Here is a 72,089-nt window from a genome sequence, read left to right on the forward strand (position 1 = left end):
AACATTATTAGTAAATCCGGGCCGTTTGAAAAGTCTATGTCTTTGTGTGTATGTCCACGTAATGTTTATTTGGACATTTCTCAGACACCATTTTACTTACAAAGAAGACGTTTAGCGCCTTGTATGTGTAATAAATAATACGGTACAGCCGGAAATTAGCAATTTTCACCCTACCCATTATACCCGAATCGGAATAAAAGCACCGGAAGTGGACTCATTTTAACCGTTGCAGTCTTTTCAGTCCAACGCACTACGTAAGTTTTTTCAAATATTATATTGGCTAAACAATCACGCTTTTAAAAATAATAAGAACAAATCATTGGTTTGATATTTTTCACGAAAATTATTAGAGACAAGATCGTTTCAAAAACTACTTGAAACTAAAAAGAAGCTTATTATTTAACACCAAATCCTAAACTCAATTGAAATCTAAGAAGGAGTGCTGATGTCACAGATCAGCTAACAGTACAAGTTAATATAAAGCGAATCTCTTTTCCACTTAAAAATTCTTATTTCTTCGTAAAGGCTTTTACGTAAAAACTTATAAAGAATCTTGGAGCATTGGAAAAAGTTTAATATCATTGGTAAATAAATACAAATTCTCCAATATGCTTTTGCAAGACTTTTCTGAATCAATGATTCCATCATCAGGCACTTCAAAAAATCATTTATTTACCAGTGATAATAAAAACTTATGGCAAACTTGTTGTTTATGACATCTATTAGTTTATTATTATTAGTTCCTCCTAAAAATGAAGACTAAAATTTATTCCCTGGTATACGTGATATATACCTATTAATTATATCACAGAGCCCCACATATCGTACTGTAATTACTTTTATTAAGAGAGCTAAGCACTTCTACTTTCGGAACCCGCTACATTAAAATAGCTCGACTGTTATTGAACTCCTAGGAGGTATAGAATCGAATACATGGAGTAAGTGCTACTGTACATATATAGGTAACACTATTCATTCGTCAGAACGCTTCTTGTGCAAATGAAGACAGTACGAGATGGGTTTATACTTCCAGAAGGCAACGCAACACCCATTCAAGTTTACACCGGTAATCTGAGTCAAACAGTTAAGAGAAGCAATTTATTAATTTTGTTTCAGATATCTTGTGAGTTTGAGGGATGGAAGTGTGCATTTCCTGCCAAATTATAAAACCAACAGATTTAGAATACTATAATGGGTTTTTCGTTATTATTTGTAATTGAGTAGGCTGGATTGGTGAAGATATTTCTTTATTTTAAACTAAGTAAGCGCCTTGAATATTATTATTTTCATTGGTTTACGTAAGCTACATGGAAAAAAGGAATTGGTTAATATACTTATGATTTATTAATGCTAAAATTATTAATTTCGCGTACAGGTTTTATTTTCCTTTACTAATTTCCAGGCATAGTACTGTACACAGTTTTCAGTAACATTATAGTAACATATAGTATGTCATTGGTATCCTAACCTATAATTAAACGTTACGCCTTGAAAACTTGATAAAATTAAATACATAACACAAAATGTAATTAATTTCTTTAATTGAAAAGGGCATGACGCGATGAAGCTTTAGGTAAGATATCAGGTCTGTAGATCTGTACGGTTTTGAGATACCATACGGACATGCAGGCGGACAGACACACATATAGACAGAAATTAAAATTCTCAAGCACCTCAAACAAGTGGCATATAAAAAAGTGTAATACATAAAAAACTTTTCACAATACCTATCTCATTATAATTTATTCTAGTTGCTATAAATTCAAAGCACGGCACTGGAATATAAAGAGTACTTTAAAAATAGAAGCCATCAATTACACTGTAAAGTATAGATAGACTATTTCTGTGCCATGCAAACTTATCCCTACATGCAATCTAGTTTATGATGGCATGAAACACATTGCAGCCATTACTGTCGACTTTTATAAACTTTTAGAAAGCAGGAGAAACAACAAATTTGTTTAATAATATATTTTAACTATCGTATTATTGGTCAAACATCTTATACAACAATGACGTATCATAATTTGGTACGAGCAAAAGGATCAGGATTAACTTTAACGGTTTTGGAAGAGAATTAGTTTAGAGTTACGAAATTGCCCACCAAGGACAAGCTAGCCTCTTGAAGTCAATGAACCATCATTAACATATCCTAGACTAGTGCAATGAACGGAATAAGAAACGGAATTCCCATAAAATTCTCTGTTAAACCTAATGAGGTAAAAACTTGTAAAATCATTACATTAAAGTAGGTGATATAAACATAATCTAACCTAATATAATAACATAACCTTTCTTTGGGTGGTGGTACTTTTTATAATACCATCGTAACCGTAACCCTTATCGGTTACCGTTGATCTGTAACCTTTGTCTATTAATCTATGGGAAAGGAGTCAAGGTAAAAATACAGCATTATATGTTTATATAAAACTGACCATTTATTAACCGTAGATAAACATGTTCTACCCTTGGTTCGGTCGATCCCCACCCTATGTTGCCTTCTCACGCCTTGAGCTTGTATTGACACAAATTGTTAGTTGAATTTTTTAAACTAATATAAATGTTTTATTTACATTTACGTATTGTGCGCAAGATAAATCCAATATACAGAATCCATAGAAGTAAAACAATTCCGTCAAATATTTGAGCAAAAAATTTAATTAATAAAAACAACATTTAGTTGATAAAGTTCAGATAGGTGAGCTTCATTCTGTTCCAATACATTTCAACAAATACAAATTTTCAATAAAAATATTCTATGTAACTAAAACTGTATGTGCTATCCACCACATGTCCATTTGCAGCTTATGTAGTTTAAGGTTACTTTCGTAAAATATTTCTAACCTAAGTCAAACTTTGCTTAGGAGTGGATAACAAGGGTTACCTTCCTCAACTCATGAAAGAATACAATCTTACTTGTAAAAATACTGAAATAGTTGTTTTGCATGTAAATTAAACATATTTAAATAAAAAGGTTCAAAAGAGAAATGTGCACCAACCATTTAAATTAGAATAGAATTGACTTTTAAGGATACAATGATACACGATAACAATCTATAGAATAATAGAAATAATTAAAACCTATTCTCGACCAAACAGATATTTTATTAAAACACGGTCCAGTTACAAACTACCTATGTAATTTAAATAAATGATAAATATATACAACAATTAAAAAAGTATTCTATACATATTAAAAACAGCACCTTCCTACACTAAATAACAACATACCTATACAACAGCAATTTACACTGTACATTTTATATAAAACGCAAGAAATGGTATAACATACAAATGCTTTACTATTTACACTATCACTCGGTCTTTATTACAATGAAAAGGAATAGAGTATAATCACCTTTTAATAACACAATCAATAACAAATATCAATATTACCCCTTAGGAACTAACCTTAAAATTGTCAATCACCCAAAGGGATGATCAATAGATTTACAGCATAATAATAACTTTAGAATAACTAATAACGTGTTGTTATAATGAATAGACTTTGTAAAGTTACTTTTTTTTTAAACAAAAACGTGACAAAAATCTATTTCTTTAAACAAGAAAATCGCAAAACCTTCCTGTTAAACAAGATTTATTGTCGATACATGCAATAGTGTTCGCAAAATTAGAGTCTCTTATGCGGCAAAACAGGCAAGATTAGTAGCAATAACAACTGAACATAAAACGAACCACGTTGTTTTATGTGTGACTCAAAATTGACTCTAAAACAGTAATACTGGTAAACTAGTTACAACATTAGAGAAAAATTAAATTGGAAGCTAAAGTGGAAGACTAGGTATAAAATAAAAAGGAACCACAAGATGAAGGAAATGAACGCTTGAGGGCGTTTTGCGAGAAGACGTTCTGGAATGGTAAAAAGAAATTATAAGGAGACTTAAATTAATGAGTTAAAACTACAAAATATTCCTCAGTGATGTTATTTGGATAGTTGGTAGAACTGGCGGTGGTTGGGACTTGAATCTCAGAACTGGCGGATAATTCTGTTGCTATTCGTCGAGAGCAAAGAAAATTTAAATACAGTACAGTAGAGGTTTTCTAGGTTACTCAAGGAGGAAAAGCTGTATTTAACTCGGTAACATGCTCAAGGTTTTATTTACAATAATTTTCTTCAACGTACAAGCGTATTTAATGATCCAACTTAAACGGAATTCCATGCAAAATTAAGTTCCGTGTTGTTCAGAAATGTCGAGTTCACAGAGGAAACAAATTGCAAAAGGCACTTTATATGAGGTACATACATTTATAATACTTTCTATAAAATAATTTCCTAACGTCTCTTTACTGTGGAGAACGTGTGACCGCTGTCCGAACAAGCTGAAAGTCAAGTCCCCCCACCACCAGACTCCCGGGGTAACTACGCACTATGACTAGTGACCCGTATTGGTGTTCCTTACGTTCAGGATGACGTCACTGGCTTTACTTGTTATCTCCTCATATCTTTGGGCACAAATCACGTACTTGTAAATCAAGCAGGGACTTGTGATAAGTGTGTTAATTTGCTTTCTAGAATAAGTATTAACACGATTATTTAAAAAAAACTTGAGGCAATAACTATTGTTTGGAATAAAAATGAATTTTAACTCGGAACAGTAGTGAATAAAATGGTAAAATCTATAGATAGATCAATAATATCTTCATTCGAAAAAATACAATTTATAACTCAATATAGGCCAATTGGAACTGTATCATTTATACCAGTCTCGAGTTGGTATTAATGAGCTAATACAATAAAAGTTTTACTTCAACAGTTGTTTACTGTTGAAAATCTGTTTCTGGATGACTTTACTTTTGTTTATTAGAAAAATTGGTATAGGACCACGGGTATTTATGATCGGCAAAAACATTGAAAAACGCTTTAAAAATAATAAAATAATCTCTGGAAGGCTATACTGAAATGCTATAGTGACTATAGTAAGAAGATTGTGGGGTTGGAGATAGATTCAATGATTGATTTGTGGTGACAAATCAGTGTTTCATATCATCGGAAAGGTTTTCAAAAAAGATAGCAATATGTTAAAAAGAGACATAGACGTATTTTGTGCGATGCCAATGAAAAATATATACCTTACCTAATCGAGAAAGCTACGGTCAACGGCACATACTACTTGGGCAAAGGCTTATCCCTCAACTAGTTGAATACATTAATGACTACACATTAGTTCAAGATGGATCTCCGCCTAAGAGATAAAATTATCGGATCTTCGCCGAAACATAGAGTTAAGGCTGTGGCTCTCTAACCGAGAAGTCACGGTTGCAATTCGAAGCGAGTTTAGAACATATTTTAAAGTTTTTTCCCATAATAATCTTAAGATCTGTAAAGTGAACCTTAATGCATGCCACTGGCATGGATAGAACCTTATTGAACAGTTCGATAGAAGTTGTTGATGCAACAATGATGTTGATGCAACAATTATGTTGATGCAGCTATGATGTTGATGCAACAATGGTGTTGATGCAACAATGATGTTGACGCAACAATGATGTTGCATTGATCGTGCAACCGACCACTGTGACACTCGTGCTTTGGAAGCTTCGCAGACCAGAGTGAACCCAGTGGGAATTCTTTCTGTGGGGTTATGCTCAAGTAAATTGGTTCGATGAAATCGAACTTGCAAAATTTTACAAACCAAAGTCTTAAAGTAACTACATCCCCTAAATATAGTGAAAAAGTAAGCCTTTTTCCGCAACAGCTCTTTTTATCCCATTTTTGTCAAGTTCTAAGCCAATGACGTCAATCTGGCGGGACAACTTGGGACTACCCCAAGGTTGATGTTTAGCACCGAAGTTATACCGCTGCTTATCATAGAGTGGTGACGACGTATTGCCACTGTTGAGTTGAGGACTTGGAGTTGCACTTTTCCACGGTGAGCCCGAGCGTTCTACTGTTGACTGAGTCCAAACAGAGAGTGAGCCGAGCGTGTTTCAGCAACCCGTTCTTGGATACTTGTACCCACATCTGAGGACAGCACACAAGTGTATGTTAATGGTTACGCCTGGAAATTTATTTCTAATCTGCTCTTACACCTTCTTAAATCCTTTGCAACCATAAAAATAGAGCTAACTACCTAAGTAAATGATTCAGAACCATGCTGCCTGATAATTATTTAAAAACTGACAGAAATTGAAAGACGTTATGGAAAGTCATTCACTTTTGATAACATTTATACAAAAATCTGGTGCCGACGGTTAAATCTTAATTGTCTCATTAATATAAAAAATTCTCTAACTGGATATGAATTTTACCTAGAGTTTGTGACTAATTTGTGATACAATCAACTGTTGCGTTTTTGAGTGCAGGTAGTCGGAACTCATTTTACGAAAGTCGAGGGGACAAATGCAATGTTTATTTCAAGGACCACTGTTTCTGCTCAGTGTTCGCCTCACGTGAACTATAGTTTATACGTAGTTACACCTACAAAATTTAAAACTATTTTGAAATCATTCTCTAAGCTCGATTATTAAAGTCATAAAACAATGAAGGTATCGGATCTAACCTGTTCGATTCCGTTGTTACACGACTTCATGACTACTGTGGAGCCCGGGTCCGTAGAGGTCAATGTGAGGCACATCTCTCCATGTTTCAGCAGCCCGGCCTCTGTGAGAGTCCACTCCTGGTTTCCCCCGGTGTGGTGGCAAGGGTAGAGGCCCACAGTTCCGCCAGCCACGTGGCCCATCGTATCCAGACACCAGGGTCCTTGCTGGAGCGACCCCAGGGCCAGGTCTGCCATGGAGGGAACCTTCAGCTCGGGGTAGACGTTCTCTAGGTACCAACGGAACGGCTGACATTGGAGTTTCGAGCGGAGAGTCAGTCGATCGCTGATACTGAAAACCAAAAGAGGCAATATGTATACATAGTACTCAAAGGGTTATGATGGTAACACAAAATATGTAGGGATGTTGTATCTCAATCTCTATGCAATTTAAATAAATTCCGTAGAAAATTATTAAGGACAAAAATAAAATTCAACATATGTATAGCTAAAGGTAAAATACATTATTAGTGGCACAATTCCAGTATATAAAACAATTTTAGTTTATATTTGTTTTATTGAATTTATTTCACGGAAGTTTTAAGTTCTAACGTTATTTAAAATATTATTCCGTGATTTTAAGAGACTAAAACTTTTGGGGAACCTTATAAACACTATGGAAAAAGGTATTCAAATCATTACGTTAATGATATTATGAGTTCTTCCCTATTAACCCTAATTTCAATGACTTACTCTCCAAAAGGAATGTTTTTGGCTAAAGGCACAGCCGCGTAGTAGTACTTCTTGTAGTCGTCCATCCAGACCTCAGCAGCTCGCCGCGTGTTGCGGGCGAACACGTTACCGCTGCCGCCAGGGAACGTGTAGGGATGGCGTTTGCGGAACACGTGGCCCACCCTGCTGCAAGGGATAATCTCCAGACTGCCCCCACACTGCCACACGCGGAACGAGATCTCTGTAACAACAAGTCAATGGTCTGTGAGAGAGCAGACGAAGAGATTAATTTGAACAGACTACTGATTCTGAAAGAAAGCAGAAGAGATTCATTTACTCATCGCCAAATGGACCTTACAATACTAGTTTAGCTTAATTTATAAGTTAGTTTAGGTTAAGACAAAATGTATTGACCAAGTTATATTTTTAAAACATCTGAGTTGTAAGTTTACAAAAATACAGAAAGCGACGCAAAAATATAGAAACTATCTATACAAGTCGCACTCTTGTGTATTTTACCCCACATGTTAACATATTATAGTTGATAGTTTTGTGTCACTTCACATCGCATCGCTATCCTCGCGTACTGTGTATTTAAACCATAAAACTTATAAAATGTCCACCTCACCGCAGGATCGTACAATATATAGAGATGATGACATCAATAAGACGAAAACAGGATTTTTCCGGACAGTTGCCAACGTTCAGTGATACAAAAAATCAGTAAAATAACGTGGTTGTGATTCCTGACAGTCGTGTCCTAAATCTTGGTTAGATTTGTTTATTTTAATCTAGTTTGTAATTATGTGTTAGGTTAGTTATTTGCCTGAAGAAGAGATCAGATTGCAGATCTCGAAAAGTAGTGTTACTGATTTTTTTCTATAACTGAACGATAGCAAATGCCCAGAAAATCCCGTTTCCTCCACAATCCTTCCATCGTTAAAAACAAACTTCAAACAAAGAATAAGAAGAAGATTTTGATCTCTGTGTCTCTAACTGGAATATACAGAGAAATCAAGCACCTAGTTACTCTGTGTATACAGTACAATGGCTACATTAGTAATCTAGTAAATGCGTAACTTTAAAAAAATGATTTTTTTGCTCGCCAATGAACTGGTGTGAAGGAAACAATAACGATAAAAGAATACGAAAAGTAGGGCGATAAGAAGGTTAGCAGGATATAAGTCAAAGAGCCAAAAAACCTGATCAGTAATCGAGTGCACAGTATTTGTCCTCCCAGCAATATCCGTCCCTTAAATAAAGGAATCCTCCAGGAACCAAGGACTACCTAGACGTTATTATATTAGCTCAGTCAGGATCATCAAATAAGATTTCTCCGTCAATATAAGGAATTTCGATAAGTTCAATGTTCATTTAGTAACATGATCGACAGCTGAACGATATCCCATGTTAATGACGAGGTAATTTTTAAGCCGGAATTAGTGACCTCTCAGATTAAGGGCTGGAGCATTATCCATAATCTACGGAGGAAGTTTTCATTGTGAATACGAACTATCTGCATATATGCTGCGAGCTACTAATGAAAATAGATATTCGATTAATAGCGTTGGATATATAAAACATGATGCGCCAAAGAAGAATATTATTAAGCACATGCACTTGTCTATCCTTAGCAAACCACCGTTTTACTGAGTGGTGACTTGATTTATACGCCCCTACACATCATGTACAACGACTCAATGCATTATTAAGGATGCACAATCTAAATGTCAGAAAAGTAGTAAAGTAGTAGTGTTAATTATGAAGAATCACAGTTATGCAATGCCATCACAAGGCTAATTATACGATACTTTTTCAAATGACTACTTAACTGTTTTCTATTATTACAGTAGTAATTATTAAGTCAACCCCTTTATGTTCTCTTTATATACCCTATTGGTTTCCTTTGATTTATAAAACATGCGTCATATACGAATTGAAACCCGATCATGTCGTATCCAAAACTTGGTAATTCGTCTCTCATTCTACTGAACTGTTCGATTACAAAATTTCTACCTTTTAAATTCCACTACAAATGCTTGATCTTTCAAAGTAAATCTTCTAAAGCTTATCTAGAAAGAAAAATAACAGAGTTATCATACAGCGAATGAAAGATTTTTACAATACGGAAACACTTTGAAAAGGAATAATAGACACAACCGATCCACTCACATCTCTCAGTACCTACGATCAAAAGCGACAACATCCCGTCGACAACTTGAGTAGCAAAACACACTGTATGGCGTAGCAATGAGTCAAGTTTCGAGTGTTAAGCTAGTTAACTAGTTTAGAAGTTCTAATTAGGGAGGTTTGGTTGTGTTACGACTGTTACAAGCCACATCATTAAAGCTTCTCGATTATTGCTGCCGGAGTTTGGTAAACTGTGAAAGGTTCGAATACCGATTTAGTAAAGTAGACTGATACTGATAACGTTTATTTCTGCCGGAGTTTTAGTATACTGTGCAAAGTTCGATAACCAGGGTAATAAACTAGACTGATAATTGATAATCTTTATTGGAGCCAAAGTTTGGTATACGAGTACTGTAAAAAATTCGAATACCGATGTAATAAATCAGACTGATTCTGAAAACGTTTGTTACTGCCGGAGTTTGGTATACTATAAAAAGTACAAATGTCGATGTAGTAAACCAGACTGATACTGATAACGTTTATTGCTGCCGGAGTTTAATACACCAGGAAAGATACAAATATCGATGTAGTAAACCAGACTGATATTAATAACATTTATTGCTGAATCGAACCGAACAGAACCAAACCTAATTCAACCTACCTAATGCAATCTGACCCAACCCAACCTACCCTACCCTAACCGAACAGAGCCGAACCGAACCTAGCTGATTTTACCAAACCTAACCTAACATAACTAGACTTGTCCTGAACCAAACCTAACATAAAATAATATAATCTAAGCTAAACTAACCTAATTTAACCAAACCAAACTGAATTTAACATAAATTAACCTACCATTACCTAACCAAACATAACAGAACCGAACCGAACCCGATTTAACCTAAATTAACCAAGCCTTACAAACAGAAGAAAACAGAACCGAACCGAATTTAACCTGATTTAACCTAGCCTAATCTAATTTTAAACCGAAACCTAACCTAACCTACCGAACCGAAACTGAACTTAACTAAACAGAACCGAATTTTACCTAAACCTACCTAAACGAACAGAACAGAACCGAACCGAATAGAATTTAACCTAACCTAACCGAACCTAATTTAACCTAACCTAACCAAAAACCTAGCCTAACCTACCCAACCCAAACCAAACAGAGCCAAACCGAACTGAACAGAATTTGAAATAACCTAATTTATCTAATCTAACCTAATCTAACCTAAACTAACCGAAGCGAACCGAAAAGTAATCCTAAGCTGAACTGAAGTAAGTAACATAATCTAAGCTAAGCTAAGCTAGCCTAATCTAACCGAACTGAATGTAATTTAACTTAACATAAAATTACTAACCTAACCATCGTAATGTATAATACGAGTCGATTTTTTGTTCATAGACTTTCAAACATTATTTAACTTAGAAAAATCACACGATACATCAATTTCTACAACATTAATTCTTATAAACATAGGAAATTAATGCATGAATAGAAGTAATTTTTTTAGTTACATCACCAATACACTTTTTAAGACAAGGTACTTGTACAACATTTACTGGATTGGCTCAAGTTTATCTTCATAAATACTATGAAGTTAGATACAAAATTGAAAAAAAAAAAATAATTCTATGATCAATTTCTAAAACTAAAGGTATACTCAACAAGTTTGTCCTGCACATTTCAGGTTATTTTAGGTGAGTTTCACGTGTGACGTACGAGTACACACACATTCAATCTGTATGCACTCAGTTCAAGTTCACGCGTATTGAGTGTGTGCGGACCAATAGACACAAACGCTTCTGTTGTATTGTATGGAAAATAAATTTGTTGATGTTCATGATTTACACAATATAACACAGTTATGATAGGACTACGTATTATACAAATATAACCCAAGAGGCTTACGACTCTTTAAAAAGATTTATAAAACTTAGTATGAGTCATTTGATTCTAGAAATGTTTCATTATGTTTAGTTTATTTATCAGTATAAATTTTTAATTTCGCAATATTTTATAGAATTGAAAGAAAATTAAGATACAATATCACTATAGTTATTGATCAGAATTGGTTTGGAGTATGAAAATTAAATCCATCATCACTTGGCTTCTAAAGAGATTATCACTTGGATAGCCGTTGGTGAGTTACTCACCAAAATGGCTGTTGCATTTGGTTATAATCTTCTTCATATAACATGACACTTACGTAATCCTTTTTGTAAAGTTTAAGCGCCCATATCTGGCATGTAATAAAATATCTATACACCATCAAATTGTAATTTGAAGAAACTATTAAGAAAATACTAAGACAAATTTATATACTTTACTATTTTTTCTTTATTTCAGCAAAGATCAGCAACAAAAAATGGAAAGCATGAATATAATTTAATATATATATTTAAATACAAAGACCTCATACACTTACTTATCACTATTTCTCTAATTTTCCGATATCATAAAAAACCGTGAATATAAACCTCCCGTAAGGGTAGGAATTGAATGGTTGAATGAACACACGTGCATGCATTATATAAAAATCCGAAAAGCATTTTCTTACAGTTAAGCACCAATAGAGATTTAAATGGTGTTGCAACCCCCAATAGGAACAATATTTTGTAATCTTCTTAAAGGCCAAGAGCTAAGAAATTAAAAATTACCGAAGACGATTTTCCAGAAATATTATGCACATGTTTTTTATACGACCATCAAAGAAAATGTTAGTACGGTACAGGAAGTACCTTAGACTTCCAGATGTAGATTATTATGATTGGAATTTAACACTTTATGATTAAGAAGGTTTTTCAGACATATACGTATATATTTTCTTAATCATTGCAACGACGCAAATGATATTACGGTAACAAAAATACCTTAGATCGGAAGTAGATGACAGTGGCAGAAAGTATACACTTTTTGGCACAAGTATTCGTTTCAGACCAATGTATATTCTCTTGATTGATACAACAAGGCAAACACTACTACAGCACCGAAAGTAGTGGGTCCGACAGCAGATTACAATGGGTGTAAGCAGTAATCTTTTTTGACTGAATAAGACTTTTCATATCAATGTATGTATACATTTTCTTAACTTTGGAGCAACAACGCAATGTACTAGAGCACAGAAATAACCTAGAATAGAAGAAGATTATAAGGGCTGAAAGTAACAAACACTGTTTGACTAAAGTAGGCTACTCAGACCAATAAATATATTTTTTATTGCAACAAGCTAAATTTTACTATCGTGTGTGAACTATTAATTGATTCAAACCAGTAGTGCTTCTTCGCGCGCAAAATCTAATATAAGAGCCAGCAGTATTTTTGTTGAAACTTTTGAATTTTGTTAAAGAAGGAACTCTGAAATAATATGTACCTTACGATTGTCTACTTCCGATTCAAATTATCTTAGGGTTTCATCATATTACATCGTAAGTGCCTTCACTTATTAGCGTTGACTTAGTGACAAAATACTAGGTTGAGAGGACTATTTTTGTCACTCTAGTCTAAAATAGTCCAAGTGTTACTGAAATTTTAGAATCTGTTCATTCAAATATTATGAAATTGTGCAGAGAATCTCGTGTATTCCATTAATATTCATAATTTTTTTCATTCTATGAATGTAGGCCTCTTAAACATTGCTCTTTAAAATTGAAGTCTAATCTAATTATTCTGGAATGAATCAGGAGATTGGATTATCTTCTCACTTTTTCCCACTTATTTTCACGAATTATTTGCCGTATTTACTACGCAATTCAAAAAGGCCTATGCGCATGTGCTATTCAACAGGAACTCACATGCAAAGAAGCGGATAACTGCTAGTACACATATCAAATAAAAATAAAATTATAACTCACCAAGGTTTTCTCCTCCCCACACATCCATTTTCATATCATATTTCCCTAACTTCTCGAAATATTGTTTGTTGATGGTGAACAATCCCCCAGCAATCATTGGCGTTCTGAAATAAAACCAACAACAATTAAAATATTATGTCCATCATAATCCAGCTCTATTAGTTACATGGTCGTAACATAGAGTTATTTCCACACAAATACAGAAAAGTGATATTTGCTTAAAATTGCCAGTAACACTAACAGCAGGATAATATAATCAGAAGTAAAAAGATAGAGTTATGTAAAATTAGAGGACATTTACTAAATTTGCTAGATATGAACTATCCTGAAGCCCAAATGTGGATACGTGAAAAATACCTCAAGCAGCGCTGAGCTCTGGTAAGTATCTGGTTTTACCTGCTAAAGGTAATAACTGATCCAAAGGAGTAACCCTTAGTCCATTTCACGTTTAGAACGCGGTATGTAACTATGTTCCTAATGAAGGTCAGACAGGCCCTAAATATCAGCTTTGGCCCTTGGTGGGCAGTACTTTGTGGTTGGCTAAACCATCATTGATACTCCAAGGTTCTAGGCTGTGGTTTTGTCATCTTGTATTATTTTGGATGATGGGTTGGAGTTGAGATAATATAAAAAGAACATAATTTATACCATTTCTTGGCTTAAAAGGCTTAATACGTTTTTATAAAATGCTGCAAGCAAGTATTTTTATACTTAGCAAAGAAAACAGAAACGCTTTGTAGGCAGAAACTTGCAGGAGGATAAGTTAACAAACCTTTTCATCTGAAACATTATTTCACAAAGAAATTTCCCTTTGGGCCTTAATACAATTAGTGTTTGTGTTGTGTGGCTTTGAAAACGATAGAAGAAACCCTTTACAACCTATTTCTGTATTAACGCAACTTAATTCTGTATTTAATATTAACTTTTGGAATTAAAGGTAAAACAGGATAGATAAATAGATAATTACTACTTTTGTTAATTGACGTTATAACTTATCAATAGGCACCATTTTTTAAACATCACATAAAATCACACCATTATTTGTTAAACACTATCTCTTATCCCTCTTGACCTTTGTGCAAAAGTTTAGTATCTGTAGCTTTATTAGTTTCAGAGATAATAATGTTTTTTTGAAAAAGTACAAAATGGCGGCTAGCATCTAAAACATATGTCTCAACCTATGTGTATAGTAAATGTTTTGTTCAAAATGATGAATATTATTAGTAACAGAAGTTTGTTATACCCTTTTAAATAAAATAAATAACGTTTTTATTCTTCGATAGCTGCCATAACTGGGAGATCACAAGAGTGACGGTCCAGCTACCAAAAATTGCTCAAGAACTTTGTTCTTACGTACTTTTTAATAATTGTAATTTTTAATTTATTTATTTATGGATAGCTGCCTTTGTCCCCCATACGATATATATATATATATAAAATATATATATATATATATATATATATATATATATATATATAACGTTTTTATTCAGCAAGTGTTCTTCAAAAAATTACATACTCTTATTTACAAGACAACTCTTGTCATAGCATACAAATAAATAATCTTCATTCAAAAAACTAAATTACATAAAATTTTTTTACATGATTTTTAAACGAACGGTAACTAAGGCTCTTCGAAGCAGGGGGCAAAGTATTGTATATTTCCAGTCCAAAGTATCTAAAAGTCCTTTTCTGAAAACCCTGCATATATATATAATATTTATGGAGCTTAAATACATGTATCAGAGAGTTGTTCTTAAAAACAAGACAAATCAAAAGCAGGAAGTGCCGGAAGCAGAACTGTTTCGCCCAGTCTGTGAATGAATCACCCTTGCTCCACAGGCGGATGTTCTATTTTAAGAGCGACTTTCCCGCAAAAATATGAAAATTTTACTTTTTGTGACACAATAAGTCCTCCGCGCAACATTTTACTTGTTAGTAACAACAGTGGACGTTATATTTTAACAGATACAAACGTAACTTACTCGGTTTAAATACACAAGAAAGATACCACAATAGTTATTTACATTGTTTGTGTTATTAGGCAACCTCTGGTAAATTGCTTTGTATCCCAGTATGTTCATGGCCAGTACAAATATTTGTTTATAGTTGACCAACAAACAACGAAGCCCAGACCGGTAGAAACTCATTTAACCCTACCTCAACATCCTGGTAAATTCATCTACTAAATATGTTTGACCGAATTTTGGAACGATAAAAAAGTATCCAGAAAAGATGTTATTGTGAACCAAAGATTTAATGTGTAATTGTATTGAAACACTACATTACATGAATAAGATTTGCCTCAAAAAATGACTTTGTGCAGGCGAATATTTATATAATATATATAAAGGGAAATTTACACAAATTTGGTACCGAAGTTACTTATATTTTTAAATAACTTGCAGACCGTTGCTCTCAATAGTATAGTACCAAAAATATCTACCAGACACACTAAGTGTAAATCGACTATTACAGTCTGTTCCGGTAGATCTAAAAATAGCTTTACGAGTCTATTATAAGGGTAAGAGCTTATACTTGCTGCAAAGCACTTTAATAGTCTTGGAGGAAAAACGAAAAGTAATCATGCAACTTTAACTTGTCCCATTAAAACTTCCATTTATAAGTACTAGTGCTGGTTGTTAAGACAACTTAATGTGTGTCTAGCTTCACTACACGCCCTTAAAGAGTTAATGACATTGATAATAAGAGTAAATTGAGATAGAAATTTGTGACATTAACTAACAACGGAGATCAGTTTCAGCGATCGGTGTAAAACTGATTCACGAGGGATTTGAGCAAAGCAATAAATTTGTTAGTAGTAACTAATCGAAGCAGATTGCGTTTCCGCCATTAACAACGGCGATGAAAGCTTTACGAAGATGTAATTTTGAAACCACCCAGATTTGTGAGGTACACTAAACACATAATTACTACTGGGCCTAGTAAAGGTTGTTCCATCGCTCTAAAACAAGTGATACAGATAAATAAAGCAAGAACTGCACTATTTATTGTTTTTAGCACGATATTTTTAGCACACCACGATTTTTTGCTAAATACTGTAAAATGTGCTAGATAATATTTTCTAATGAGTTTTAAATTGGTAGTTAAAAACAACAAATTTAATTTTTTCCGGACATTTACCATCGTTCAGTGAAACAAAACATCAGTAACACTACGTTTCGAGATCTGCGATCTGATCTCTTCTTCAGGTAAATAACTAACCTAACACATAATTAAAAACAAGGTTAAAATAAACAAATCATGCCAGAGCGTTGTGACACGCCTATGTCAGGAATCACAACCACCATGTTGTGTGTCAATTTCACTAACTCTAAAATATGCATTTAATATAAACTAAACACAACACTAATTATTAAAACTGAACTACAGAACACAGGTCACAATACGTATGCATTCATCGACCAACCACCTACGTCTGACCAGAGGTTATTAGTAAATGGCGATCGTCACGGCAGAAAACAATATGGCGGAAATAGAAAGGAAGGGGGACGGGAATCGGCCCTTTTTTATTATTGGTTCACTACGTATTCAGAAACGAAGTGTTACTGATTTTTTGTATCACTGAACGATGGCAAATGTCCGGAATAATCCTGTTTCCTTCACAATCCTTCCATCGTCAAAAACAAACTTCAAACAAAGAATAAACTTAAGTCTTTAACGTATATTTTTCCTGCTATAGATTGAATATCCTTCACTTAGGCACAAATCATTTTGTAAAAGTTAAACTAATCAAACCGTAATGGATTATTTGCTTTTAAATATGACGAAAAAAATTAAACGGACTGAACAAAAGTTTTGTTAGAAATTTAAAACACAACTTTATAACTATCAAAATTAGCCTACTTCATAAGTCTAAAAAATTTAAAAAATCCAAAGTAGTGTAAATGTTGCTTTTCTGGCGTTCGGATGCCCAAACTGACCTGATAGGCATGGAGGGGTCTTTGGCACGGCGGGTACGCTGGTCGGCCGTCAGGTACTCCCACTTGAACACCAGGTTCCAGTCGAAGCCGCCACGCAGGTCCGGGGATGCCCCGATGTAGTGGAAGGTATCCATGGAGATCACATCGATGATGGGGCAGACCACCCGGGTTGGGTCCTTCACACAAGAACACGGTGTAGTAACTTGTTTTTTTAAAAGTATTAGAGACAAGATATCGACTGTAATACTCTAAAAAACATCACTTACAAAAAAGCTCTTTCAAGCAGGGTGACCAGACGTCCGGCTTTAGGAGGACATGTCCTCCTTTTTTATATACGTATTTGCCCTCCTATCCTCCCGGTTTTTGAAAATTATATAAAATGTTCGGATTTTTAGGGAACGCTTAAATCTTCGAAAATATAGTAGCATCATACCCTAGAACTGTTAATCGACATAATTTTGTCGGTTAATGCCGCTTCTCCAGTGTTAACCGTCAAAATTTTGTCGGTAAAAATATTCCCTCGTATAATTACTTTTTACAATATACTCCGGTAACGTATCAATATAATTCATGCACCATTGGATTCGGGAAGAAAAATTCTAGGGAACAGATGAGTTTTATTCCTCTTTGTATTATGGTTATGACGTAGCAAGCTTGTTATTTTGAACGTAAAAGAAAACGCGAAGCCGTTTGTTGTGACCGCCATATTGCCGCTGCCGTTCTGTATCACTTTCGTGCCGAGCTGTGGATATTTGTAAGTTTTAATAGTTTTACGCGTGTTTTAGTGTCGTATTTAATGTGTAGTGTGTTGTTTGATGTCGTAGTAGTGTAAACATATATATTTTAGAATAAATCAATTTCTATTTACTGAAATATGTTTGAGAAATTACCGGCTTTGTGTAGGCTATGGCAAAATGACTTGGCTAAAATTCATTTCACATAGTTTGTTATTGTCTTCACTTACTAAACGTTATTTATAGCACTCTTTTAGCTCTGAAGTAACTATTTATTTTTGGTAAATAGATAGTTTTCACAATAAAATATATATTTCCTGTAATTTATTTGGTTAAATATAATAACTGTTTGGGTTATTATATATAACCCATATTTTTTCAATATATTTAGTTATATTTATAGTTTTCTAACTACATAATATTTCCTATTACTTATAAACCATAAATTTATAAATTTTTGATATAGTACAAGCTTTAGAAACGATTTTATATTTTGCTGAATGAAAATGTTTCGCAAAATTTTTGAATAATGGCAAAATTAAACTTTTTTTTTACTTTTCAAAAAATAATTTATGGTAATTATTTCATTAGTACTGTATATTCTATTTTATTCTAAGTAATAAAATATGCAATATAACATGTATTCATAGATAAATATATTAGCAAAACTTGTTTTACCAAAGTCTTACTTGTGCACCCGATTTTCAAAATTTATACGCATCGCTGCTTTTTGTTCTATAGCTTTATGATGCTTTCATAGATGTGTATAATGTTTATGTTTTTCTGAAACTAGATAAAATTTGACACAGAATGGCTATCTCACTTATAAATATTTCTCACTATAACTTCATTTGCTAGGTATGGTGCCCCCAAATTTAAGAAATATTTTTCGTAAATTTTATATTTGATTAAAAAAAGTGTTTATTAGAAAATATTTTATGGTTAATTTTACAATATAGTGCAATTCTACGTTTAATTCTGAACACAAAAATATATACTCTTATTTATATTGCTTTTATTTTATATTTTTAATAATCTTTTTAAAAAAAACCTTGCGCGAAGCTCCAAAACAGCCCGACACTACAGGATGAAATGACCGCCAGTTCTAGGGTTTTACAAAAGTTATTCTGATTTTCAAAGTTCCGAGATAGGTAATGAAAATTTATTGCAGCGCACACGTAATGCCATGGCATGTGAACTGCTGTTTGATTCAGTTGTATGTTGAGTGTTGTCTATAGTGTCACTGACTCCTGTTGCTTCTATCCGCTCAGCTGCACTGGCGCTACTGCCCTTTGATTTCCTATTTATGTATTATGAATGACAGGTTAATTTTTTTTATAAATATTTTTTCTATTATAGTGATAATTTTTTATGTTTATATGTTAGTATATCTTACTAATAAGGTATATAATCAGTGGAATGAATTAATTCCACTTATATCACAAATTGTTTTTAATATATATGGGTTAAAATCAGTCATAATGTTTAAAGACAAAAATTCTAATAGTAATTAATTCAATCTTACGCTATATACAAAATAATATTCACAAATAATACTTTACTATCTATATGCACTTTAATAATATAGATTCCTTTATTTTTCGATTTATATTTTAAAATAAATCCAATTTTAGTGTTTTTCTTATTTTTTATTACAAGTAATACAGTACTATTGTAATTTATAATGTGTGTGTTTTTTTTAATAATTTACAAATAAATGTTTCAATAAGGTTTATAACAATATTTAATACTGTCCTCCTTTTTGCCTTAATGTACTCTTTTTTAAAAAGTCCTCCTTTTATGAATTTGCATCTGTTAAACCTGCGTTCAAGGTCATACAAATTAGTATTTGAGGGTACGACAATATTAAACTATCAAGATAAATCCTGTTGATGAACCAAAATTAGACACACTGTCACTAATTTGATATTTTGGAAATCAAAATTTGGTCCTCTATTAATTTTCTACCCAATATTAATTACAATTATAATAAAACGTTATTCCATTTTTTGTTGGATGAATCTACTCTCTAACATATAATAAAGAAAACTATTCTCCATAGTATTTAATTAATATAAGATAACTTCATAAATGATCAGCAAACTTACTTTTCACATCTCCCTTCAATCTAGTCAATTTTCACGTAAAGGCAATTAAAAACGTATGACCTTGAAATAATACTTGAAGAAGTAACCTTCAAGGAGGTTATATGTAAAAATCATATATTGTATATTAGCTTAAATTAAACCTACAGCTGTAACAAAGAGCAATACGTTCTAAGAGCAAATTTCTCCAGAGGAGTTTACCTCGGCGACCCGCTCCAGGAGAGGCTCCAGCCAGTCCTTGTTGCATTCCACATGGGAATCCAGGAACGTGAGGACCTCGGCAGTCGCTGCGTCAGCACCCTTTACTCGCGACCTCATCAGTCCTGCAACAACCGAGGTCACACTTGGCAGCTGAGTCCTACTCGAGTTATAACAAAACAGAAGTCATCAAGTCAACTTTTATTAAAATTCTATTATAGATGAACCGCTTTGAAAGCGACCTGTTAGGTTAACAGTGCGGGGGGAGAGAGGGAGTGAGAGGAGGGAGAGTGGAAGAGAGAGGGTGAGGGGGGAGGGAGGGAGGGTGATAGAGAGCGGGGGAGAGGGAGATGTGGAGAGGGAGGAGTAGCGCGGACTCACTCCCCCCTCCACATGCCTTACCAACTACTCCTCAGTCGCCACTTTTACAACCCCAGTAATAATAACAAAAGCTGTTAACAACAAACCTTTGTTAAAATACTTCTTAATTAGACTAAATATTAAATAGATGCAATGGACTATTCTAAACATTAATAATATTATTTGTTATTCCATAACAATAAGAATAACGAAACATAGAGTGATGCTCCAAAACACCAACGCAGGGAGCAAAGCATTCGGTTCCCACTTGTGTCTTGTAAAGGAAATAGATCGAGCAGTGAAGGAGGGGGTAGCGGTAGGCGTGGTCGAGCTCCTGCTCCTCCCTCCCCCTATGCGCAAGAAATCTTCGCGCAGGTCGCTTTCAAAGCGGCTCATCTATAGTGGGATATCTTTAAAACGTGTTATCTATATTTAAATATATTCAAGCATCATCGGGTTAAGCTCTAATTCCCATTCTTGCACTTTTATGTTAATATTAACAGAATGCAAGACTAATCATTTAATCCGATATAGGTTAAATCGTAGATTACAGATACATAACGTAAGCCAATAAGCTAATAAAAATCTGGTAAATTGTCATATCGCACTGTGCACCTTGAGTGTTTTATTTCTGTATTGAAAACTTTACCAGTGATAGGCAAAAATTGTAACTCAGTGCCTAAAGATTTTTCAAGGCTAGTCTAATTACAATATTTTCTCTGAAAATCGTGTACCTTTTCAGATGAAAATCTTTATTTTGATCCATTAATGTTCAAACGCAATGAAAAAAGCTCACATATACTAAAATAGATACTAGTGTTTGTTACTTTACATACTGATTTAGTGATGTCTTGGTAAATTTACGAAGAACTAGTAAAGTAAACTTCTGTTTCAAATGCTTTTTTAGTTATATCGATCTACACCCAATAAAGAAATGTGATAATTCCTACCTTTATGTATGAAAATCTTTTAAAGCGATTATGTCCAATTAAAACTATACGCCGCAGAAATTGCGTAATCTTAAAATATGTCAATAGGACAAACTCATAACTTTACCAGTCTAATATCAGTAGACATAGGCCTAGAATATTTGCCAGAACATTAAATCATCGGGACCACATTAGAATAAGAAGTCGATATCAATAACGATACTGTAACTTACCTTCCCGCTTCTCGTTCCTAATGACTCTGACTTTCTGGATCTTGGCCAGCTCCTCCCCATCAGAGGCTGAAACAAGCGTGAGTTAGAATAATCATCAGAGGCTGGGGATATTGCGAATGGTTAAACATGAAACAAATTATATTATAACAGGTAAGTGTAGAAGTTGTGTAAAAACAATTAACAAAAAGGACAAGATTTATAAATAACAGTACACAGGAGGTATATTCTCGTCTTACTTTTTAAACTTTTTAGTCTTTTTCTACAAAATAATGGTACGAAAACATCATTGCAATGCCTTCACACATGGAATATATTTTAAGACTTATTTTATTAACCATTACAAAGTATATTTTAACAATATCTTTACTACATGTTTACTTATCAGTTCAGTACATTTTTGGTTTCCTAAACTAATCCAGTATTTTTATAATTATAAAAACTTAATTAGTTTTAGATTATAATAGTCAATAAACGTATCGAATATGACAATAATAAATACAAGTACCTCTTAGCAGCAATTTTTCTGCTAATTATAAATTTTAATCAAACAAAACACTAAAATTATTAAGGAACAATATGCGCAATGTTTACATCAACTTTCGTCCACACCAGCTGATATATTTATAATAAATTATTAATAAAACCGCTGTTGTAATGTTTTGAACATGTGTTTATTTACCACATTGTTTATTAAAAATTCAGATTGTTTATTTACCAATTGTATTTATTATGGAGATTTCTCTAACTTAACATGCCAGTTGGGCGGACTTGGGTAACTTTGGTCATATCGGGTAATTTTTCCAACGTCCTTGGCACTCAAGCTATAAAATTACTCTATATAAAGAAGCACTGCATATACATCATCTACAGGAAGTCTTTGAATTGTAAAGTTGCATAATTTACAGTACTTTATCCAAGTATTTTGTACATTGAAAGCCATTGTGATTGAATCGTTACAAAACCAAAACAATATTCATAAATTAAAAGTAAAATGTTAGGAACTGCTTTTGATACAGCTGAAAGACGCAAAACTGGGATGGAAAAAGTACAATTCTACAATGGATAAAGCAATGTACAGTTTACATAACTGAAGACACTTCTATGGTAAAAATTTTCTGTGATTTTAATTGAAACTACAATATATATATATATATATATATATATATATATATATATATATATATATATATATATATATATATATACTGTATATATATAAAACAAAACTGAAAATAGTAATTGTACCACTACCTTGGTGGTTAAATGTTACATCTTTGTATGTATAGCCGGTGTTATTTAAATGGTCAGCATATTTTTAATGTCTTCAACGCTTTTATATGTTCATTAAATCTAATTTTGCAGGATTGGCCGGTTTGTCCAATATAGTGTAAATATGGTGAAGTACATAGTACGCTAGGATACGTACTTAGCAACGATGTACCTACCGTGGTCACTGAAGTCGTCAACCAGGATGATCTCCTTCAAAAGGTGCTCTGGGCTTCGATTGAGAACACTGAAAGATACGAGTTTATTTCAAAATGCATTCAAGAAGTTTTGTTGCGTGCACATCAATACACTACAATGTAACTGCACATTTTTTAATTTTTTCGCCATCTTTGGTCATTTTGAAATTACATGTAATGAGTAAACTTAAATGTTATTACTATGTCTATTTATTTGCATTAATAGCGTAAAAATAAAACTTCAAGCGATACTCTAAAGAAATTGAATACAAATGAAAACGACCCAGTACTATAGCGCCTGCATTTACGACTATACTATTCTTGCAGCACCTTGAAGCAACTATATTGCCAGACAAACGCCGTACAGAGCTAAAATAGACTGCCAACTTACTTCATAGCACAAAGTGTAAACTGATGATATAATAATTCATCAGTAAAGGAATTACTGTAAGAAGTAACATAAAAAAATTAAATGAGCTTCAAAACGTTTTACGAATTTTGTTTGGTAATTATTAAAGTTTCAATAGTGACAATATTTCAGTCCGTAAATACCCCAAAAACAGTCTCAAATTCTCAGGCACACAGAGGAACTTGTAAAAAGTATGATTTAGTCACGACATAACTACACCAACCATGCCGTTCAATGTGAGAGTTGTGAGACGTTTGCTGTGTAAATACAACCAAATAAATGACAGAGATATTTATTTGGCATCATTGACTTAGCTTTTGGCTCGTATAACTTTTATAATTGTAAGACAAGTGACAAAGTTTATTTAGCCTCAGAAACAACACTATTATCGTGAGGTATTTAAATATAAATCATTGAAATATGATATAACAACACCTTCGCTGCCTGTTTCTCTGCGAAGGATAATAATTGCAAATAGTGTATAATCCCCCATTTTAGGTGAATGAAATTTTATTATTAAGAATTAAGCTATTTTAAATTAGGCCTAGTTAACTTTATATTTTTGATACATTAATTTAATGAAAATAGAAAAATTTAACTAACAAAACAAACGTATACTCAACGTAGCTATGATAGGAAGAGTTAATTCAATTTTAATGTTGAGTTTAGCTCCAGTTTACCTTCCTTTTTATTGCAGCGTCTGGTATCTTATGCTGTCTCAGACTTGACTCCTGGAATCTGGAGTCATGTTCGCCTGAAGAGATCAAAGAAAGTAGGTGACGAAGAAGCTCAAAACGAACCTTTACATCGCTTCGACATAAGAGACATCTATGAATAGGTGAAGTGGCAGTCTCATTGTCTCATCAGGTGCACATTTGAGCACACTACGATGTTCTGACACGATCTCTATGCAGGGTGGAGCAACCGAGTTCTCTGAGAAGTCAGAGACAGCGTCAGATACCATACGCTGCAATAAAAAGGAAGGTGAACTGGAGCTAAACTCAACATTCAAATTTAATTAATTAACCCTTCCTACTATATCTACGTTATGTGTAGAAAACTAGGTTGCTCCACCGTGCTTAAAGACCGTGTCTATCACATCGTAGTGCACTGAATTGTATACCTGACAAGACAATGGGACTACTATTTGACCTATTCAGGTCTCTGATGTTGAAACGATGTAAAGGTTTGTTTTGAGCTACTTCGTCGCCGACTTTTTTATCTCTTCAGACGAACATGACTCTAGATTTCAGGAGTCAAGTCTGAGACAGCTTCAGATACTAGACGCTTCAGTAAAAAGGAAGGTGAATTGGAACAAAACTCAACATTCAAACTTATACCGTTATAAAAGTACTATTATGAAATGTTATTAAAGGTTTCCTATATGTATGACAATGAGCCCACACGCCCACACGTACCTGACGACTGTGCGGAGCAGTGTGGACCTGGCCTCGTTGTGGAAGGTGATGATGACGCTCGTGGCTGGAAGGTCTTCTCGGTACGTCTTCTTCCGGCACCTGTGACACGGACATCTACAGTTAGGTCGAACATATCAACGGTATTACAACAGAAGCAGGCAGGCAGGATCTGTCCATTAGTGCAGTCCGATGTCGCAGCCTAAACTTTGTGCTCAAATTGATCAATATTCAAAACAATTGGAAAGTTTCATTTCAGAACATTTCAAATAAGACATTCCCAGTTCATAAGAGAGTCAAACAGTAAATGCGACATTTGAAAAAGGAGAGACAAAAAAGTTCAAGAGGAAAACAAGTTCCAAATTGACAGCCTCGTGAGAAACATAATTTCACAAAATGTGAACTCACACATGTGACGTTCTCACAGTGCACCGACTGCAAATTCACATATTGTATGTACAGCTTAATATTTCCATTCATTGTGCCTGTGAATTCACGAACTGACATTGCCATTGTACTTAACAGAGAATTCGCATCCCTGATATTTTCACTGCATTGAACAAGTACTGTGAATTCATATATCTGACGTTCTCATTGTACTACGAAAATAGATTCATACATCTGATATTCTCTCTGTACTGCGAAAATAAAATCATATATTTGATATTTTCTCTGTAGTGTGGCTGTGGATTGACATAACTGACATTTTACTGTCCTGTGTCTGGAAACTCACGCATCTGTTTTTTTCTGTATTGTTAACGTTAATTCCGATGTATGACTTCCCACTGTACTGTGAGTGTGAATTCACATATGTGATGTTCTCATTGTACTAGGAAAATAAATTAATACATCTGATATTCTCTCTGTACTGGGAAAGAAATTCATATATCTGATATTCTCGCTGAACTGCGGGAAGAAATTCATATATCTGATATTCTCTCTGTACTGGGGAAAGAAATTCATATATCTGATATTCTCTCTGCACTGTGACTGTGGATTGACATAACTGACATTTTACTGTCCTGTGTCTGGAAACTCACGCATCTGTTTTTTTCTGTATTGTTAAGGTTAATTCCGATGTATGACTTCCCACCGTACTGTGACTGTGAATTCACGTATGTGATGTTCTCATTGTATTAGGAAAATAAATTCATACATCTGATATTCTCTCTGTACTGCGGAAAGAAATTCATATATCTGATATTCTCGCTGAACTGCGGGAAGAAATTCATATATCTGATTTTCTCTCTGAACTGGGAAAAGAAATTCATATTTCTGATTTTCTCGCTGTACTGCGGAAAGAAATTCATATATCTGATATTCTCTCTGTACTGAGGAAAGAAATTCATATATCTGATATTCTCGCTGTACTGGGAAAATAAACTCATATATCTGATATTGTCTCTGTACTGCGAGGATTGACATAACTGTCATTGTACTGTCCTGTGTCTGAAAACTCAAGCATCTGTTTTTTCCTGTATTGTGAACGTGAATTCACATATATGACTTCCCACTGTACTGTGACTGAGAATTCACGTATCTGACATTCTTAGTCTACTCTAATTGTGAATTCAGACAAATCACACAAGCCACGTAAGTAGGCCCTATTTGTATAATGCTAAACACATGAGTGACAAATACATTTTTCAGTTGTATTAGTTTTTTTAAACGAAGTTAGATATTTTTAAGTGTAACAGATTCAAGTGGAGAATCACCTAGTAATTTCCAAATATTTGAGTCAGTTTTGGAGGACAATTAGGAAAGCTGCTGTAAGAAATTGAATTACATATTTGTATAAATAACAAAAAATATCAAACTCATAATTACCGTAGGATTTTGCCAGAAATCGCTGTAAACGCGAATGGATTTACTAAAAAAAAAAAAATCAATTTTGAAATGAATTTGTACAAATTTAGAAGGAATTCTTCTAAAGTATACATGCCTGAAACCTGAAATATACATGCAAGCGCGGAAAATTCACAAACGCGTAGTGTTTCGACTCGCCTGACATAAAATCTATACACTTCACTTGAGCTCTCAATCTCCGCAGACTTTCGGAAAATCAGAGGGAGTCTGGCTCTGAAAATCTTCTTATCTTTCTTGTAAGCTGCTTAACAATGTGCAGTCCGACAAACACGTGAAAGTATGATCACCAAAAACATTCAACAGTGATTTCAGTTTATGTTTATTATTCTAATTTATTAAGTGAAGGTGATTTTTACGAGGGTATAATTAATTACATTGCAGACGCACCGTAAATATGACTTTGACATCAGTAAATTAAAGATCGTTCGTGTTACGTCATTACCATGATTACTAAGGCACCAGAATTAGCAGTTAAAATATTTGGCAGATACCTACATTGCTTAACCGAGTAAGAAATATTCTGAGGCATAAATTAGTTACTAGGTATTTTTTTACAAGTTAAACTTTTTTCTATATCTCTAATGGTTCAGGAGCTACGTGGACTGGAAGTTTTAGGATTTTTTCGGACTGATGATGAAAACTTCCAGTCCACGTAGCTCTTGAACCATTAGAGATATAGAAAAACTCTAAAAAGCAAAAATGCCCTATTTTGTCGAGTAGAATCTAAAAACAACATAAAATACAAGGTGTTCCATAAAAGATTTTAAAGTTGGCCGCCATATTGGAAAAAATGATGAAAACTTCCAGTCCACGTAGTTCCTGAAACATTAGAGATATTGAAAAACTCTCAAAAGCAAAAATGTCTTATTTTGTAGAGTAGAATCTAAAAACAACATAAAATACAGGGTGTTCCATAAAAGATTTTAAAGTTGGCTGCCATATTGGAAAATGGCGGCCTTCTTCATAAAATTTGAAAGTGTATTCCTGAGTGAAACTTAAAATTGAGCAAGTTCCAAATTTAAAGTGTGGTGCTAAGTCGTGTAATTAAAAAGTTAGCTATTGGATCACTTTAAAAAACTCACCCGGTATATATGAAAAAGAAGATTAAGCATAAAAAATTGTAATAGCCACAATGGCGAATTTCTTAAATGGGGAACCAAAGATTAAAACAAAAACATGTACACACATGAATAAGATTTTGAATTGCTCTCATCTATGTTAAACTGTCAATACTTTGAGTTAAACTTTTTAGAAACATGCGTAAAATTTACATCTCGTGTTAGCATTTGAAATATATCATTATCATTAACAACCCTATTTGACCAGTTTCTGTTGGCAACCCTATCTTGTCAGCTTCTAGACGAAATAAACTGGCTTCATCATAACTCATTGGAGGAGAGGTATTTATTAAATTACACTAGCAAGACAAACCTCACTGGCTGGAAATTTAGCTTCACCTTCTGTAAGAAACATACATACATACACTATATATATATATATATATATATATATATATATATATATATATATATATATATATAAAATACTAAGTTTAGCTTATTTACAAGCTATAAAACACAGAATTTAATGAAATGCATACATTTGTATGTTAATATAGTGTAGTAGTTGTTGCATTTAGATACTCTCCGGATGACTTATACGAACATCCGGGACTTGAGTTGTGATCTTGGGAACATTTGCTTGGAAGATGATTGTACGGTTGGAATGTTGTTATACATTACTGTTGTTACGCCACTCCGCATAGTTTAGTGTAATGGATACTATAGTCTGTTCCGTTAGAATTGAGATTAGATTGTTGGTAGATAAGAACAATTACACATCGTTAACGTAATAAAAAGATCTTGGTTGTAAATTCAGAAATGGCTAAGAATTATGTTCACAAAAATGATTGTGCATACCTGACCGATGTTTAAATGAAACATTACACGTATATATTGTTTTAACGCGGTAATGGTTACTCGAATATGTCATGATTTTGATATACCTAATGTATTTTATAAATAAGTAATTTTCATTATTAAGAATGAGTGCGCTGGTTTGAACAGAACAATTTTATTGATTACATTTTATGCACGATAAGTGTATTTTTTTACTTACTATGATTTGGTGATTATAGAAAATATGAGGGGATATCACGTGCCTGAAAAAAATAATTTTGATGTATAAAATAATTGTTTCTTCTTTTCCCGACAACTCAAGAGACATAAAGGAAACAGAATTTTCCGGACATTTACCATTGTTCAGTGATACAAAATATCAGTAACACTACGTTTCGAGATCTGAAATCTAATCTCTTCTTCTGATCGCTTCTCTGACTTAGGCGTGTCACAACGCTCTGTTATGATTTATTTATTTTAACCTAGTTTGTAATTATGTGTTAGGTTAGTTATTTACCTGAAGAAGAGATCAGATTGCAGAACTCGAAACGTAGTGTTACAGATTTTTTGTATCACTGAACGATGGCAAATGTACGGAAAAATCCTGTTTCGTTCACAATCCTTCCATTATCAAAAATAAACATCAAATCAAGAAACATGTGACGAGCCATTTATCCACATACCAGGCTGGAATAAAAATAGTTACATGTCAACAGAGGTGTCTGTTGCGTAAAATAAATGAGGACTAAACTTGTTCATGTTTTTACAATTTTACGTATTCGAGATGAACTGTTGACCCGAATGCACATGACGTCACTGCGGCAGCCCAGCCCAGTAATACCCAGCATGAAGGACAGCTGTGCCTTAAATCCCGCCATTTGTCACACAGCCCCTGCTTCGTCGGCTGCTGTGATTTCTACTGTCACATCCCGTTTGTAGGAGAGCAAATATCCATGTGTGAGATCACATTGTGGTCGTATTAAACAACATTTTAATGTTAAAATAACCTTTCAGTTGATATACAGAACATTGATATATTTTACTTTGTGTCATGTTCACAATGTAGAAGATAGTATAATTGTAGTCATAAAAATGTATGTACCTATTTTATTAGAAACGCCTAGTGTGTTAAAGAATTGATATACGTATCTGCCTTTGATCCTTGTTAAAGACTATTCTAGCGTATTGCTAATCGCGCCTAATAGCTAGCAAGCTCACTTAGAGGATGAGAGAGAGAGAGAGAGAGAGAGAAAATCTTTATTGACAATCTTCAAGATTGAAATGGCGTCAAACAAAACATTGTTTAAAACTGATAAAAAGATATACAGTTTTACAGTTAAAAAAATTAAAAAAAAGTTCACAGTTTAGGAGTCACGGTTGTGCCCAGTCCAGGTACTCTTCCACACTGTAGAAGGGGTTGATCAGGAGCCAATGGTGTAGCACCGCCTTCAGCTTCTCAGGGTTGGACATCTTAATATTCTCTGGCAGCTGGTTAAACAGTTTGGCGCCAATGTAAGAGGGCTTGCCTTCAAATCTTCTGCTGTGATGCGTTGGTAGGGTTGAAGTCACGGGCACGACGAGTGTAGTGTTTGGTGGAGGTCCTTCATTTCTTGGTGGACTGATTCTGCAGGCTGTTGTCACCACTTCTAGAATGTAGGCATTTATTACAGTAAGAATTTCCCACTCAACAAACGCCCGCCTGCAACTCACCCTCCACCCCAAAGTCAGCCCATCACACGCACAGCCTTTTTCTGCAGCACTAAAACCCGCTGCAAATTGTGTTGTGCTGTGGCAACCCCAGAGCACTATGCCATACTTTATGTGGCTGTCCAGAAAGAGCCGAGTAGGCAGTTTTTAACCGCCTCTGTTGTGCTGACAGCTTTAATGCGTCTCAGGGCATAAATACTACTGCTCAGCTTCCTGCAGAGGACCTCGACGTGCTCATCCCACTTAAGATTGACATCCAGTGTAATCCCTAGATGTTTTAATGGCTTGAACAGAATCGATGTTAGGGATTCCAGCAACTTCTTCTTTATTCTTGCCCATTATGAGCTGTCTGGTTTTACCTTCATTGAACACTAGATCATGTTTCCAGAACAGTATTCGACGGCAAGCTCGAGGGATATGAATGACCTCAATTCTAGCTCTTCGACATTTCTGTTGGCTGCCACCAATACCGTGTCATCGGCATACATGATCGTTTTGGCAAAGTTCTCTATGTGCGCCGGAAGGTCTAAGGTGAAAAGTATGAAGATGACCGGGCCAAGGACGGATCCCTGAGGCACGCCCCTGGTCACTGGGAGTAAAAAGATGAATCTGACAGCCGTAAGTGTTCCATTGATCTTCTGCCTCAGTTCAACGAGTTGGTCCCAACCCCGCAGGTAACTTTCAAACCAGGACAAAGCCACGTTTTTAAATCCAAGGTTTTCCAGTTTGCGCAGAATGAGATCGTGACTGAGACAATCAAAGGCTTTACTTAAGTCAAGGTAGATGCTGACATATCATCACCATCCTCAAGGTGTTCAAGGATGCTCTCCACCAACTCAACCAGAGCTGTCATCGTTGACCACTTCTTACGAAAGCCGTGTTGGTTCTCTAAGTCGATGTTGTTTTTCATCAGGTGATCTTCAATCCTGGCCAGAGCGACCTTCTCGATGATCTTGGAAAAGGTAGACACCAGGGAGATTGGTCTGAAACTCCCAAGCTCGTGCCTGTTTTCCTTTCTTGTGCAAAGGAATTACTTTGGCGGTTTTTTCAGTCTACTGGGAAAGCGACCACCGACAAGGCTAAGGTTTATTATGTGAAACAAAGGCACCATCAGTTCGTGTAGACAGGTTTTGACGATCTTAGAAGAGTACTCGTCAAGTCCTGATGAGGTCTTGCTCTTCATTGCACCGACGATCCTCCGAAGTTCACTCTCGGTCGTTGGTTCCAGCTCTGTCATTGGGAAAGCAATGGTGGCATGCTAGGTTCTGACAGTTTTCCTGACTTGTCCTGTTGACTGCTCTTCAAGGTTTCTTCAGCAATTGATGTGAAGTAGATATTAAATACGTCGGCGAGCTCAGCTGGAATTATCTATCCTTGTTGCCATTCTGAAGCATCACGTAATCAGTAACCATGGGATCATGGCTCCTGGACCACCTTTCACTATTTATGACCCTCCAGACTGCCTTAGATTTGCAGCTAGATTGGGAAATATAGTTGGATGTTGTCTTTTGCCTCAATGATCTCAGTTTTAGATCGTAAGTCTTCTTCAAATTATTAGCAGTCCACTTGTCTTCATTGCTTCCTGTTAGGACATAAATATCAAGGGCCCGAAGGAAAGAATCTCTCAGTTTAGCAGCTTCCTCGTCGAAAACATGTTTAATAGGGTTGAGTCGCTTTGCCCTAGACCGTTTTTAGAGGGCAGGAAGCATTAAGAGTTAACGTGATGATTGACAAAAAAGCTATTAAAAGCCTCATCAACGTCTTCGCTTGTTAGGACGGCCCTCCAATCCTGGTTCGCAAGTAGAGTCTTCAGATTTGTTAAGTTATTGGAGTTGATGGTTCGGCATACTGTTGGAACTTGTTGTTCAGCTCCTAACCATTTGTTAGCCCTAACTCACATATTTGACCACTGTGGTCTGAAAATACCTTCGTTTACGACCCGGACCTTGACGATGTCGCTGAGATTCTTGGGTGACACAGCACATGTCTATGGAGGAAGACGAGACACTGGTTATCCTGGTTGGTGGGAGGAGTAGTCTGTGGATGTTGAAGGTCGCTAGTACATCTTCAAGTTCCTTCTTTTCTGTCGATGGGTCCCAGACAATCTAAGTTAAAATCCCCCGATGATTACAATGGAAACATTTGGGGGAGGTCCAGAGCTTCAAGGTATTTTCCAGCGTTTGAAGAGCCAAGGGTTATCGATGCTTTATTCTTTCGTGGTGGCCTATAAACCCCAAGGATATAAACGAATCTGCTCTTACTTAGGCTGATGGTTACAGCAGAGACTTCCACTATCAAGGGGATGCTGTGGTGTTCAATTTCCAGTGAATTTATTTCATTTTCATTATTTACATGTTTGAAAATCGCTACTCCACCTTTGTTAATGTTTTGCCTACAGAAAGCTGATACAAGTTTATACTCCTCCAGTCGAGTGTTCTTCATAGTTTTCCTCATCCTGACCATGCTCCAGTGACAACTATTATATCAGGTGAAAACGATGCAAGTAGGTGGTTGAGTCTTTCTATCTTGTTGCTGATTCTGTCCTGTATTTTTGGTGAAAGATGATAAGATTTGATGCGTCTTTCTTTCCGAGCTCACGAAGTGCCTGCCTCGTTTGGCTCGCTGTTTTCCCACTTCTCTTTGATGGTTAGAGCCTCCCCCAAAAAAGAAGTTTTCAACATTGACTCTTCTCTGGGTATTGGTGCCGACACGTTTTCATGGAATTCCTCAACAATGTCGGAGGTAGATCTTTCCGTTACATGACTGTTTAACAATTCTGAACGTTTCTTCCCGTTTTCTTCTACAGCTTTGGATGTTTTCTGCATGCGTAAGAACTCTTCTAAGTTGTTGTTTGAAGAAATCCTCAAAGGTTTCGCCTTCTTTAAGAAGTTTAGCCGTGCAAGGAGGTATCCTCTTGACACATTTTTTTTGTTTAACAATAAAATAAGGATCATCAGGAATCTGGGGAGCGGGTGACTTGGGCGCAGTCTCAAAATCAGTTTCCATAAGCGAACTTAGCTTTATTTCCATTAAAGATAACCTTTGGTCCATCATTTGTTGCCCATTTGACAATTCGGACAAGTCCTTCAAAACGTTGTTCAGCTTTTGTACATGATAATTGCTAACTCCTTGTTCGTTCATTAGGGTTTCAGGGGTTTCGTCGCTCTTCCTTGTATTTTTTTCAAAGTTCTCGATTTTCCGTTTTAAGTGTAGTATTTCCACGTCCCTATCCTGAATGATCTTCATTTGCTCCAGGTCATATTCATCAAATACACTTTGAAGTTTGGATTTCTCATCTTTTAACTTCAATATTTGTTTTTGTCCCATCCTCGACCAGGGACGAAAGCTCGTCTATTTTAACGTGCAGGTTCACAATCTTTTCAGAAAGATGTTCTATTTCTGATTCCTTTACTGAAATTTCATTTTTACAGTGTAAAATTTCTGCTTTTAATTGACCATTTTCATCCAGCAGCGCATTTCCTATTTCCCCAGCTAGTTTTGAGGGCAAGGTCATTTTTCCACTTCATTTTCAGTCATTAATTTGGACTGGTTTCAGCTCGCTAGTTAGTTCATCAAGCGTTTTCCCTGGGGTGATTTTGTGAAGAGGTGATTTGCATGCTAAGTCGTCGTTTTTATAATTGTAAAAGCTCTTTGGTCCATTGCAAAAGGGACAAAACCAAGTTTTATAGCCTTTTGCCTGTTTATTTATCTTGGAGTAGTGGTCTGCCGTCATCCCCATGCACAATCTATGGTACCAAACACTATATTACCTATTGCAGAGTGAGGGAGGTGTTTTGTCTATTGCACAATGAGGGCGGTGCATTGCCAATTGCACAATGAGGGTGGTTGATTGCCTATTTCATAATGAGGTCGGTGCATTGCCAATTGCACAATGAGGGTGGTTGATTGCCTATTTCACAATGAGGTCGGTGCATTGCCAATTGCACAATGAGGTCAGTGTATTGCCAATTGCACAATGAGGGCGGTGCATTGCCAATTGCACAATGAGGGCGGTGTATTGCCAATTGCACAATGAGGGCGGTGCATTGCCAATTGCACAATGAGGGCGGTGCATTGCCAATTGCACAATGAGGTCAGTGTATTGCCAATTGCACAATGAGGGCGGTGCATTGCCAATTGCACAATGATGGCGGTTTATTGACAGTGCTTGAATGCTTGAAGAATAAATTGTCAACGAAGACGTCTTATTCCTAAAAGCTACCTGAAACTGCGAGGTGGGATTACGCCGAAGCCGGTATGTTTCTATGTATATATATATATATATATATATATATATATATATATATATATATATATATATTATACACGAATAGCCGTTTAAAGAGATCACGATTGAAATTGTAAAAATATTTCTTAAAAGGAAAGGCAAATTATTTTAATAATTTTCTTTTTCAACCTTCTTTAAACTACAGTATTTTGATTTAATTAACATATTCTTAACTAACGATATCAATTTTAAAAGTTAATGTAAATATGGAATTAACAAAAGTCCAAATACAAATTTAAGTTCGTTAGCGTTAGACAACAGTGGGTTAAGAACAAAGATTAAGAAAATGTAATAAATAAAGAAATAAAAATACCTTTATTCGTGAGCGTATTTCAGCAAACTGTTTTTCAAATCAACTCAGGAAAATACTAAATACTAATTAAAACTAACAAAAAGACCTAAATCACAGCTCAACATACACAAACTAGATGGTATTAACTTCCTTGATCTTTTATTTAAAATAGGGACAAGATACAATACTTGTAATATGTTCGGAGAAACTATCCGATAATGAGACATCACATGTTGCTATAATTTAATATTAGGTGATTAGTCAATTCTGTTGTCTCTATTGCAAATTGTTCCTCAAATATATATTGCTGTTAAGGTGTAACTGTTTTGAGAGTGTTAATTTTCAGGACGTAAGACATGCAAGGCTAGACGCGTCACTAAGGTTAGTGTTTGCACCAGTCGCCAGAATTCGCTGGTGTCGCGCTACATCCAGTAAATGATGGTTCCGAAGTCTGGTCATAGATGGCACTTCAATACGTGTTAGAGCATGACTTTACTTTCATATGTTTTGAGTTCTGAACAGCAAGTCAACTAATGTTATCAAATCATTATGTTTTATGTTGAATGTTTCAATTTACCAATACAATTGGTGTGGTCAAGACCAAGTGACGAGTACAGATTTCATGTGATTTTATATATATATATATATATATATATATATATATATAATTTTCAAAAGTTAAGAGTCAAACACGTCGTCAATTTGTCAGTAGATGGAATGAATTATAATTTCAGAATACGTACATCACATACAAAACACAAGTTCCGAGGTTAGAGCGCAGCGAACTACGTGCTGCGGTTTGTCAACTCATGACAAGTGGTCCTGGACGTGACATCACGTTAGTCCCTTGCCCTTTACGTGAACCGCGGTGCTCACATCGACTTTACCTCACTCTAATGCTTGCCCGCTACATTAATCCTTACATACAGACACAAGTTCTGAAGTTAGAGCGCAGCGAACTACGTACTGCGGTTTGTCAACTCATGACAAGTGGTCCTGGACGTGACATCACGTTAGTCCCTTGCCCTTTACGTGAACCGCGGTGCTCACATCGACTTTACCTCACTCTAATGCTTGCTCGCTACATTAATCCTCACACACAGAACACAAGTTCCGAGGTTAGAGCGCAGCGAACTACGTGCTGCGGTTTGTCAACTCATGACAAGTGGTCCTGGACGTGACATCACGTTAGTCCCTTGCCCTTTACGTGAACCGCGGTGCTCACATCGACTTTACCTCACTCTAATGCTTGCCCGCTACATTAATCCTTACATACAGACACAAGTTCTGAAGTTAGAGCGCAGCGAACTACGTACTGCGGTTTGTCAACTGAATGACAAGTGGTCCTGGACGTGACATCACGTCAGTCCCTTGCCCTTTACGTGACCCGCGGTGCTCACATCGACTTTACCTCACTCTAATGCTTGCTCGCTACATTAATCCTCACACACAGAACACAAGTTCTGAGGTTAGAGCGCAGCGAACTACGTGCTGCGGTTTGTCAACTCATGACAAGTGGTCCTGGACGTGACATCACGTTAGTCCCTTGCCCTTTACGTGAACCCGCGGTGCTCACATCGACTTTACCTCACTCTAATGCTTGCTCGCTACATTAATCCTCACACACAGAACACAAGTTCTGAGGTTAGAGCGCAGCGAACTACGTGCTGCGGTTTGTCAACTCATGACAAGTGGTCCTGGACGTGACATCACGTGAGTCCCTTGCCCTTTACGTGAACCGCGGTGCTCACATCGACTTTACCTCACTCTAATGCTTGCTCGCTACATTAATCCTTACATACAGACACAAGTTCTGAGGTTAGAGCGCAGCGAACTACGTGCTGCGGTTTGTCTACTGATAACAAGTGGTCCTGGACGTGACATCACGTTAGTCCCTTGCCCTTTACGTGAACCACTGTGCTCACATCGACTTTACCTCACTCTAATGCTTGCCCGCTACATTAATCCTTTGCGAAATTGAGGACAACTTTTCAAATTAAATTGTATCTCTCCGGACTCGTACGTTCCCTGCGTCTCGAGCAATTTTCTCCCCAAGATCTCTAAATGGCGACATTAGAGACCCGACGTAATTAGGAGACATTCTTGTCTTCATTTGTTGTGTCCCCTGTAATCTTTGCGCTACATTCACATGTACATACCAAACTGAAAACAAGTCCTGTGTTATTACAAATATATGAATCGGAATAGTCGGATTCAGGGCTTACGCCGATACAATTTATGTACAATAGAATAACATTAAACTGTACGTTACTAACTTTTGTTAAATTTATGTTACTTACATAATGTTACATTTCTTTCTTATTTATTCACAAAATCACCGTGTGAAAAGTTGATAGCGTAGTTTTCTAATTTTAGTACATCTATTGACACTATTTGGCTGAGCGTAAGCGTAACTGTTGCTTTCATTAGTCTATCTTTCTAGCTGCCCTTTAGACACAATGAGAACTCAACATATAAGAACAGTAAAAGAATGAACATTCTCTCAGTAATTTATAACCATGAAGTTTGAAATTTATTGGAAAAAAACAAAACACTTGATTTGACTAAAACACGTAATGTAAAATATTTCATAGCAATGTAGATATTCACCAAAATTGTTAAACTGTCATTTACTGAATGTGGCTTAAAGTAGTTATGACAACCACAAAGAATTTTGTCCTGATTAAAACAATTAACAGGATAAGTTAAATTAAATAAAGTAATCAATTTTCTCAAAATTATTTTCAATCTTATTACTTTGGATCCTTATTTCATTTTTTCTGATAATGTGCACGAACTACGGCTCATATGCATTTGATAATAGAGTTTTTTATTAGTAACAGAGAATATTAAATTATATTTCCCAAGAAAAAAATTACTCAGCAAAATATGTTTCATATAGCTTTAAGGAATGTTAAAAAATTGTTTGGATCCTAATTGAACTGTTCTGATATTGTGCACGAACTACGGCTCATATGCATTTGAGAATGGAGAATTGTTATTAGTATCAGAGAATATTAAATTATATTTCCCAAGAAAAAAATTACTCAGCAAAATATGTTTCATATAGCTTTAAGGAATGTTAAAAAAATTGTTTGGATCCTAATTGAAACTGTTCTGATATTGTGCACGAACTACGGCTCATATGCATTTGAGAATGGAGAATTGTTATTAGTATCAGAGAATATTAAATTATATTTCCCAAGAAAAAAATTACTCAGCAAAATATGTTTCATATAGCTTTAAGGAATGTTAAAAAATTGTTTGGAAAAACTGTTTGATGAATGATCTGAACGTGATATTGTGCACGAACTACGGCTCATATGCATTTGATAATGGGGAATTGATATATTAGTAACAGAGAATATTAAATTATATTTCCCAAGAAAAAAATTACTCAGCAAAATATTTTTCATATAGCTTTAAGGAATGTTAAAAAATTGTTTGGATCCTAATTGAACTGTTCTGATATTGTGCACGAACTACAGCTCATATGCATTTGATAATGGGGAATTGTTATTAGTAACAGAGAATATTAAATTATATTTCCCAAGAAAAACATTACTCAGCAAAATATGTTTCATACAACTTTTTGGAAGGTTAAAATATTTGTTTTAATAAAAAATAGTAGTTGTATATTTCGAAAAGTTTCCACGTTTTGCACTGAATATACCATATTTCTATTGCTTCTACACGACAATAGACGCTTTGAGTCAGTTTTCCAAAAGTTTGCTGAGCGTTCGATAAGTGTTTTGATTGGTATTCGATAAATTCGGCAAAGTTTCCCGTAGTATTTACGTGTCCTTCTTTACTATAATTTCTCACCAACGACCGAAAACCTCTCCAATACAAGAAAGGTACTATAAGTGATATTAATATGTTCAAAGGCTATAATGAAATGTTAATAAAGAATTCGTTTATCTAACCATATCGTTTAGCCTTATCAAGGTCTGGAATCTGTATAGAACCTATGCATATATTTATGTTTCGATTGGAATATTTCTATTCCATCAAGACCTTACAGACTTTATAACTTGAGTAACCTTTACATTTATGTTCTTCTTTTAATAAGCAAGGCGTCTCCCGGAGGCACAGGAATGTTGTTCCAGAGATGTACTTTCTATAATATATGCGTATCCAATCTTGAATCTTCTGACTTACGGTTAACATGATGTTGTGGGTATAAACAAGAAATACAAACAAATATGCAGACAGACAGCCATTTCTGGAATTTACTTCACTAATTAAGTTTACGCTTGGACAATTATTTGTAATATATAAAAAAAATTATAATAACATAATTAATTGACATGTTATTCACTTGATGGCTATTTTAGAACGTGTGATAAACTCTAAAGGATTATAACAAACGTTCTTTATAGAAAAAAACCAATATGTTTATAGTCAGGGAAGTGACGCATTAAATCTGACTTCATACACGCTCTAAGCAATAACAAAATACTTCATTACTGTAATAGATCATGTTCTTTTAACACTACAGGATATCCGTAAGTAACCCGCTTTCCACTCTCCCGCTCTGAACTTTTTCGCTTTTGCTAAAAACTGGTTAATTGGAAAGGTACGACATCTAATGAACGTGTTGTATTCCTCGCATATCTCTTGCACGTCCGCTACGTATTTTCACATGTGCGGCGCAGTGCTAGTTTCTCCAGTAACCTGTGACCCGGTCACTTTCATGCACGACCTGGTCTCTACTTTGGTCACTTTCACAAACCGGAAATGTGATCTTGCCGTCCGGTCCCACTGCCGCTACTCTAATCCTTCCTTTCATCCCGTTAAACCACTTTCACGCTCGTCGCTCCAACACAGCGTCCTTGCGGTACACTACCACACAACCTCTCATTGTCTGGCGTATATCTGTAACCGGAAATGTGATCTTACCGTCCGGTCCCACTGCCGCTACTCTAATCCTTCCTTTCATCCCGTTAAACCACTTTCACGCTCGTCGCTCCAACACAGCGTCCTTGCGGTACACTACCACACAACCTCTCATTGTCTGGCGTATATCTGTAACCGGAAATGTGATCTTGCCGTCCGGTCCCACTGCCGCTACTCTAATCCTTCCTTTCATCCCGTTAAACCACTTTCACGCTCGTCGCTCCAACACAGCGTCCTTGCGGTACACTACCACACAACCTCTCATTGTCTGGCGTATATCTGTAACCGGAAATGTGATCTTGCCGTCCGGTCCCACTGTCGCTACTCTAATCATTCCTTTCATCCCGTTAAACCACTTTCACGCTCGTCGCTCCAACACAGCGTCCTTGCGGTACACTACCACACAACCTCTCATTGTCTGGCGTATATCTGTAACCGGAAATGTGATCTTGCCGTCCAGTCCCACTGTCGCTACTCTAATCCTTCCTTTCATCCCGTTAAACCACTTTCACGCTCGTCGCTCCAACACAGCGTCCTTGCGGTACACTACCACACAACCTCTCATTGTCTGGCGTATATCTGTAACGGAAATGTGATCTTGCCGTCCAGTCCCACTGCCGCTACTCTAATCCTTCCTTTCATCCCGTTAAACCACTTTCACGCTCGTCGCTCCAACACAGCGTCCTTGCGGTACACTACCACACAACCTCTCATTGTCTGGCGTATATCTGTAAACCGGAAATGTGATCTTGCCGTCCGGTCCCACTGCCGCTACTCTAATCCTTCCTTTCATCCCGTTAAACCACTTTCACGCTCGTCGCTCCAACACAGCGTCCTTGCGGTACACTACCACACAACCTCTCATTGTCTGGCGTATATCTGTAACCGGAAATGTGATCTTGCCGTCCGGTCCCACTGTCGCTACTCTAATCATTTCTTTCATCCCGTTAAACCACTTTCACGCTCGTCGCTCCAACACAGCGTCCTTGCGGTACACTACCACACAACCTCTCATTGTCTGGCGTATATCTGTAACCGGAAATGTGATCTTATCGTCCGTCCCACTGCCGCTACTCTAATCATTTCTTTCATCCCGTTAAACCACTTTCACGCTCGTCGCTCCAACACAGCGTCCTTGCGGTACACTACCACACAACCTCTCATTGTCTGGCGTATATCTGTAACCGGAAATGTGATCTTGCCGTCCGTTAAACCACTTTCACGCTCGTCGCTCCAACACAGCGTCCTTGCGGTACACTACCACACAACCTCTCACGCTCGTCGATCCCGTTAAACCACTTTCAGCGGTACACTACCACACACCTCTCATTGTCCGCGTCACCGGTACACTTTCACTACTTGCGGTACACTACCACACAACCTCTCATTGTCTGGCGTATATCTGTAACCGGAAATGTGATCTTGCCGTCCGGTCCCACTGCCGCTACTCTAATCCTTCCTTTCATCCCGTTAAGCCAGTTTCACGCACGTTGGTACAGCACCTTTATTATTGTCTGGAGTATATATCTCTGTAACTAATACACCCGCTCCATGTCATTTGTAAAACTCGTAAGTTAAATTTGTTGTAAATAACAGTGCATGTTACGTAGTTTAAATGAAAATCAGTATTAACACTTATGAAGTGCAACTCACTTTAAATAATTGCCTAACCGTCCAAATAGATTCATAGAAAATGTCAATTGACTAACTAAAGCTAAATCTCTCTCTCCCTCCCTCCCCCTCTCCCGCCCTCGTTTCTCACTATATATATATATATATATATATATATATATATATATATATATATACTGTATATGAATATTTGCTTGTATGGCCTTTATAAACTTAGAAACTATTCGGCCGATAAATTTTTAAAATTTGTATTTATACGTATTTTCCACGTAGAAGGTTTACACGTTATGCCCATTGATATAACTCACTACCAGGAAGTGCTGTAAAATATCAAAGTTATTAAAGCGCCTGCACACTATAAACTGCAATCACGAGACAGTTACGTATATTAAATAGCCAAACACTATTTGAAGGCGTTAAGTTTATGTGTATATTTTTGTCTTTAAATAAATTTCTAGTTGAACTTAAAGCTTGAGTGTTTATAAGACCACTTTATAAAAAAGTACATGTACGTGTACAGTGACTATAAACATACACTTTTGATAGATTTTCGTGGCAACAAGGTAAACTCTACATCGGCGTTGGAAATGGAATTCGCTAGAACCAGAAGTGCTCATACACCGGCAAAGCTTACGAAAAGCGTGAGAAGCCGCGGGATACAGCTAGTATTACAAAAAAAAAAAAAAAAAAAAAAAAAAAAAAAAAAAAAAAAAAAAAAAAAAAAAAAAAAAAAAAAAAAAAAACAAAGCGACGTAGCCTTCTCGTGGTAAATGAGACTAGTTAACTGTATCCGCTGTATATGTGGATATTGCTTCATTACAAATGACAGCAAGTACTGTACTGTACACAGATTACAAAATCAGATATAACAGTTGTCCGCTTTCTACGGATCAGGAAACCGAGTCGCCGCGCCGACATGAGAACAATGCCCAGAGAGCACGGCAATGGAACCGTAAATATACGTAATTGCAGTTCCGCAATGCCGCGCCTGCGCAACTGGCCCTGACAAAGGCGTCAGCTGGCTGATATATGAGTACTGGCCTTAGTGTCGTCACAGGTCACGTGGTATGGTTCTTGCGAGACTAATCTCGCTCGGGGTATGGATGACTAGGACTATAACGGCATCCTGCTAATTGCGGGAGTACCAGTTGTAGACAGTGCAGGATGTCCAAAAAATACTTTAACGAGTTATTGTGTTGCATTTTCGCATCAATCTTGGTAATAGGGATCTCGTACAATTGCAGCAACAAACACACATCGTTAATACTAGGCTGATCCAAATAAATATATAGTGCAATTGCAATTGTTTACAATTTCCCAGCACACGGTTGTAACTTTGAAATTATAGAACACCAAATTTACAAATTACCCCATCAAATTTCATAATTAGCAAATAGTTTTTAAACTGTGTTCACTTGAAATATAGGTATTTATTTAATGTTAATTATGTACAATGCGCTATGGGCTGTCTGTTTGGGGGTTCTCATCTAAAAAAAAACCTCCACAGGGTACTGCTTCTTCAGGAGATGGGAATCAGGGTATTAGCCAAACTGGGTTTTCGAGATTCCTGCAGAGGGGGTTTTCAAAAGACTGAAGCTACAGACAATAGCCAACCTTTACATTAGTGAAGTAATCATCTGTGCAATTAAGAAAGAACTCCCGCAATTCTCAGATACACATAATTATACTACCAGACACAGAGGAAACTATATACTTCCTGCACATCACTTGACTGGTTTTGAGAAAAAACCTTCCTACATCGGGGCTAAGCTCTACAACATCCTTCCAGTAAGACTGAAAGAACAGAGAGGCAAGAGGAACTTTAAAGAAACTCTTCTTGACTGGCTGCTGGAGAGAGAGAGTTCTATTACATTGAAGAATTTCTGGACGAAGCAAGATCACCACAATAATTTATATGAACCCAAGAAAAACTCTGACGCCATGACCGTACTCTATATGTCCATGTCAATAAAGAGAATTTTGTTTTAATTTTTTTTTTTTTTTTTTTTTGTTACGGTTATTGTTGATATTTCTGTTAGAATTTACTGTATATTTTTGTTTATCTGTAGGTGTTTATTGTATATTATGGTTGATTTGTATGTGTTTATTTACTGCAGATTTTTCGTTAATATGTAGCGTAAAAAAAGGTTATTGTTAATTTTTAATAGTAGTTTATTTATTGTTGATATTTCTATTATATATTTAATTGACAGTTAAATATTTTGTCACGGAATTTACTGTTCAGATACTTGCTCTGTTAATTAAATATAAAGAATGCATGCTATTACTTTGTTGAATGTTCAAAGCGATGATATAGTGAGGAACTGATAATTGTAAAAAAAAGACTGGCTGACAACTAATAATGTATGCTGTAATTTCCTTTCTTCTGTTACCGCGCGAGCTCTTGGAATGTTTAAAAGTATTATTATTATCCCTGAAGTAAAGTATTTGTCTACTGTCTACCATACGACCAGTACAAACACCAATGGCGCAGTGTAGCGGGTACGGCGGTTATCGCAAGATAACTAGATCAAGCAACGTCGAGCGTGGCCACTGCTTGTATAGGTAGGTGACCGCTGAGCGATCCTGTCCTTGCAAGCGGCCCGCCTGCTCGGCCATTGGTGGTGGTTCGGAAGTCACCTTTAAGCCGTTGGTCCCCAGGTTAAGTGTTAGAGAGGGCTTCTTAGCCCTAACTTCGCCTGGTAAAATAAGACATTCTTTATTTTTACTTTTATTTTACTTTTACAAAGAGAAACATCAGTAACCACAAAATATTAACTTAATTCTAATTTCGTCGCTAATACTATCTGGACACAATATGTACGCAGATACTTCAAAATTCTTATCTCAGCAGAATACTTGTAAAAATCCAATAACAAAATAATTAAGGCTGAAATTTTGCAATTTAAATTCCTATTGAACAGTCCTAATTCAGAACTTATAACAGGCGGTTATAAATTAGTATTCGTTTAATAGCTGCTGTGTATGTTTAAAATCAAACTGTGAAGGTCAGTCGAAAATATAAGTTTAAATATTTTTACGCAAAAAGATCCCCTTGATATTGAGGAAAAAATAACTGGAAGAAAGTCCAGATTTCATCCTGGAGGTATTGTATATTACTATGGATACTGGTAGCTCATGTATCTCACGGAAATTCGCTAAAAATTACATCACTTATCTGGTAATATAAAATGTACCAAATTGCAGATCCTAGAAACTGTACAAACTGTTGGACAACAACAACACGAGGTTCAGTGACCATCTAAAACGTGATCAATATTCAAGAGGACTCACAGCGGAAACTGAAAGTCCATTACGTAACGCTCGCCCATAATGAACATAACCGCGCCATAAATTGTAACCAATGTTCCGCAGGCCTAACAGTAGGAGTTGAGTGGGTTAAAGACCTTAACTGTGACCCTGGCTTACTTCCCTCGCTCGCCGTCTGTAGCCGTGCCGCGCCCACCGCCCACCGCGTCTGTGTTACCCTACTGACACCCACACACTGCAAGTAAATGTGTTTTATATAATGTATAGCTACGGGGTGACCATCGTGAACTTCGACTGTATAAATCTGACGATATGGGGAAACTTTCCTTAACGTTAGAGAAGACATTTAAATATATATTATAAACTTTTGCAATACGGCAGAAACTATGTTTTTTATGGAACACCCTGTATATTGCAATGAAGGAGGAGGAGCTCTTCTTATTGGAATATCAATTTTCTATTATTTTATGATGATGGCATCTTCGATGTTGAAAAGCCTCGTGGTAAAATACACAAATTATTTAAGAATTGTGAGTTTTCTTTTGTAAAATAATGATAGAAAAACACCCTGTATATTGTTATTATTATTATTATTTTCGATAAAAATATGATTTTAAGAAGTTTTTATTCTTGGAAAATTTTAATACTCCCCTTAAACCCCAATATACGAAAGTGTTGATATCCCTTCGGGAGTTTAATATTTATTACAACTCTACATCTAAACATCTAAAATTTTTCATTGAGGAATTTACGGTGTTAAGATATTTATAAACGTTTAAACGGTAAACGAGACGTTTACCGGCATGTTAAACGGCATTTTCTCAATGTTAAACTGCATAAGGAATCCCAAAACACTGAGCTCTCGTATTTTCGTTATTTAGAGACATATAAAACACAGGAATAAAAACGCTTTAATGTAAAAAAAAGATGCCATCATCATAAAATAATAGAAAATTGATATTCCAATAAGAAGAGCTCCTCCTCCTTCATTGCAATATACAGGGTGTTCCATAAAAAAGATAGTTTCTGCCGTATTGTAAAAGTTTATAATGTAAAAAACGTTTTCTATGTAAAATAATAGTAATATACAGAATGGTCCAAAACAAAATAGTGAAGGAAACAGGATTTTCCGGACATTTTCCATCGTTCAGTGATAAAAAGTATCAGTAACACTACGTTTCTAGATCTGCAATCTGATTTCTTCTTCAGGCAAATAAATAACCTAACACATAATTAAACAGGGTGCGCATTAGACACATTATTATCTTATCACATTAATAAATTACACCATATGAATTTATGGTTATTAATTGAAAACTATAAACTGAACGTGTATAAAAACGAAAGGAATAAAACTGTATTATTATTACACAAGTAAAAAGTGCGAACTCAAAATATAAATTTAATGTAGAGAGAAATCAAAGTTACCTTATTAATAGCGTTTTCATGAGTTACTTTGAAAGCCTCGTCCGTAAAAGGGCGATAATATAATTCTTTTGTAAAAGACCTATAATTTTAAATTAACCTTTTATAAAAAGGACCTGGAGAGAGGTCCATCCTAAATTGATACATTGAGATTTATACCTACATTAAATGACTGCCATTTCTTTTTGGAAAGTACATATTTCATTTTATGTTTATCATACCATTGTCTTCCTCTCAACTTAAAACTTACTTACATCGTGATCTAAACGTTATAGGCGCTGGCACAACAAGTAGTGTTTTAGATCCTATGTTAATAAGGATCCTTATTAACATAAGTGTTTTAGATTTTGTGTTAATGTTCACAGTTTGAGTCTTTTAAGCGGACAATTTTAATACAATAATAAAATCAGCATTATTGAAATAAAATTCAAAACTTACTCTATATACCCGATTACGTACATATGTTTTTACCGATAACAAGGGTATTATTACGGCTACATTATAGAGAGAATCTATAATAAAATATACCAGTGAGGTAAATAAAAGATCGGCTTGTATGAAAGTGTTTGTGCTGTGCCAAATTTGAACCCATCACTAATAACCCTTTCATCATCTGACAAACGAAACTCATATGTTTATCTAATAACACAGGCTTTACGTGATTTTTCCTAACTTTACGGTTGATTCAAATTAGTTTAAACTTACACTTGACCATTTACCAACCGTAATGAGTTTTAAAATAATTACGAGTCATGACAAAAAGGTAAAGTATTTTTTTAAGACATTAAATTCAAGAATTGTTATACTAGGTAAAATTATTTTAGCTATAATAGATTTTTCTGTACCATTCTAAAAAGTCCTAAATATATTAAAATTACCGTTGATAAACACAATGCAAAACGAAATCACCACTCACTATACTTAATGGTTAAGTTAGTTATAAACGTGCAAACAGTACTTGAAGGTGTATTTCCATAAAGTACAAGAAATCATAGATAAATAGGCAATGTTGTATTTTCGTCATTGTAAGTTTTGTATTAAAACAATCCATTTAGAAACAATAATGCACAATAATAAGGCGTTAATTTTGTTTTAATACGTTAAAGTGTTTTATAGAATTACATCTGATGCACAAATAACTTAGCACTGATGGAAAATGGTAAGAAGAATTATTTATCACAGAACCAAAATTTATCAAGTAATTTGAAATAATACCGGGTTTGAGTTGTAACAATACGGCATTAAGCTACTATTCTGTTGAGTGTAATCTACTAACAGACATTATTATAAGCAGGTAACAATGTTGTAATGGTGAGCACGTTCGACTAAGGTATATACGGCCTGGAAGAGCTCTATTTCTCTTCATTACAGTGCAGTAAGGAGTGTGATGTTGTACTCCGTTACTGCATTACCAGAGTTAGTCTCAGACAACTCCGAGTCCATTTCGTTTCGGGACGAGAGAGGAAACCAACTTTCTCACTTTCATTAAGGTGCCGGGCAAGTTAGACTTGTAGTGATTTAATTGCTTTCTTTCGTTGAAGTCTCTCTTCTAAAAAGAGAGTTGGTACAACGAACTTAAACTTATTATGGCTATTAAAAGTTTGCTACAATGAGAAGATAATAAACTATCAAAAACATAAATTCTTAAAATATCACTCTACTTACTAAAGAATAATATAATTTGTTATTAGAGTTGTAATTTATGGAGTGTAAGTCACTGCAGGTTATTGTAAAAGTAATATAATCAATTTTACTGATTTATATACAAACATAATAAAACAGCAATTAAAGCCTCATAATATCAAATGATAATAAATATTAAGGTATATACATTTAATTCTTATGACTTGTTACTGGTTGAGTTTGTTTTTGTATTCGTGAGGCTGGAAAAGTTCTGTCCGTTTATCTATCGGTCTGTCAGCATGACGTTTCAAAACCGAACTGACATATACATTCTTTGTTTTAAATTTGTTTTTGACGATGGATTGTGAAAGAAGCAGGATTTTCCCTATTTGTAAATGTCAATTGACGTAAACAATTGACATTTGGCACGAAACTTCATTCATATTGAAAATCACTGAGTTAGATATGGTACCTGGCATTCCATGTCATTTTGTTGAACGTGGCGAATATTTTTACACTAGTTTTATATGTAACCATGATGGAAACGAAAAAAACGCTGAATAAATAAATTTGTCAACAAAATGTATAATGTACGAGATTTTTGATCATAGAGTGAAACGAAAATACAATAGACTGGAGTAAATATTAAAAGTCGGTGACAGTTTCTTATTTATATGCGTGATTTTTAATTGATGCAGGACACCTTAAAGCATTTACGCAGTGTTTTGGCATATTCTTGTCTTTTTGTTTATTTGTAGTGTTATATATATATATATATATATATATATATATATATATATATATAAATTATCGACTACTTTAAAAGTTAAGACATAGAGGATTTTCCAAGCTTTTTCATGAATGGGATCATATCTAGGTTGGAAACAACAGTCTGTTATAATTGATGATATTGGATCTGAATGGAATCCTGTTACGCGTGGTGTGCCACAAGGATCTATTCTCGGCCCTTTACTTTTTTCACTATTAGTTAACAATGTAAGCAACGTACTGACACACAAAGTTTCATATGAATGAAAAAAAAAACAGACTAAAACTGAACTCCGACAAAACCTAACCCATAATAGTTTGAAATTTAAGACTTTTGAATACAGTTGGCTTTAACAATGTACGTTGTAGTTATATGTAAAAAGTAATTGCATGAATAATTCATATACTGCAAAAACTACAACAATTTCTGTCCCACCCCATACAGATTTTACTAATTACATCGCTTTGTATTTCCTCACTTTCTTTACCTGTTTGTAGTGCTTAATAAAACGGGTGTTAACCTTAATAATATAATGCGGAAAATTATAGTTTACGATTCTTGTTTAATTTAAGGAGATGCGCATACCTAACATTATATATGCAGATTTCGGCAGTACAATTACATGATCTATGAGTTTTTGGATCATAATTATACTTTTTTCGATTTTAAAAACTAGGTTTTCAAAATATTTTATGAACGACTTTGAAATTATTGGATTTGAATTTCTTGCATTTCTTGCCGTAGAACATCTGTTGTCAATAAATCATGTGTAGTGACTGTTTACCGTTTGTGGAATTCTCTCCAAGCTGCGTAAACAGACTTAGAGAAACTGAGAGGGTTCGTTTTGCTTCGGCTGTAAAGTCGATTTTTGCGGATGGCCCAAGGTGAACCTCGACACACACCAGTCTTGGGTTTTTACAGACAAAATCAAAATGTGAATGAATGTTTTCACCTTTCAAAATGAAAATTTAATTTAATTATGTACTGGTCTTTGTATATTTTAAATGGTTTTGCTTAGAATGTAATTTTCAATATCAATTTATATTACAGTTAATTATTTGGTTTTTACATTTTTGTTGTTAAAATAGTTCGTTATTAGTTGTTTCGTTTGAAAATTTCAAATAATTAATGTACTTATAATTTACCTAGGGTAAGTTTTAGAGAGGGCTATGAAGTCCTAAATCCGTTTTGTAAAATAAAGAATCCATCAATTTATTTATCTTTTGTTTCTCAACAAGGATCTAACATTATTTCTATTTAAATTATAAACACACCATTTTATTACTTTATTGCTCCATTTTGACATCATAGACAGAAAGAAAGAAATTCATGTACAATTCCAAATCACTGTCAAATGCTTTTATTAGTATTCCCAAAACTTAATACTCTCCTTCACTCTTTACAAAATTGCATGATCGTACTTATCAGACCCGTGTCTGAAGTCCTAGTTGGCAATGCTTGTACTTTTCAAAATTCATTTACAAATTTAATAATTCAATAACACTCCTTTCTTCTATATTAGTATGATTCTTGAAAATGTCAACACTAATAGGAATCTGACTAAAACAATATTAGTTTTGTGAAGAACCGATCTATTTTTATTAGATGTGAGCAAGAAAAAGTCAAACAGATACAATTTGATGTAACGAATGATTCAGACATACGAGCCGAGCGTTGACAGACTAGAAGACTGTGAAAGTGACTCGAAGATACTCACACAGGATTCCTGGTGTCAGGGATGTCCCTGTTGCTGGCTAACCGGTCCGAGGCCGCCTGGTTGAACTTGTTGCGGTTGTAAGGATCCTCACCCAGGCGTAGGCCGCCGCCCGCGACGTAGCCTCGCTCGTCGAAGTAGTTCCAGGCGATGCCGACTGGTTGCGAACTCGTAGCCGGAGACGTGTCCTGGAACCCTTCCGAGGGTTCTACCGCCGCCAGTCCGTCCTTCAGCCGCAGAGCTCGGTTCTCCTCCGGCTACAACACAAAGGGCGTCGGTCAATCATGGGAGTTGTTCAGCAACGATTGGAACAAAATTAATATAGTTCACTCAAGAAAATCTGGCAGACCATCAAGGACATCCTGGAACCCTTCTGAGGGTTCCACCACCGCTAGCCCGTCCTCGAGGTGCAGAGCTCGGGTCTCCTCCGGCTGCAACACAAAGGGCATCAGTCAATTGCGGGAGTTGTTCAGCAACGATTGGAACAAAATTAATATAGTTCACTCAAGAAAATCTGGCAGACCAACAAAGAAATCCTGGAACAATTTCGAGAGTTCTACCGCCGCGCCGCCAGCCCGTCCTTGAGGCATTGAGCTCGGTTCTCCTCCGGCTGCAACACAAAGGGCGTCGGTCAATTGTGGAAGGCTGTAGAACGTTTGGAACAAATAAATATAGTTAACTCAAGAAAATGTATAGACCAACAATGAACCCTGGAATGAACCAAACATCTTTTAACTTAATGAGAGAAAGAACAGGACGCGGATATTCCAAACTTTTCCGTTTGTAAAATATTTCTATCTATTTTATACTAAATTATAAGAATTGAACCTACTGGACTTGTATACCTAGTTGGATATAAGATAACAACGACAGAATTGTAGTTAAGAACAACGCTTTATAAACAAGGAGTTCATCTGAACTCTTTACCTAAATACCTAACTTCGGTTTTGTTTTATTTCCTTAGCACTGTCTATGTAACCAGCCTAGCTAGGTTTGGAACAAAACATTAACCCGTTATATGAGTAAAGGAAAATTGTATTTAAATAGACAAATTAGTAAATTATATTGAAGTAAAGACACAATGTGAATTATATAGCCTAATACCAATTAATAAAAGGTGTACGTAGTTAAATTGTTGTGATTAAATTATTAAAACGGTTATAAAATAAGTAAAATAACTGTGACATTCAACAATAGTATTTTGTTATTTAATTAATATGACTTGCACCAAATATAAGTAAGTGTTCTGTGATTTTGATAAACAAAATTTAATATAACTTTACATTGTACACTTTTTCTTTTACCTACAGAAGACACATAGACATGGTGCCAAACAGTGGAAACATTCCGCACATCACTTATAACATAAATTTATTAAAATATTTTTACTTTATTTTATCATTAATGTCTGTACCCATAGTATTTCAAAATTTGTACAAGACCAACTGTCATGGTCTAGTTATTTAATTAGACATTATGCATTTAGTGTAACGATAACTATTTTGTACGTAACACTGGTAAGACAATGTCAACCTTATTTATTGTATTGACAAGATAAAAAAAAATACTAGTGGACGTTTCACAACAGGAAGAGTAAAATAAGTAATATTCGAGGTTATTTTATGTATAGCTTACATTTGTGACAGACACAATGTGCTTAATATCGTTGAAGGTATATTAGCCGAGTCTACGTCACCTGTACATCTTAGAGGTATCAAGCAGTGTATGTTACTACATACATACATTACTCAGAGAGGTTTAGCTAAGAGACTGCTCAATAGTGCTGCTCAACTAAGTGCTCAATAGCGCCGGATCTGTGCATACATTACTCAGACAGGTTGAACTACGAGACTGTATCTAAGTGGTCAATAGCGCCGGATCTGTCCTAATACATCTTGCGAGTATTCAGCACTGTAGGTTACTACGTGCATACATTACTCAGACAGGTTGAACTACGAGACTGTAACTAAGTGGCCAATAGCGCCGGATCTGTCCTAATACATCTTGCGAGTATTCAGCAGTGTAGGTTACTACGTGCATACATTACTCAGACAGGTTGAAGTACGAGACTGTAACTAAGTGGTCAATAGCGCCGGATCTGTCCTAATACATCTTGCGAGTATTCAGCAGTGTAGGTTACTACGTGCATACATTACTCAGACAGGTTCAGTTACGAGACTGTAACTAAGTGGTCAATAGCGCCGGATCTGTCCTAATACATCTTGCGAGTATTCAGCAGTGTAGGTTACTACGTGCATACATTACTCAGGCAGGTTCAGTTACGAGACTGTAACTAAGTGGTCAATAGCGCCGGATCTGTCCTAATACATCTTGCGAGTATTCAGCAGTGTAGGTTACTACGTGCATACATTACTCAGGCAGGTTCAGTTACGAGACTGTAACTAAGTGGTCAATAGCGCCGGATCTGTCCTAATACATCTTCCGGGTATTCAGCACTGTAGGTTACTACGTGCATACATTACTCAGACAGGTTCAGTTACGAGACTGTAACTAAGTGGTCAATAGCGCCGGGTCTGTCCTAATACATCTAGTGCGTATTCAGCAGTGTAGTTTACTACGTGCATACATTACTCAGACAGGTTCAGTTACGAGACTGTAACTAAGTGGTCAATAGCGCCGGGTCTGTCCTAATACATCTAGTGCGTATTCAGCAGTGTAGTTTACTACGTGCATACATTACTCAGACAGGTTCAGTTACGAGACTGTAACTAAGTGCACAATAGCGCCGGGTCTGTCCTAATACATCTAGTGCGTATTCAGCAGTGTAGGTTACTACGTGCATACATTACTCAGACAGGTTCAGTTACGAGACTGTAACTAAGTGGTCAATAGCGCCGGATCTGTCCTAATACATCTTGCGAGTATTCAGCAGTGTAGGTTACTACGTGCATACATTACTCAGACAGGTTCAGTTACGAGACTGTAACTAAGTGGTCAATAGCGCCGGATCTGTCCTAATACATCTTGCGAGTATTCAGCAGTGTAGGTTACTACGTGCATACATTACTCAGACAGGTTCAGTTACGAGACTGTAACTAAGTGGTCAATAGCGCCGGGTCTGTCCTAATACATCTTGCGAGTATTCAGCAGTGTAGGTTACTACGTGCATACATTACTCAGACAGGTTCAGTTACGAGACTGTAACTAAGTGCACAATAGCGCCGGGTCTGTCCTAATACATCTTGCGGGTATTCAGCAGTGTAGGTTACTACGTGCATACATTACTCAGACAGGTTCAGTTACGAGACTGTAACTAAGTGCACAATAGCGCCGGGTCTGTCCTAATACATCTTGCGGGTATTCAGCAGTGTAGGTTACTACGTGCATACATTACTCAGACAGGTTCAGTTACGAGACTGTAACTAAGTGGTCAATAGCGCCGGGTCTGTCCTAATACATCTTGCGGGTATTCAGCAGTGTAGGTTACTACGTGCATACATTACTCAGACAGGTTCAGTTACGAGACTGTAACTAAGTGGTCAATAGCGCCGGATCTGTCCTAATACATCTTGCGAGTATTCAGCAGTGTAGGTTACTACGTGCATACATTACTCAGACAGGTTCAGTTACGAGACTGTAACTAAGTGGTCAATAGCGCCGGATTTGTCCTAATACATCTTGCGAGTATTCAGCAGTGTAGGTTACTACGTGCATACATTACTCAGACAGGTTCAGTTACGAGACTGTAACTAAGTGGTCATCAATAGCGCCGGATCTGTCCTAATACATCTTGCGAGTATTCAGCAGTGTAGGTTACTACGTGCATACATTACTCAGACAGGTTCAGTTACGAGACTATAACAGTGCACAACTAGTGCACAATAGCGCCGGTTTGTGCTTATACATCTGCACGTATTCAGCTGTACAGAATAAAAATACTATACATTATTACCTCTATGATCGAGGTGTTTGAACATTTACCCGTAGTAATTAAGAGTTCCACACTTTAGCTTCTCGGGATAATTTATTAATCATAGTAAATTGCACTACTGAATGCTTGCCCAGTACTACCGCAGTCCTTATATGCAATAAATTGCCTGGGCAGGTTCAGCTGCTGTACTATAAGTACGTCCGCAATAACGTCGCAGTTACACAAGCGGTCAGGAAATGGCAGCATACAATTTACGGTAGGTTCCTGTACTTTATGGCACGAATAGTAAATTATTACGTACTAAGCCTTTGCCTACAAGCAAGGCTATTTTGTACCTGATACACTATATCATTGAAGAAACATAAATTTAAGATTAATATTAACATAGATTTAAGAAGCAAAAATTTAAGATTTAAGATAAATCTGTTATAATTAATTTGTCTCCGATAAGTCCTAGAAAGGAACATAATTATATACGTTGTTCTACATGCCACGTTAGCTATAAGGCAGTGACATACTATAAATTTAGTATTAATAAAATATTAATATACCATTTTTTCACAAATGTTAGGTAAATATTTTAAATAAATATAAATATTTTATTTAAAAACATACTTCTACTGTACAAGAGTCTTACATACACAAACACAATCATGATGTAGCCACCCAATTCGATTCAAAGTGTAAACATCCATTTGATAAAGCCTCCTGAAATCTCTATCAGAGTTAAACGAAGCAGCCTGAAACAAATTAATTCCGGTAAGATTATTTGTAAACGTTGAGGTCAAAGCTTGGCGGAAAGATGAGCTGTCAGAACCAACTCCTCGGCCCGGAACGTTACATCGCTCAATATCAGACGACTTGAATAACGTCATTATTTCTTCCACAATTTACTCAGGTCTTGACTGGATGTTGTATACGAGATACGTCGGAAACGCTATAAGAAACACCATGCGTTCATACCACGCACTGTACTAAACTTGTTTGTCTAGTGGACCCTGTGGACTAAATAATAGTGTTTTCTGTACTGTCACAAAATATGGTTCTTATACTGTCATATCGACCAGTCAGTCCATAAGTTAGTAAAGGAATATTAGAAAATATTTTAATTAAATTATTTTACATTGCTATATTTTCATACATTGTAAGCAGATAACGAAAGTACGGAAATGTACAAATGTTAGTGCAAGAGAAAGGAGCAATTTTATAGTTTGCAATCAAAATGACTCCAGTTATTTCTGGGTAGTTTAAAGTTATTAATCTAACTTACATTTTTTACAAATTAAAAAAAAGGTTTATACTGCAATAAGATGTATTAAAACCGCATATACCGAGTGGGCTGACGCATATATTGTCGATAGCTACGTAAATCATGACGAGAGCCCCAACTGCATATTTTTGGCTGAGCGTTGGCGAACTGTGAGTCGAGCGGTAGGGACAAATTTAAAATTTTCTATCTGCCTACCTGTCCGCACAATATCTCATTTCAGAACGAACTGAAATACATACTTGAAATTTTGCATGGACCTTCAGTTCTATACTCCTATAAGCAACTCGGTGTTCAATAACGATTCATGCCGTTGTATGGGATTTGTCTGAGCTTTAGCGAACATTTTGTTACTGCGGGGAAGTATGATAGCCACGAGAAAATTGTAGAATAAATAAATTTGTCAAATATGGAGTATGAACACACAACATTTTAGCAACATATTTAAAGAAATACTTTAAACTGTAAATTATGCACAAAAATTTCTACATAGACAAGAATGGCTTCTATGACGGTGCATGTCCAGCCATGTCATTTGGTTGAGCGTCATTAAAGTCAAGCCAATAGGGTTGACTCAGTAGCCCAGGAGGCTGGTACAATTTTCCTTTTTTCTCTGCCTAGGACTGTAAAAATTTCTTTTCCGTACGATTATTTGCCCACGGGACATCCTAATAATATTAAAAATGCGAAAATGCCTTTTTTGTTTATTTTACTTTCGCGCGTAAACTATTCAACCGATTGTATTACACGAATCGTACGAAATTTACATGGACATTCTTATGTACCTGGGATAAATAGAGGCGTATTGTTATTTCGAAAGTCTCTCTGGGCTACGCCCCACTGGTCTTTAAAGTAGCGGAAAACCCCATCATTTTTACTTATAGTTTACTTAATATCGACGCCTGAGACCCACAAATGGGTTCCTTACCGGAAACTCTAAACATCTCCGTACAGATTTTGATTTCAGGGGCAACTGTAAAGCACTTACATGTTGCACAGACTTACATACTACTTTAATAAAGCAAGTATTTACAAGAATATACAACATGTATTTGTGAAAAACTCTGTTCGTACATTTATAACTTATATAGCTGAAACTAATAGACACTTTGGTGGTCACTGTGTCTACATTACTCGTATTGTTGTTATTTTTAAGTTTTTGCTTCCACTGGTTGATACTTAATATTTTCTGTAAGGGGATACATTTTGTATCCATACTGCGATAAACAGAGTGTGATTGTTTCAACTATATATGCTCTGGATTTGCGATTTGGGTTCATAGTATGGCAGATAGAGATTAGTCAAAGCAAATGTTTAAACGCCTTAAAAAAAAGTTACATTCTTTTTAGTCTGAGTACACTAAAATGAAAATTGATATACCTTTTATTATCCTGTGGTATTCATGTTTACATCCAAACAAATTCTTTAATTTCTCAAACAAATTAAAAACTATAACGGTTTATGATAGTTTTATATGTAAATACGAACTAGATTTTTCTGATCATATTTTTATAGCTTGATACATTTAAAACCAACAATTCCTTTGAAATGGAAAAATATCTGTTGATTTCAAGAGGTCGTGTGCCTGTACCATGCTGATTGGTTCTAAGCTGCTGTGTTGTGAATGTTACGATGCGATACATAGTATAAACAATGGGAATATCTTTTAATTTGCATTAAATTAATACGAAACTGTTTTCAAGATTCAATTTTTTTACATTTTTATAGAACACGAATAAGCATATCTTGCTTGATAAACTTGTAATTTAACTTTAACTGGATTTGTAATTTCTTTTGTACGACATCTATTAATAATAATAACATAAACTTTAAGAGAAAATGATTTACTATAGAACATATTTTTGTGAAGTATTTCGATTTAACTATTTACAGTAATAAAACTTTTACAAACTATTTGAGATTCTCATCGCTTAGAAACAATTATTACAACAATGACATGCACAGCGTTAATATTACATGTTATCTATCGAGAAGAAACGTCAACAACAAAATCGTAATAAGTAATAGTAAAGCAGTATAAGAAGATATAGAGTCGACAAGTAATACAATCCCACAGACAATTCACAATTTAGAAGTAATACTCTGTCTCTGTAATCTACCGTATAGAGATATTGGTTTTCTACAATGGAACTGATCTTGTCACTTCCAGTTATAATTCGAATAGAATTATTACATTTGTATTGTTTGTTTATCGGTTACGGTTTTACTCTACACTACTTCAAGTCGTTAGGTAGCCAACATAACTTGGCATTTGGCATTTTGCCTATGATATGTGGTGCACCAATATCGGCAAAAAATTTATAAACTGCATCGGTTAGGAAACTTGTAGAAAATCTACCAAATATTCCTGGACCAATCCTGTAAAAGAGTGACTATACCGTGAATTTCAAAAGGAAATTCAAGTTTTTATATAGAGAAATATAGTTTTTAATAAATTTATACGGTTTAAACGGCCGCCATGTTGGAACAAAATGGCGTAACGAACTCGGTAACGAACTTAGCCATAAGATCCAATTTCATAAAAATCACTTTTAACTTGTTCTGAATCCTTACCACAAAGCGCGATGATATAGCATAAATATTGAGCACCAAAATACAGCCTTTCTTTACTGTAACATGGTCTTCTTATTTCGAACGTTTACGTAATCTGCAATCAAATGAGATGCAGGGTGTCTCGAGGTCGAGTGTCTCATCAGCAAACACGAAATGTTGAAGACGACCAAGGACACTAAGGACGGTCCAGTGACCTGTTGATCAACTACGGTTAGGTAACCAGTACTGGTCTAGAGCGACTATCACTGCTGCTCCTTCACCCGTGACCAGAGATCCGAGTGTCTCATCAGCAAACACGAAATGTTGAAGACGACCAAGGACACTAAGGACGGTCCAGTGACCTGTTGATCAACTACGGTTAGGTAACCAGTACTGGTCTAGAGCGACTATCACTGCTCCTTCACCCGTGACCTGAGATCCGAGTGTCTCGTCAGCAAACACGAAATGTTGAAGACGACCAAGGACACTAAGGACGGTCCGGTGACCTGTTGATCAACTACGGTTAGGTAACCAGTACTGGTCTAGAGCGACTATCACTGCTCCTTCACCCGTGACCGGAGATCCGAGTCCACGTTATTCCACCCTGTCACACAGGCAATATGTATGACGTAACCGTTCATTTATAAGTGAAAGTAATGGTGATAGATATTCCTCTCGAATACGGAGACATCGCTGATATAAACCAATTAAGCGTTATGTGAACACCATTAGGTTCTTAGGATTACCAGCCAGTGATGACTAACATCAAGGTCGAAACATACTTCCTTACAATTACCGACACCGAAACGTTGCTCTGCTGCATTAAGTTGGCTTTGCGCAGCAAGGGCGAATTGATTATCATTTATAGACTAAGGTGCAAATAAAGGTGAAATGTGATACAACAGTATAAAATTGCTCGCATTACACATACTACTTAAAACTAGGGATCAGAATATACTGAAGGAAGTAAATATTATATATAACATTTTTAATAATCAGCACATATTTAAAATTGTTACTACTATGCTACTCTTTAAACATCTCTTCTCGTATTATACACATGCACTTGGAAATTGAGTTACTGTATTCACTTATAGTCTAACAGCTGAGTGCCAATTTGAATTATGTAAGCCCTCAACCGTATTTTCTTGAAATCGATACAGGAATTTTTATAAAAGAAAAGAAATCCATTTAGCCGCCCTAGTTTTGGTAGAGTTCGATATGGGAGGGTATGAATAGGGTTTAAAAAACGAAACAAGATTATTTTTTATCATACTTATTTTTTCATACTTTTTATCATACTTAATTTTTTTCTTGAGACTCATAAACGGACCTTCAGACTCATAAATGCGCCGTTAGACTCATAAATAAGAGTTATGTCAACGTCACACAACTTAGATAGGCAGACTGAAAGTAAAGAATTATCAGTCATTATATAGGTTAGCTTATGCCGATTTAACTAATAATGTTTAAAATAATATTTAATTTAAATAATATTCATCCAACTACTGTACTTAAAATTAAATTGTTTTATTTTATCGCCACTTAGTAAGTATAGTAAAAGGGTAATTTACTGTTTATCAAATGTAAATAAATCTAATATCTATGTGTATATGTTTTTGGAAATAAAACATGTTTCTATTTCTATTAACTTTTACTTAAGTGTCTGATGACAGTTGATTCTATGTTTGTCAAGCTAAGAAATATATTATTTGAGAAAAAATTCCCCTTATATATATTTTCATTTTTATATCCTGCCACTTAGACCTCTACCAAAACTAGCTGAACCCCGAGGAAGGTTCGTTTTGGGCTGAACTCTCACTGGGAACAGCAAAAACCGACGCGTCACTTAAATCTGCGCAACCTTATGGATGTCCAGGAGCGGCACATCGCTATCCGCAAATTTAGAGATTCTGGGGTGCAAGGGCAAGAGTAGTTCGATCTACTGCGGAATATGACTGTTGGAGTTGTTGGGGTTCCCTAAGAGTCAAAGGTCCTTACTAGTCTACACATAAGGGTGTGCGACCTCCTACCTGCTTCGACTGGAGAAGCTGGTTCAAAGCTGGCTTCCACTTCTTCCGAGAGGTCATGGCTGAGACTAATGCCCTAGAGTTTTTCTCATAGATCTCGACAGGAGGTGACCCCTACCCCTAACGTTGCCCATCCAGGATATCTTGTCACTCCGGAAGCAGCGCAAAAGCCCTTTTAGGACTAGGTGTAATTTCTAAGCTTCTAGACCTAAGGGAACAAAAAACCTAGCCGAAGTCCAAAACAATTCTCTATTTTAAGAATAAACAGACTGTGTATTCATACAATATAAATTTACTCTCGGCTCCTGGCCACATTTGATTCTCGTAACGTGCATGTAAAACTAGCGCTTTCCACAAGAGTAGAAAATCATCAGTTTCCATTACAAAAAATTGAAATTGTAGTTAGAACTAAACTATTTGTCCTTAGATTGCCATAAGACTACTGTCAAATAAACTGACATGTCTAATATGGCGGCTAACACAATCTATATCACTGCGCACTGGCTCAGATGGGACTTGACAGCCAGTAATAACCTGCCAGAACTCGTCAGCTGCTGAGCCATGCGGGCAGTAACAGTAGCGACTGTTTCTGTTGTGGTCATCATGAACATTGACAAAATAGCGGAACAACGATATTGTATAGATCTGTTTTACGGTGCTGAAGGGGAAAACAGTTTTAGACTGGACGGAGGTGGTGTGCGAGGTCGGGGCGGGAATCAATCTTTTACGGTGATACATTGAACTGTACTGTGTACGCTTTCATGTCTTTCCCAACTGTAAAATAATGGTCTAGTCTAACAAAACCGTACAACATGTGGCTGTACGCCACGTAATATCTCATATGAAGTTGGTATTTCTTTTCCTATACTTTATTTTGCGGAAAGACCAACATACCTTCTGCCACTAACAACTTGAAATCGTGCCGAAGAGAGACAGCAAAAGTAATAAAAATAAAGCTTCCTATATATTTGATACTTTGAATACGATATCAATAACAATTTGCATTTGAAAATACACTTTTTTACAATACTTAAAATACTTTACTTAAAATACAAATTTAAAGCGCTTTTAGTATATTATACGTATATATAACCAGCTGAAAATTAAAAATTTACAGAATAAACATTTGTTTACGTGTTTAACTCATAAGTATTACTAGGTATATGTAAAAAATCGTTTAAAAAGTCGTTTCTAATTGGATGAGAAATTTCAATTATAGTCTAGTAAAAAATATACTTGTCTTGTTATTTTTTATCAAATTACAATTTACAGTAGATTTCATTGACTGTTGTTTTACCTTTTTGTCGTTAAATACGTATATCCTCTATAGATTACATTTTTTTCGGCTTTAGGTACAATTTACCAACACGCATATAATATAAACGATTAAATAAAACAAGTTTTCTGAATATTGTGGTAATACTATTTCAAACAATCAAAGTAAAGCAGAAATATTTTATTAGATCAGGACATTTCATGAAACCTAGTTCCATTTTCATCGAAAACAACATTGTATGTACCACAAAACACTACTATGAATGTTACAATTATAAAAACCAATTTATGCTTTTTATGAATTAACGTTTTTGTAACATTTTACGCTTGCTGCTCGGTACGTTTGGCCATTATATGGTACACGAGGACGAGCTAACGCCGCAATGTGTACACAAACTGTACGATAGCAAACATTCATTAAGTATAATCCCATCAGAAGGAGAAATTTGGTCTGGCCGACCGATAACCCACGGGAGTATACACTCGTACAATACGTCCTCTCTAATAGGGAGGGCTTCCACAGTAACCTGTAATTTAAAGGCCAATTTGTAGCGTGCTGACGTGGATACTGACTCCAACCAGGAATAATGACACAGCAGTTTGAGGTATTACCCGTGTCACTGACACACAGAGATAAGGAATGGGAAAGGGCATTTACCTTTCACTCAAACTTCACTCGCATCGTAATAGGAACTCGATTATTGTATTAACATATCGTGGTAACATACGTGGTAATCTCTACATTCAAATTAATCCAGTGAGCAAGAAACTACTTGTATTTTAATTGCAAATTGATCTGTGTTCAAACAATACAATTTTATAAAATAACATTAAACTACGCACTTAAAAGCCTGTAACTAAAAAAACACACGATGCTGTGAAAGCAAAATATCACTTTTACAACACACGATTGTGTTAAGCGGTGAACTCTTTTGAATTATTTAACGCATGCTGTTGAAATGTCAGTTAATTTCACGGCTCTGTTAATAAAAATGACTTGAAGCGATCTCGCTCTGACAAACACTGTATGGTTTTCCTTGACATGTTGTGTTCAACACGTCGGTACCGAAAACAGATACAAGAGTTTATTTTTATATTTAAAACGGGTCTTGTTTACCTTGACTCTACAATCAAATGCGACAAGCGAAAAATTGCAACAATATATGGTATAATTTTATTTTACAACTACGTATTGCATACAAAACTGTTAAATATGTGCTTGCATTCAAGATTGCTCTATCCTTCAAATAAACTGTCCCATGTGCTTTTCTGCACACTCGCTCTTTATACTTTCCTGGAAAGTCACTTACCCTGTAATGCACTACTAAACTCTTACCATTTGTTCCAATAAATCTACTGTTAGTACACAATAGGTCCTATTCTCTAAAAATCGCAAATATTTAAAAGATTGACACTTCTATAAATAGCGTATCCTCTGTCTAAAAGTCTCTAAAAGGCTGAAATTATAATATTAAAGAGGTTGTATGTAAATAACATCAATGTACTTAAAAGCTAAAGCTACGTATTAAAGTAAGGAATTAATGATTACAACGTGCCAATTAATGATATCAGTGCAATATGTTATTTGACTGAAAAGCAAGTGATTTGTTGAAGTTCCGAAAGAAGAACTGTACAAATTGTAAGGCATCTATTTGAATTTTATTTATAAACGTAAAATTATGGTAATTAAAACATTTAGGAATAACCTTAAAATATTTGTAAAGTGAGCTTGTATACAGATAAAAATAATTGCTACAAAATTGTATGATATTAGTTCAGCAGTTTAAACTATCTTAGTTTATGAACATACTGAATCAATTTAGGTATATTTTTTCAATCCTTCGCCCACGCTATCCGAAGTAACAGTAAACAAATGTTATAGCAATTTATATCCAACTACTTCTCAACCTTAGCCAATATTTAAACATATATTATTAAAATAAATAATTTCTTATTTAAACCTAACACTAATTTAGAATTTTATAAAAATATATATTTTGAATAGCAGAACATAATACAAATAATTACTGTATTATATTATTTATTTATACAGTTACTGTGTCTTTGTAGAAGAACGATGTCAAAAAAACGAACAAACAAATTTATACCACGGTAAACAGCAAATAAGAACTGGATACTAACAGTTATATACAGTTTCACACGTCCAACGCATTACTAACTAGAACGGAGATGGAGTCAGTTTCAGAACAGATGTAGCCACGAGTCGTGATATTGAAATTTGAGCTATTCTAATCCCCCCCCTCAACCCCTCGCCCAAACTTGGGCGGGACTACTCGACGTTCTAGGTGCGACTAAAACTTGGAACTTGATTGCAATTGTAATTTTAACCCACTCTCTAACTCGGACTTCCAGTAAATTGAATTAGTTCCCAATCTATTTATTGAATTCACTCCACCCAATTAGTGTTTGGAAGTATTGCTAAGTTCTAATCTTGTTACTACTATGTAGCATTTTTTTAAATCCTTGTTTAATCTAAAAACATTTTTTTACCTTCACTTTATCAAATTCATTCTTTAATCTTAATATGTCACGATATTAGTTTAAAGTAAAATATTCGTTACAGAGAACCATTTTCATTTGTGTTTAAAAAAGACGTTTTTATTTTTTTTACCTTGTATTTCCAGGGGTTTTATAATTTTAAATTATTGTTTTAATTATCGTAGTTATTTATAATTTATGAACTATTGCGAGGAACAAGGCTCTCATGGCAGTAACCCTCCTTAATCTTAAATTTTGATTTATTAAAAAAAACTCTATTATAAGCTTTATATATTTGAGCCTACTGAGTTCGCTGATGATGTTTTGATGTAGCACCCAAAGTCCGTTTTGGTCAAACACTTTACACTATATAAATATTAACATTTCTACACATTATTTTTATATTATATACATAACAAAAATTGCCTGTTGCTATAGGGCAGTATGATCCAATTTGACTCTAATGTAATCAACAAAAATAAAATGCAAGATTTTTAAGATATTAAATTAGACTTGCTTTCGATTAATCCGAATAACAGTAGTTTTAGAACACTTGGGGGCAATCAATGTTAATCTTATACTCCCAGTAAAATTCTTGCTAAACACAGTTTATAAAGAAGGGGTTCCACCCAATAAAAAGAAATAAACAACAAAAAATCACCAAAGCGTAAATATTGAGTACTAAACATTTTATTCCTTTGAACGTGGAACAGAGTAAACAGTACGACGAAGAGGTAGCTTTTAGCAGCCTAAGTACACTACAAACCAACCCGATCTGTTAAAATTTACGAAGCGATCGGAACTGCGCCTTTACAACTTAATTAACTCGACAGACAGTTACTGAGCCTACCTTGTTTGACTGTGCCGTGTAAACAACCAATAGTGCTGCTATCTACACCCGTCCCGGCGCAGCCCCTGTTTGTTTACGATTGTTTGTTTGTTTGTTTCTCGGGTAAAGCCTCTGCTTGTTTAGCGAGACACGCTTATTTGCCGTGGCGAAGGTAGTACTGGGCGCGTCAACATCATAATATATGCGCTGAACTGTCTTCCACTTTAAGCATTAACTGATCGTCGGCGTTAACTGTATAGAGGTATTTTAAAATGAATCAAATAAAGGGCAAATTATAGAAAATAATCAATATTAAAAGATAAAATAGAATAGCCTACTTAAAAAAAACTAAATTTTCGGGATGCTATTTTTTTTTAATATGCCCATAGCGTCCATGTTTATCAAAATTAAATTGCATCCAATGCCGCGGGTAACTGCTAGTATTATATAGAATCTCACTTTGTACATTTCAGCCCCCTTGTGTACATGTATGTGAAATTACAAGCAATTGTAATCAATAGCGTGATATAATTAACACAATGCTAAGCTGAAATGTATATTAAAAACTTTTAATAATACATTATAATTACATATAATTGAAATTTTGAAGTGATATACCATTTTTTGTCACATTATAATGTTTAGAAAGGACAGTTGTTTACAAAAACACATTTACTATCAAGTGATTAAACCAAAAATGAAGTGTTGAATGCCAGCGTGGCGTAACACATTGAGGGATTTTCGAAATAGGAATAGGCCTATTTGTTAATCTATGGTTGCATATAGTTATTATATGCTAATCAGGGACCCTAAGAATATCCATGTAAAATTTTAATACACACAATTAAATTTTTATTTTTTTAGTAGTAAATGGTCAATACTTTATACATGTTACACTTAATATTTATTTTCCATTATAAATACACTCCTATTACAACATGGTTAGCACTTTCTATAGACGATCGGTTTAAAGTTGTTGGCAGTGGCTCTTGCAGCTGGAGTAGACAATTATTACGCAGAAACAAAGCGTACAGATAAGCTGCTGAGAAATGTAAGGTCAGTCGGGTAGAACGGAATTGTTAGGGATCCGAGTTAATTCAATTTCGAACATGGAGTTCGACGTTTAGAAAAGGTCTTTTAACTGGATTTCCAGTGTATCTCTCTCTGGCTTGATTGGATTTTGGGCTTTGGTGATATTTTGCGTCCAGCATTTGTTGTGTCAGACTTAGAGTATCTTCTGTCGGGTGTATCTGCATGAATGAATAATAAAATAAATCAGATAGTAAACTGTAATTTATAAACAAGTACCCCATAACTCTTAAACCAACAATGGTAAAAGTGTTTCTTTAGAATTCCTCATTTTTATGAATAAATTTAGTTTTCACTTAGTTTATATTTCTTTTAATTCAATTTCGATTAAACACAACATGTAAAAATACGTTTTACACACACACACACACACACACACACACACACACACACACACACACACACACGCACGCCCGCACGCACGCACACGCGCGCACACACACACACACACACACACACACACACACACACACACACACACACACACACACACACACACACACACACACACACAGTCCAATTTATTCAAAACCACAAATTTTCCATTCAATTTTCAAATTATAAACGTTTTTCGTAGGATCGTTTACTTAAATTCATTTCATCGTATATTTAGTCTCACAATCCTTTTAATCTGAATTATATTAAGTGTTTAGATGTTTCTTTGGTTCCTCAGAAGAAATCTTGAGACTGGTGACTGGTGGTAGGAAGTAATGTGTAGACGAATATCAATGAAAAGTATTTGTTTGTTTGTATCCTAAGCATTCATCTGTTATAATGCGTATCCGACAATTTCCGAACTCCCCATTTATTCGCTATAATCAAAGAATAATTATTTATAAAATTCAGTAAAAGCGATTTACACGATAGGATTTAAAGAAAATGTCAACATAACTTCACCGATAATGCCCCCCTCGAACCCTCCCCCCAGGGGTGCAACACGCCTTACAAAGTTAACGCGACTAGAAAAAAAGAAAGATAACTGTCCAAAAACTCCCAAACGAGTTAACAAAAAAAATTATCTTATAAATATCTCATCTTTGGTCCCATCAAGTGTTCTGGAATGGTTATAACACTTCCTAGACTATTTTGTGATAAACATTTTTTTTGCACCTCGGACAGTTATACGTATATTAAATATAATTCCCAAGAGGCATAAATTCTTACGTAATCAGTTATTACAAAATCTACCTTCTTTTTCCAACTAAACAGGAAGAACTATTTTTTACTGAACCCGAACAACAAGACATTTGGCAATACTAGTAGGCACCTCGAGTTAAACGACCCATTCTTGGACAGACGAAAACGCGGGAAATATGTAGCAGTGATACACCGAGTGCGATAAATCTGCACCAGAACTATCAAAGTTGCAGTGTATCTTATTACTTGTGTAAAGTAAATACGGGAATGTTCACATCGCAGTATCAGCGCTTACACACTATTACTGTGGCACAGAGTGTTTCTCTACTTGTTCAAACATTGCTTCACTTGCTATAAATGTTAACATCTGAACAGATGTGACAAGAATCACAACACAAACACAAGTATCTTATTTACGTTCACAACACCCTTACCGCCAGAACACCTAAGGGCTCTGTCTGTGTGTGTGGCGTTATTAATGGTTTGATTATTTTTTATCCTGACTGTGCCACCAAAGTTAAATGTATACCTCCACGTTTGTATTAGGGTGCTAAAATACCCCCGCTCTGGAGTCTTCCACACGTATCTAAGACGTGGTGTTCAGTAAATATCTATTAGCGCGACTTTGAGACGCACAAGTACACAAGTATGACCAACTTGGATATGCAGTTGTAGCTAGTGAATACCGTAGGTATTAAACACAATTACGTTAATGGCAATACATGAGAATTTTCAACAATGATTCTAACTTTTCTTAATAGTTGTGTATTACTTATTAGCCTACATTATTGACACAATTGCTTAGGCTGTATCTCTTGATAAATTATAAAATAGTTCGATATTTATAAAGTCTGTTTTCTAATTGTGTAATAATACATTAATATAGTGCTAAATAATGCTATATCGCACTTAACATGGTATATTTTTAAATTTATTTCAACTTGTACACTTAGTACAGGAGTTTCATATTTTTCCGAAACGCTTTGGAAGGCGAGCCCGGAATGAACCCATGATGAATCGCTGGATTAAAAATATGAAGTTTTGTAAGTGAGAAAGAAAACACATAACCGTATGGATAACAAATTGCAATAGTTAAGATAAAAAACTCGAGATAAAACCCGGGAGCGCCAAACATGTCACAGTTGACAGGTATCAGTTGATTGTTGCTCCTGGCTTGTGCAAGCGTATCTTTAAAGTGGCCGTGTTCCCTTATGCGCTGATCGATTCAGTTACAAAAAGTACAGTTGAATTTGTTAGTAAAATGTTTATACCTAAACTATTTTGTTTTTTATTTCACTTTAAAACTTTTTAACACGCGCAATTTTGATAATATAAATGAAAATAACACATTGATTTTTTTATGTTCCTCAGATCTGTTAAAACCTAACTGCAAAATTAGGTATTTTAAATTACCTATGTTTAGAGATACAAAACTTTTTATACAAAACAAAACGGCAACTAGCGGCTAAACGAGACATTTTTCGACCTATGTTCACATGACATTTTTGTTTGTTGAAATGATATGTAATGCCACCCCTAGAAGTCTGTGATACCCTTAAGTGAACACCCATATATATATATATATATATATATATATATATATATATATATATATATATATATATATATACGAACTCCCATGCACATTGTTGAACTACGTTTCATTCAAAAAATAAAGAGGAACAGGCAAAAATATTTTATGTTGCTCTGGTAAAAACATTACAACTCAAGAACGTGGAAGATGAAAACCTAGGCACAAACAAAACTTGTTATTATCTTTGTGGTACCAGAATCGTGTTTTACAGCATCCTCATGTAAACTAACTGGCTTGCTATTTCCACTACAAGAAATGGTGTTTATATCCTATATGTAAATTTTTACCAATAACAATGTAAATTGCAGAGAATGTACTTTAAAGAAGAAGCATTCTTATACTGTTCCTATGCTTTAAAGGAAACAGTAAGAAAGTAAAAGAACACCTAAATGACTAGGATAACACAATAATGTTCAATAAATAATTATGATAGTGTATTTAATCTTTAAATATATGTGAGTCTGAACAGTATTAATTCTATTATAGTACATTTTGTTGCAAAATTTGTTCTATATGTGTATTGGAAAAACTAGAGAAGGAGTTAATCCATCGAAGCATAAATATTAAATAATAACCTCAATAAAAAGCTTGCTTACTTTCACTTGCAGTAAAAATTAAATGGGCGATAAAAATGGTTTATCATTAATTAAATGCAACTTCATTACCGTTTTAGTCAACGGGTAATTTATTACAAGTATTATGCAGTAAAACCATTTACTGCTTTTCGTTTCAATGTAAACCCCATTAACACCAGAGAAAGGGAAAAAATCACACAGTAGTAACATTTTATTACAACTAAGTACTAAATAAGTGATCAATAAAGTGATCTTATTTAGTACCTCTACTTCTGACTGGCCGGACAAACTTTCTTGCAGGCCCGACTCATCTGTGATACCCACGGGATTACTAAAAATGCAACCACAGCCCGCTAGCTTCATAACAGTCAAGATTTTGAAAATAATATGAATTCCCCATTCCCCTCTCAGTGCCCATTTCGATTCCCACGATAACCAGAACGACTTCACTCTTAACTGCAGAAAACGCTCTCAGTAGGAAAGATGAGAATCAATCAAAATAAACCGCAGTGAAGGTATTAAGGCAAATTATATTTCGGCGATTTTCAATAAACGGAAGTATTTTAAATAAAAAAAAAACGTATATTTTCTTGGATGTATTCCAATCAGCGCTACGGTCCACAATAAAACACTCTAGAAAGGGGATTGTCATGTATTTACTACCAGGCGAAATATGAAAAATTGAAAGGGTTTGATGATCTTTTTTATGTTTTCTCTTTTCACAAAAATTAGGTTGTCATTTTATCCAATACAAATTGTTGACACTTGCTATTCGGATTATATTATTACTAAGTTGGATAGTAAAAAATGTTCCCAATATTATTTAAGACTTTAAGTGCAGACGTGTTCAGAATCCTGTATTAACAGTTTTTCAGAGTCGATGGTGGATAACTTTTAAAAGTCCTTCCCCTGTCTCTCCAAAACGATATCATGGCAGAATGTAATATTCAGGAAAGGAAACACTCGTCACCGGCAAGAAACTTATTAATAACGTACCGCCTCAAATGATAAATCTTTCGCGTACTGGAACACCATTATAATGTTGCTGACTGGCTAAAAGCAATGTCTGCGATGGAGATCACAATTAATTGGATGAAATGGATAAAACGTATTTGCTTCGTTGTGCTGATTTTGAGTAACCATTTCGCTTGTAGTAAAATGTTTTTAGATAACAGACATTGACTAATTTTGCTCTGATCAAAGCGTGTTGTTTAAAAATTTGGTATAATGCATTGTCTGTTATGTTGAATGAATGAATAATAAATAGTATACTATGTGTTATATAAAAAAGTTCTACCCTCTGTTAAAGTATGAATCATAAAGAACAGGTATTTAATCTGCCTTGTTAGGGAACTAGTTCAGTGACATAATTTAGGAGAATTTCCAACTGAAAAGGGTGGAAAATTTTATCAAATTAGATATTTTTAAATTTTTTATGTGTTTTTTTATAAATCTACCTAAATCTTTAGCTACATATATAAAGAGGGAGTGCGAAACATTCAAATAAAATACTTCAAAAAATAATTCTTGAGAAATATCAATTTTAATTGGTAATAAAAACAAGAAATTGCGAACTTGCTTAAAACAGCGTTTCAATGAAAAGTTAACTAAAAGAATGAAAAATATCAATGTTATTACTTAAAAATATTGTATTTTATTGTATACAAATCAAATATAAAAATTTTGTGATTTTGGGCCATTTTCACTTGCGAAAATCCAAAGACCATGTTCTAAGTAAAATATATAATTTAAACTTGTTTGATATAACCACGTTTTCTCTTCAAATTGCATCTGTTGGTATTACAAAATTACTTTAAAAATATATATTGGGTCGGCCTTCAAATACTGTTTGTTGGCTTTTGCGTAACTTGTCATATTAAAATAATTTTTTTTTTACTTTTTAGTTTCTTGATTCAGTTCAAGTAATTAAGTCGGTTTATTTTTATTTTTAAATTATATTATTAACTTCCCTCACTGTACAGATAAGTTAAGTGTGTCAACACTACATATGTAGTATAATGACAAAGCGGACACACACTCCTCTGATATGTTCTACTCGTATAATGTGTAGACTTGAACCAGCAACAACTTTACCGGCTACGTTCTGTAGACTACAGAGGTCGTGAGATAGGCACCCTGCGATCTGAGGGCAGAGACAGGTGTGTTGACAGCTGCAGAGCGCTAGTCATTGATAAAACATGCGGGTACCTGCTTTGTCAGTCACCCACTACTACTGTTAATAATATAAATAACAACCCCGACATGTGTTAAACTGTGATATCTTATTTTTATTTAGATTATAAAGTGTATATTTATCAAAGCTGCTTGCAGGATCTAATTTTAGCAACTTACTTGTATTCAAAATTCTATGGTTACAATCAGCAAATCCAAAGAACAGTTTTTAGATACGTGTTTATTTAAACACTGACTTTAAATTGTAAACTAAAATTTATTAAACTTCACCATCAGAATTGGACTATTAATATAGAATAATAAACTTTTTCTTTTTATATAATTTATTTGTAAAATGTACATTTTGAATTCAACAAATTTATCATCAGGTACTTGTAGGTTAAGGTAAATTAAGTAAATACACAATTGAAACCAAATTGTCATATGTTTTAACTACCTTGGTGGCTACATATTTGTATTTAATTGAAGATGTGATCAATTTTTGTCGTTTAAAAGTCTTTAGAATAATACAATTTTTGTTAGGAAATCTTTGTCATTTAATAGTAGGCTACATTAGGATTAATTTTGGCCCTTTATAAATTTCAAAATATTCAAAATGTTTATTTCTAATATAAATTATTAATACTCTGACTTTCCAATCCACCGAATTTAGAGCCAAATCTTTACGGATTTTTAGTTTCCTATCATAACAGTTAGTGTTAGATCTTTTTGTTCAATATCTCAAAAACTTAAGCTCGTGTGTCTTTAACACTGTCAGCTTCTTTTT

General features: G+C 35.1%; 1 protein-coding gene across 1 annotated transcript; it reads right to left on the reverse strand.

Moving 5' to 3' along the window:
* Positions 1–2,415: 2,415 nt before the first annotated feature.
* On the reverse strand, positions 2,416–60,192 carry LOC124356552 (polypeptide N-acetylgalactosaminyltransferase 2). Its single transcript, XM_046807620.1, has 12 exons — positions 60,136–60,192; positions 50,750–50,821; positions 50,394–50,647; positions 25,011–25,109; positions 23,166–23,233; positions 21,721–21,786; positions 20,202–20,323; positions 17,162–17,337; positions 13,218–13,321; positions 7,251–7,470; positions 6,522–6,849; positions 2,416–5,983 (listed from the first exon to the last, which is right to left on the reverse strand). Exons 1-12 carry the CDS (start codon positions 60,190–60,192, stop codon positions 5,828–5,830), a joined length of 1,722 nt encoding a protein of 573 aa, XP_046663576.1. The 3' UTR covers positions 2,416–5,827.
* Positions 60,193–72,089: the final 11,897 nt, after the last annotated feature.

Source organism: Homalodisca vitripennis, chromosome 3 (genome assembly GCF_021130785.1).
Source record: "Homalodisca vitripennis isolate AUS2020 chromosome 3, UT_GWSS_2.1, whole genome shotgun sequence".
Taxonomy (NCBI): Eukaryota; Metazoa; Arthropoda; class Insecta; order Hemiptera; family Cicadellidae; genus Homalodisca; species Homalodisca vitripennis.

Excerpts from the sequence above, each read along its gene's own strand:
- LOC124356552 (XM_046807620.1), bottom strand. The coding sequence starts at position 60,192 with ATGACCTCTCGGAAGAAGTGGAAGCCAGCTTTGAACCAGCTTCTCCAG. Across the intron at positions 50,648-50,749 it reads CCTCAGAAGGGTTCCAGGAT|CCGGAGGAGAACCGAGCTCT; the intron begins GTCCTTGATGGT and ends TTTGTGTTGTAG. Across the intron at positions 17,338-20,201 it reads TCCTGGAGCGGGTCGCCGAG|GACCCAACCCGGGTGGTCTG; the intron begins GTAAACTCCTCT and ends TCTTGTGTGAAG.